Source organism: Somniosus microcephalus, chromosome 9 (genome assembly GCF_052327205.1).
Source record: "Somniosus microcephalus isolate GS21.2 chromosome 9, FLI_Smic_1.0, whole genome shotgun sequence".
NCBI lineage: Eukaryota > Metazoa > Chordata > Chondrichthyes > Squaliformes > Somniosidae > Somniosus > Somniosus microcephalus.
In genome coordinates, this window is record NC_140995.1 from 142,039,156 (window position 1) to 142,111,244 (window position 72,089).

At 44.4% G+C, this 72,089-nt stretch overlaps 1 protein-coding gene and 1 long non-coding RNA gene across 4 annotated transcripts; one reads left to right on the plus strand and one right to left on the minus strand.

The window, feature by feature from the left end:
- Positions 1 to 5,145: 5,145 nt before the first annotated feature.
- vgll2a (vestigial-like family member 2a) lies at positions 5,146 to 17,044 on the minus strand. Of its 3 annotated transcripts, XM_085997341.1 has the most exons (5): positions 16,741 to 17,044; positions 15,684 to 15,972; positions 12,579 to 13,052; positions 9,606 to 9,686; positions 5,146 to 6,487 (listed from the first exon to the last, which is right to left on the minus strand). In XM_085997341.1, the coding sequence occupies exons 1-4, from the start codon at positions 16,819 to 16,821 to the stop codon at positions 9,607 to 9,609; spliced, it is 924 nt and encodes a 307-aa protein (XP_085853467.1). In that variant the 5' UTR covers positions 16,822 to 17,044; the 3' UTR covers positions 5,146 to 6,487; position 9,606. The 3 variants fall into 3 exon arrangements, with proteins under 3 accessions (XP_085853467.1, XP_085853470.1, XP_085853469.1); XM_085997344.1 differs by lacking the exon at positions 9,606 to 9,686 and having other exon boundaries at positions 5,146 to 6,342; positions 16,741 to 17,043; XM_085997343.1 differs by lacking the exon at positions 9,606 to 9,686 and having other exon boundaries at positions 16,741 to 17,039.
- LOC147112739 (uncharacterized) lies at positions 15,969 to 53,224 on the plus strand. The gene is made up of 2 exons (XR_015079561.1): positions 15,969 to 16,064; positions 52,545 to 53,224. It is a non-coding gene; the product is annotated as an uncharacterized LOC147112739 (long non-coding RNA).
- Positions 53,225 to 72,089: the final 18,865 nt, after the last annotated feature.

Below are 72,089 nucleotides of genomic sequence, written 5' to 3' on the forward strand. Positions count from 1 at the left end.
GGGAGTGCAGCGAAGATTCACCAGGCTGATACCTGGGATGGCAGGAATGACGTATGAGGAGAGATTGTGTCGATTGGGCTTATACTCACTGGAGTTTAGAAGATTGAGAGGGGATCTCATCAAAACCTATAAAATTCTGTCAGGTCTGGACAGACTAGATGCAGGAAGGATGTTTCGGATGGCTGGGGAGTCCAGAACCAGGGGTCATCGTCTAAGGATAAGGGGTAAGCAATTTAGGACTGAAATGAGGAGGAACCTCTTCACCCAGAGAGTGGTGAACCTGTGGAATTCTCTGCCACAGAGGGCGGTGGAGGCCAGTTCATTAAATATATTCAAGAAAGAGTTGGATATATTTCTTGAGGCTAAAGGGATCAAGGGATATGGGGAGAAGGCAGGGACAGGGTACTGAATTTGGATGATCAGCCATGATCTCATTGAATGGCGGAGCAGGCTCAAAGGGCCGAATGGCCTACTCCTGCTCCTATCTTCTATGTTTCTATGTTTATCTACCATGTTAGTTACCTCTGCAAAAAATTCAACTAGATTCATTAGCCATGACTTACTCTTACTTGTCCAAGTGCTCAGTCACTCTGTCCCTAACAACAGATTCTAGTAACTTCCCCACAACTGACATTAGACTAATAGGCCAATAATTTCCTAGTTTATCTCTCTTACCCTTCTTATGTTGTGGAGTGATACTGGCACTTTTCCAATCCAAGGAGACACTCACCGTCTGTGTAGTGGAATTACAGTCCGAGCGTTGGGCTGAAAATAATTTCAAATAGGACCAGTTTAGTCAGCAGGTGGAGATGATGTCCATCCCATCAATCTCAGACAGTTTTGAACCTCTGTCACGGAGGTGAAATATGTGTGCTAACTTGTTGCATTATCCATGCCTGATTTTGAATACAATTACCTTTTAAATTGTCTGTATTTATCTATCAGGTGGTCCCACAATGCCACTAGTCAGTATAACATATTTCCTATAATAAATATTATTAATATATATTAATGGAATACTGAATTTACCCAAGATAATGGGTATTGATTTTTGTCTTTACCACGTGGGCATCACCCAGACAGGGCACAGAAAGGATAATCGGCGGGGAGGATTGCGTACTGGTAACAGGGCCTACCTGATTTTCCTTCCATTTAAATTACTGGAAGGTAAGTCCAGCGTGTTCAGTAACTGGCGTGTGATGTTTTCCAGTCAAAAATTTCTCTTTGCACTCTCTCCAGGTAATGCTTAATAATCAGCTGGTTAGATCACAATTTACCCAAAGATGGCAACAAATCCCATCATCTTGAAAATCTCCTTAAAAGGGATAAAGGATTAATATCTTGGCTGAAAATAGAAATATTCGAGTCTTGGGTCAAGGAACTAATATTAGGATTTAGTTGTGTGGCTGAATGGGAAAATAAACGATACAATATACTTTTCTAAATTCAGAATTCGCTATGGCACTGAATTAAAGCAAGCTTCAGCTCCATACAGCAGATGAATTAGATTTTTTAAAAATACTTAATTGAGCTCTGCATTTATAGAGTGGGGCCTAGAAATTAATCTCAGGCAGTGGTGCTAAACGGGTGGTCTCGGATCGGCCGCCTGTTATACACAGCGCCTGATATTCGCTTCCATTGACTGCACCTTTTGCGCCACCGCCCGAAATGAATTTCTGGGCTGTTCTCAGTTTGGTGGCAATTAGGAGCCAGCAGCATCTTGTTTATACTGCTTGCCTGTGAATCTCTGAGGTCCAGGACAGAGCCTCTGCAGGGTTGTCGGTCTCCACATAGAGAGCTCTGCTCTAGGCCAATGAATTTTAGAAGTGTTGAAAGTGCTGGCAGGAGTGTCCACACCACAAACATTTAAGTAAGCTCTCCTTCAGTTTACAAATAGCCCAGGTTAATGGATCTCTTGAACACTCTTTAAACTCGTCAAACCCAAGAGCTCTGAGACAGCATACAGAGGGTGTCACACCACTGCTCTCTGGAGTCAGCTTGGGACCGGATTCTAGAACTGTAGTCATTTTTTTAATGCTGTGAAATGGAAACTGTTTTGCAGCATTGCTAAAGTGACAGTATAACTTCACGCCTAGACTGTGTATCTGAGAGAAAGACTTGCATTTATACAGTGCCTTTCATGACTACCGGACGTCCCAACGCGCTTTACACCCAATGAAGTACTTGTTGAAGGGTAGTCACTGTTGTTATGTGGGAAACACGGCAAGCTCCCACACACAGCAATGTGATCATGTGTTTTAGTGATGTTGATTGAGGCACAAATACTGGCCAGGACAACCCTCCCCTGCTCTTCTTCAAAATAGTGCCATGGGATTTTTTATGTTCACCTGAGATCTCATCGGAAAGACTGCACCTCCAACAGTGCAGCACTCCCTCAGCACTGCACTGGAGTGTCAGCCCAGATTTTATCTGTATGATACAAACCGTGTGTTGAATTGACACAAAGTCTGCGGTATGGTTGATGTTTTAGTTTGGTGACTCGGTGCTCGAATGAATCAGATTATGAGTGCTGTGATTTCATTCATTTAAACCAAAAGGACTTTTAAAGATCTCATTCATTCGTTTCTGGGATGAGATGAGAGACAGTTCACACGACTGATTGAAGAGCAGTAAGGTGTGTTCCACGCTTACAACAGTCTTTGTATTAACTGGATACAAAATATTTTTGCGCCACTAATTAATTACGATCTGTGTGATCAGGTGGCGACCTGTGCGTTATAACCTCCTCGCCACCTTATTTCCCTTTCCGACAGTTTCCCCGCTACCTAGTCTGCAAATATATTTATATATATATCCACATTCGTGATTTAAGAAAAAAGCATAAACTCATGATAACAATTAAACTACTTCATTAACAGTAGCGAGATTTGATAACTAGCTCTCTTTCTGAGACTGACAACTGGTTTATATGAATAATATAAATAAACTTCATTGCAAACCAGACTAATTGCGCAATATTTTGCAGCATGTGGTTTCACCAGAGCTGATTTGTTCAGCTGACCTGTAATAGATCACAAACTATCAAAATATCCCATCTCTTAGTTCTCAGGGCTGCACGCGAGATATTTGAAACCACACTTTTATGTTAACAAGTAATCTCCTGCCATCGTCTCACAACCCCAGGCTGAACCGGAGAGACGTTATTGATCGGAGCTATTTTAACTGGAGACTACACAGTATGTTCTCGTGTCAACTAATCACGTAAGCCACCTCTATAATCGGGACCTCACAATGTTTATTTTGGCTTTACGGGAGCTCATCACGCGATCCGATCCACCCGACAAGGTTGCCTGCTCTGTTTGAGATGATCACATGCCGTTGAAAGCGGGATCTCACAGCCCCGTGGCTTTACAAGAGGTCATTTCTTGAGGCAACTGTGCTGTTTCGGGTCCCGCTCTCTTTCCTTTTTAGGTTATGAGGGCTGTGCGGTGGGACTGGCTCTGACTGACGGCCGCACTCCGGCCCCAATTAGCACCCAATAATTTATTAGCTTCCACTTTCAGATTATGCGTTAACTTTACAAATATTCCAACCATGGAAACATTAGCTAGCGAATGCTCCCTCTCAAATATCAGGCACCTTGGAACCGATTCATTTGACAGGCTATGCAATCAACCCTGAGAAGGAGAGGTATGTTGTCTCAACAGCGTCCAATCATATCCGGATAAATTCAAAAATACCGCACTTCACTTACACCGATTTGTCGGCATGTTCTCTGCAGTAGATACAGAATTACGATTTCCAGAACTAACCATTCCTAACTCCGCTGCGGCTCTTACTGTTGTCAAGTGAGCTACTACAAGACATACAGTACTTTTCATTCCATCTTTTCACACTTCTAAGTTGATACGTTCCCTCAGCAAATACCACCATTAGTTTCTTAGTATTGAAAGCACATGTAACTAGGTTAATGTAGCCTGTGTTAACAGCAATGTTGTCCCAAGTTGTTGGATCTACAAGACGTGAAATTGACATTTGATTATTGAAATTAACTGCTGGGGAATTGCAGATTTTTTCTGGTCCTGGCGCGGTTTATTTTTGACTTATGTCCCGTTCTTAAAAAAACAAAACCACAACGAGACACTTGGAAGGATGGGAGCGATGTTTTAACAAAATAAAAAGAGGGAATTTCCGATTCTGAGCTCGCCAGCATGAAAGTGCGGAAGGCGGAAAATCGCGGGTTGGCAGGTGCAGGGTCGGAATTTAAATATGAAATACCACATTGAACCAGTCCGTATTATTGATGTCTGCCAAGATTTATAGACACACTGGATGGCTCTCTGACAGATTTTCTCCGCAGCCTTTGCCTATTGTCGTTGTATTTCCCTGTTCACCAGATTAGAAAGTACTGAATATTACTTACTGGCATTCAGGTAACGTTCCGATGCGAGAGAAGGAAAGGAAAGCATTAAAGAATCCCTAGCTTTGCACTTTAACCGCCCCCCCCCCCCACCCCCTGCTTATTGCCCCCAGTTAAACAGGCGAAGCCTCGGCGCTGGGTTAACAGCTTTGATAAAGTGACTAGCGGTGTGGGACAGCGAGGGATTCTTTTACAAATGGCACCTGCGCAATTTTGTTTTTAATCGTCAGTTTTACATGACAGAGGGGTATTTACCTTTGTCGAGGGGGGGGGCGGGGGTGGGGGAGATTAATAACGGCGAGGTTGTGAAACGAAACTGTCAAATGAATTCTCAACGACAATTTAGACACACGCACGGTGCTCTGAGGGCTGGGGGAAAGCTATTCTAAATATCCCACCAAATGAAGCAAAGTTGGAGAGGAATAAAACCGCCATAAAATGTGGAGACTTGAAGAGAAAGTAAGAGAGTTATATTTTCACCACAATGAACGGGGGCGGGCGGGTTAAAGTGGTTGAACAAGTCCAGCTTTGACGCTCCGTGTGCGGGCGCTAGAAGCGCCCTCGGTCACTGCTCTGCAGTAATCCCAATATTTTGTTCTTATTCTCAACTTGTTGTCTTTTAAGAAGCCGCTGTTATTACAGTTGAAACAAAAGGTTCCTAAATAATGCAACTCTCCGGGTGTATACAAGCAGCGCTTATATTTTGTAATGCACGACATTGAGTTGTAAACTCCACCAATGCACAACCCGAGTGGCAGGAAAGGTCCAAAATACAGCTCCCGGCTTTAATTCACGTTCTCAAACGGCAAAGTTTAATGAATGAACAAACATAGAAATAAAATTAACAAATATTCACACTTAAAAACGAGCGTCGCCTTGTCAAAATAGTAAAAATTTATACAATCTATTTTTACAGAGGTTTTTTTAACTACTTTTATTTCGCGCGAATGACCAGACTGTTATTCATTGTACTTTGACAGTTACAAAGCAATCTGCATAACAGCTAAAATTGGCAACAACAACAACAACAAAAATACCAACACACAGAATAAAAAGTTTCAGCAACTGGAGTTCATCTGTCAAAACTATGCTGGTGTAACCTGAAATTGTTACCCCCCCCCCCCCCCCCGCCCCTCGTTGTTTCCTCCGCTCTTGTCGCCTGCTGTGAAGGCCATCTATTTCCATTGCTTCACTCTCCCACTTCGTGCACCGGCCAGCAGAAGCCTCCACTTGTCAGACTCTGGGTAGCGCGGCCCCCTCACTGGGAGCCCAGCAGGTTGCACAGTTGTTGCCAACAGCTGCTCCCCGCTCCAGCCGCGGCCGATCGTGTGGCCGCAGGAAAGGCGGTGCAAGGCTTGTCGTATCCGATCTCATTAAAACTCTCCGCTTTGATGGGCTTTTAATCGTCAAGCAGGTTTATGAGAGAGAGAGAGAGAAACAATTGCAGTGCCTCCCAGGACTAATCCGCCAGTCTGCGATGTGCTGCATTCTTATAATATTTTCGGATTTGTAATGAACTTAACATCGCTTTGCATTTTGTAGTCCAGTCATCATCAGCATTGAAACAAATACTCCAAGCACTTTAATAACGATGAGCCCATTGAGTCTGTTGGAAGGCTCCGTGCAGCTCGTTCTGTTATGAAATGCCCAGGTTGCGGATTTCTTGAACCCCCCGGGACGCCCATTCAACGTAGACTCGATCGAAGTAGAATTTGGTTCAGAGACTTGTTTTTTAAAGAATGATTACATTTCTGAAAATGTGTTAGAATTCAAGCACTTCAAACCCGCTTCTTCTCCTAATGTCTTTCAAAGGATAGTCACATTTTTAGCTTCTATAGTCTGTCGATCAACTGTTTGAGAAGTTTGAAGATTTTTTTAAAGTTTTTATTTTTGATTGAAGCGTTTTGTTGCGTAAAACACTCAGCTTAACAGGGGTCCACCACAAAGGGAGTAGCGGCGAGCTGAAACCGAGATCAAAATCTGTTACACACTGTACATAGAGGAAGAGAAATGTTTCAGGTAGAAAATACAGGGCAGCCAAACGAGGTAGCTGGTGAGTGCTCTAAAACCAGTAAAGATCCTTGTTTTTTTCCTGGTGCGCCAGACCTGAGAATGTAAAAAAAAAAGGCAAAAAAGAGGAGAGGATATGTAAGCAGAACAGGGACAGAGTATAGAACTAGAGCTACGCTCTGAAAGTTAGAACAAATAAGGCATTGAAATAGTAAGACAGAAAGAAATTCCACCCACAGCGGCCAAACGCACACAGACAAATAACAAAAATCAGACAAAGTACACACTGCCCAAGAGGAACAGAAACACTTGATCACAGATCATGGAAAGAACTCCTTTCTGAGTTCACTGCCGAACTAAGATTTCCTCGTCATATTTATGTTACAAGTCTTTTTTTTAGTACGGCAATATTAGCCAGTGGGGGAAATACACGAGTTGTTAATACCCATTTCGGACCCGATCTGTTGTAATTTAATCATTTCACATCGTTAAATTACCCACATTGTTTCGAATTTAGATTTACTGTAAAACACATACATGTCAAAAAGTTTCGCTGAAAAGGACAGACATAAATTGCAATGTTGTCAAAGCAGATTGCTAATGTAATTTACACAGACATTAAGATAGCTGAGATATCTAACTGTGAGCATTTCGTTCATCTCTTTCTCAGACAGCACACACGATGTGCTCTCTATATACTGTACTTATTTCTTTTTGTAAACTTTGTTGCTTTAATAAGTCTGCTGAATAAAATGATATTCTCCACAGAGTAACCTACATTCAGTAAATTACCTTAATCTGCCAATGAAAGGATAAACCATCGTCCCGTGACCGCCACCAACAACTGCTGAATACTCACAACATTGCTCCCTTTCTTTAATTTAGCAAATTTCAAAATGCAACATTTACTCAGCCATTGGTGGGATCTGATATTGATAGACCTGATGTGCATAAAACTGAAAATCAGTTACTGGCCATTTTCCCGAATAGAGAAATCGCCGCAGCCGGGAAATATCACCAAAGAAGCTCCGCAATTCGTTTTATTAAATAGTTACGATTGAAAATTTAGAATTCTTTGGGTGGCTTCAACAAATGTTTGGTTTCTGCGGCTCAAGCAATGTAATGTAGGTATGTGCAGCTCCATTCACCGAATCTGAACAGTTCAAGTTTCACCGCACACTGAAACGCCCGCCAACAGCGTACGCTTCACTTGTCCCCATTCATTTCGCCTTTACTTTCTTACTTCGGCATTTTCTAAACAACCTGCTCTTAAATGTGTCGATTGTTAGAAACACAAAGCATGATTTCAGCGGCGTCTATTTTTTATATTTATCGAAACATTTCCCCCAATAATTCACACATAACTCGCCTATCAATATTTATAGTCTGTCAATTACAGAATGCTGAGACAACCGTTAATTATACAGATAAATGTATCTGGATAGGTTCTGCATTTAACAAATCGTATTATTTATGGACATACAATTTATGCACAGACAATATCGTTTATTCCACAATAATAAACTATAAGTAGCTATACACCTGCACCTAGATACGTATATGCCTGTAACAGAATTATTTCACTGACTATAGATAAGGAGCAATATTGGGGCCTGTTATCAAATTGGAAGATTATATTTTATCAGACCCAGGTCACTTTGGGAACTTAATAGTGCAGTGGGTTAGTACACTGTGTTTTCACATCTGAGGCCTGGGTTTAAGTCCCGTCCAGAATAATGGGACAAACCTCTAATTTCTATGCCAGCTGTAAAGTCCTACATGAAATAATTTTAATAAGTGATCATGCCAAAATTCCTAAATAGCTTGGTGACACACAACTGTTCATCATTTGGCACAAAATAATCTCATACCAAGGGCCATTGTGCAGCAGGAGGCTCTCTTGCGAAATTGGGATTAAGAAAAAAGGCTGGAGCCAGATAAGATGGAGCATCTAACCTGTGCTCCAGCTGAGTTTTGGAGCACTCAAGACTGACACTGGTTGCTGGCAGTGACATCCCCCACATGCAGAAACAATACACATTTAAAATAATTGAACGTTGGTTTTGAAAATAATTCCATTTAAAATCATTTAATGCGCCCTTGAAATCTAGGCTTGAATTTAAATTGAGCGAAAAATGGTCAGGTGATATAAAACATCAGATGTAGAGTTATTGCTCAACATCTTCTTACGAAACCTCTCCTCCTTTAAGATGCTCCTTAAAACCTACCTCTTTGACCAAGCTTTTGGTTATCTGCCCTAATATCTCCTTATGTGGCTCGGTGCCAAATTTTGCTTTATAACGCTCCTGTGCAGCGCCTGGGGATGTTTTACTATGTTAAAGACGCTATATAAATACACGTTGTTGTTGTTGTTGTACTAACAATGCACTTCTATTGCCCAGATATGAAGCTGTTTTGCCTGTGCTTCATTCAGAAAGTTGCAGTATTAATTAGGAGTCAGCTTGCTCCTACAAGCGCACTAAAGTCACAGAGGTGAGTCTACCTTTAGTAACTGCTTGGTTGAATATGGATCTGGCCCTGTGGGAAGCCACATTAAAAGTGCCCCAGTGGTTCTCTTGGGACCTTTATAAACTCACTTTAAATGTTTTTAATGTTAGTAAAAAGTGGATATTCCTGACATTCCTTCTTAAAATTTAAAAATTAGCCACAGGTTGAGCAGAACTCCCTGTATGCTTCCAAGCACACATGCACAGAGCTCCTTGTCATTAGATTTAATGTGAGGTGCAGCTGGAAGTATAACTCACATCTGACAGATATACATTTTGCCCTACAGATGGCACCTAAGCCCAGTATTGGCAGTGTAACTGCAGATTTTTTTACAGAATTTACCAAAAGTGTGTTACAATATCTAAATCCATTAAAAGTTGTTTTCCACTTTAGGGCTGTAAATCTAGCAGTGGAAAATTTGAAAGAGCAAGGAGTTACTATCTTTCATATCAAACCGTAGGATACATGTTCATCTTTCATGCTCCCAGCACAGAGCTTTGAATGCTGGAACTGCATATAAGAAATTTGAGTGTGTGCCCAATTAATGGGCCCAAATTCCTGATATGCACTTCCAGCACACAAAGCTAAGGCTGGATTTACACTATGCATTGGTGCAGTTGTAACTGCAGCCTTAATGACTGCAGTACAAGGGTACAATAAAATACACAGCGATTGCAAATGCCTGGCAATAATGCAAAATATTTGCCTCAAAGTATCAATGATGGTCCATTGTACAAGATCAGGTTTTTCTTCAACCAAGCCAATCCAGTAAAATTCCACTTATGACCTGTCATTTAAGAAAGTAAGAATTTGGTCAGGACAAAGATTATCCAAGTATATTGGAAAGTCAGTGAAAGCACATCACTTTAATTACCTGAATCACTTTACACAGTACATGATTGCGTTACATCAAAGCTTCCATTGATTGATTATTTGGATTTCACACACAACCAGTTAACCTTTCCTTGCTCATGGCACATTGTATTGATATTTTTCAATCATTCTAAACAATATGACATTGATCAGCACAATTTTGAAGGCCTGACAACTCAGCTCTCAAGGTTTCATCACACTGTCATTTACTAATAAACATACTTCTACAAATCAACACTTTCATCAGCAAGATTTCAATAACCCACTTTTTTGCAACTAATACTAGCAAGGACAACACTCAGTTCTTTTCATTGCAACACATATTGCTGTTTGCAAAGAGGAACCATATAGCATAATCTAATATTAAATGTTATTGTTCCTGATACCATCCATGCTGATCTTCATTTGTAAATCTAATGGGAAAAGTAAAGGGTGCCTATATTTTCATAACATTTAGCTACTCATGTCTCCACTAGTATAAAATCTTGCAATGTTTTGTTACATTTATTTGCATGGAGACTAAGGGTTCAATTTCAGATTATTTCAGCTTCAGCTATAAAGGATGTCTCTATAATCATGGTTTTCAGCCACACTCAATTAGTTAGTACCACAGAGCTATACTTGAATAAAATTGTATGATTTATTTTCCTGCTTCAGGTTCCATTAATTTCTACAGAAGTCCATTTTAGTTACAGCATAATGGACATGCTTCTCTTAAATTTAGTTTTCCAATCTATATCCTATTCTTCCATTGCTTGAAATACAAATCTGACTAGTGTTTATTTATCTCCCCAGTCTAGACAAACACCATACTCTAAGGTAATTAAGCCACTTTTACTGTAGCAAGGTTTGTACTTGCATTTTCTCTTCCAAATACTGACAGATCTATTCTGTATTTCCAGCATTTTCAGCTTTTATTTCAGATTTCTAGTGGTCACAGTTATTTTTTTCCCCTTTTTAACATTACAGTTATAGTTATAGTGTAAACTCTATGTCAGTCAGTACTGGAGAATCTCAAACCATAATAAGGCTAAATCCTGATAGGAAGATCTATCATGAGTGTGAAATAACAGAGTTTGATTGTTTCTCCACTTACACTTTTAGAATATAATGCAGACTGTGAATGTTTCAGCAATTTGTTGTATCGCAAATTCTTAATACAACAATTCACATCAAGTGATTTAATATGCATCCAAGTACTATAGCATAAAATTGGTAATATCCAATAGCACATGGCATTATTGTCACCTTTAACTGACACCGGAAAGCATCCATGTCAGAGTAAACAATGAAAGCAGCATAAAAGAAAAATGATTTTAAACAAAAAGTCACTGCCTAGTTACATATGAAATGATAATACATGTCTGGTATGTGAATATAAAATAATAATTCTATCTTGGGGTCTAGATAATGAATAAACTATTAAATCAAACCATTTGATCATCTAAATGCTTTGATGGGGTTGTTACAATGTAACTCCCACACACATATTAACTGTCCTATATTGTAAAAGAATGCATTATTTCTCATTAAAATCCTTTCTTCCTGTCAACTGATCCCATAACTCAGTTTAGTGCTATGAAATGTGCCCTTCTTGTCGCATTACACAGAACTCCATGGCAAATGTTGGTGTCCCAGTAGGGGCTCAGAAAATTAATTGATAAAATAAGAAGTCAATGCTTTTGTTCCTCCTAAAGAGCAAATTAACTGTCCTACATGATTTTTCCCCTCAGTAAATCCTCATTAATTTATTCTTAACTTATTCTTTCCTAGGACCTCAAAATTGTAGAACTCCTTACCTTCTGCAATTTTCTCCTTATAAGTTTTGGGCTTTTAAAACCCAATCTTAGTGCCACCTAATTTCTATTTTCTGTTTTATCTCTCTTAATCTTTTCAGCCTTGGTGGTGCTCTAATTGATAGAGCTTACCTCTTCATCCTAGTTTCTTAGTAAAACTAAAACTGTATTTAGTAAGCTGTTTAGTGGTTATGGGCCTTCGCAAGGCTGTAGTAGACTTTCTGGGTTTGCAGCAATGTAAGCCCTTTTGAGTTTTGCACTTTATGAACACTGTGGCTGAGTAATATTTCTAAAATAAATTACATAACAATCTTCCTACATGTTTTATAGCCTGGGCTAAGGGGCTGGTCCATACTACTTGTAGCCTGCAGGAGGACATTGCCATCATAGAGGAGATATAAAAGCTTGTCACACAGTCCTCATAATTGTTTTATTCTTAGTTTTTCCTTTTCTCTCTTTAAAGGCGCTGACTCATGGTGGAGTAGTTTCATGGGTGTCAACCAACCTTTCACACCTTACCAAACATTTGCCATGTGTGAGCTTGGACAATTAATTTAAGTGGGCTACTTTATTGTGAGAGGCACCACATTTGAGTCTAATCCTAGCTTCACCTCACAAATACAGTTCTGTGATTTCCAACAGGGATCACTCAATAGCTCCCTACCCCAGGGCTCTGAGGCCAGTCTGAGCACCCCTACTGCCACCACAGCTGAGATCAACTAACATGTTGTACCAGCAATCAAACCTGAGACCCTCCTGGTCTGTGTGGCTCGGTTCGGCACTGGGGTAGTGCATCTACCAACAGAACCATTGCAAGAACTCTTTATTCTTTATTGAACTGACTATGCAGTATTCATTTTGCTTTGTCTCTTACAGACTACACTTCATATGTATTCCTCTCTCCTGATAATGTGAATTAGTTTTACAACTAACAGAAGACAAACACTTTCAGCTTTTGTAACCTTTTCTGTTTCTTGATCTCTGCATGCACTGACTTTGGAAGTATTTACCTGCATCCACATTAAGGTTGAGGGTTTGGCTCATGTCACTGGTGGGCCCTGTAAAGGCCCCTGTGGTCCATGCAGAGGCAGCATCACTCTTGGCCAGGTCGCACTGGGGTGTAGGGACAGCAGGAAGCCGGTGTGGCCTCACTGAAGGCACTAACAGTGAACTGTAGCGTGGGTCAAAAGGTGCACCCACCCCGTATACATCATGCATGCTAGGCCGTGTGTAGACAGAGCTCTGTGTACTGATGGCACTTCCCAATGAGTAGTGATGGTGGTGCCAGGGCTCAGGGGCTCCTTGGTGCAGATGAGTGTGCAAAGAGGCACTTGAATATGGGTCAGCTCCAAAGGGCAGCTCAGTGGGAGCTCCAGCCAGGGCATTGCCTAGACTGTTACTTAGGCTTGCTGACATGGAGGGTTGATAAGTGCTGTTCCAGAAAGAAGGAGGAAAGCCCCGTTGGTTCATTGGGAAGGCTCCCTCTGTAAAGAAAGAGATAATGGAATTATTAATAATTATCAATAACAGCGAATAAAATCAACTAGTATAGAAACTTCAATTAAAATCAATTACTTCTCATTAACAACCAAATTATGTACATTTCCACAATAAAACAACTGGAATAGGATATCCCACACCACTTTATGAAAGTGAATATTTTAGTTTCCATCTGGTTATTTTAACAATATTCATTGTTACACTCAAGAAACATAAATGTATGATCTAAGTGTGGATAATCTTAAAACAAGTATGATTGGCACCGTCCAGGGCCCCAGTCACTCCTTCCAGCTGAAACAGTGATTTACTTGTTCTTCTTTCAATTTAGTATACTATATTCACTGTTAACAATGTGGTCTCCTCTACATTGGGGAGACCGAACGCAGATTGGGTGAGCACTTTATGGAACACTTCCATTCAGTCCACAAGCTTGACCCCAAGCTTCCAGTCATCTGTCATTTTAGTTCTCCACCCTCCACCCCCCCCCCCACCCTCCACACCCACTCTGACCTCTCTGTCCTCGGCCTCTTGCAGTGTTCCAATGAAGCTTAACGTAAGTTTGAAGAACAGGACCTCATCTTTTGATTAGGCACTTTACAGCCTTCTGGGCTCAACACTGGGTTCAACAATTTCAGATCCTAACCACCGCTCCCATTTTTTTCGGACAGCAGCTGTTGATGATTCTGCTATTCCCATTTACGCCTCTTCTAGACCCATCTTTTATTTCTTTACTTGTCCCACTACCATCTCCTTTTCCCTTGCACGATCATTCCTTTTGTCATTTAATCACTCCTGCCTTCCAACCTATCTTTCCTCCCCCACTGCACCAACCCCCCCCCCCCCCAACTTTCCCTGCCTCTGTATTTGCTTAAAACCTGTTACAACTCTAACTTCTTCCACTTCGGACAAAAGGTCATGACCTGAAATGTTAACTCTGTTTCTCTCTCCACAGATACTGCCTGACCTGCTGAGTATGTCCAGCATTTTCTGTTTTTATTTCAGATTCCCAGCATCCACAGTATTTTACTTTTGTATTATTGGCAGCAATTTGGGGAAAAAAGAAATTGCCATAATATTGACAAATGAAGTGGTTGATGGAAAGCAGTGAGTATTTATAGCAAAATAGGGTATAACAACCAAAATTAAACAGGCTGGCTGCACACCGCAGTTCTTCAGAAGGTTTAGTTTAGACAAAGCAGTACAATGCAAAAAACGACGATTCTACCTAAAGAAGCAATTATTGGATTTATTCAAATGTTCATTTTTAAAACAGTCATTATTTATAGTAAAACAAAGGCAATCAAATATAATATTTTCACCACAAAACGTGGTTCAAAGGTTCTATTGGAAACACGGTTTATCTCTTAAATAGAAATACAAACTCTTTAGGCAACAAAATGCCAAATATATTCAAAGAATTGCACAATTTCACTTTCCAAAACCCGCTCCAAAATATCATAAGAAATGTTTTGAGTTTGAAGCGATGCTATGTTGTTTGAGGCAGTCACAGCAAACCACGTTACAAAGACGAGCTCCAGTGAGGTCGAAGTATCGTTTGATTTTTATAAAATGCGATCGGATTCATTTTAGAAATACTGTGTACTGAACAGTTACTTGGAAATGGAAGACATTTGGGAACAGGCAACTTCTTTTAAAAAACTGTCTTGTTACATTATTTTCGATTTGAAAATGATTTATGGTTATCTGAAAAAGTCACATTGAGAGTCACTTCTGGCCACTGCTATTTAGAACCCTTATTTCGATTGCAAACAATAATATTAACTTAGTATGAGAGGTAATATGAGCAAATTATAGATTTAAACTCGAAAAGCTAACGATAACTGTTGATTCGAATTTATTTTTAAATACATAATTTCACAGTCAATTCCGTGTGCCGAAATTCACTTAGTGCCAGTGAGGCTGTATTGCAAACTGCAAGACGTCGCTGAATTTACCAAGTATTTAGATAAACCGTAATTTAAGATGAGAGTGAAGCAAACAGACTACTGCTACATCATCCAGACAAGTTACATGACAGAAATGAACGAAAATTTGGATGGTGATAACTTGCAACAAACAGTACAATTTCCACCCAAGATTAACAATCTAATTCGGTGAAACTCCTGGAAGAAAATTAGTCACGGATTTGCTGCACGTGAAATACAACGAAGATAACCTACGGGCATCTTGAGAAGCGGCCGAGCCACTGTAACTCTGGTAGTGTTGTATAATAAAACCGCCACTAGGACACTAACCATTTGCGTCCAATATATAATCTGTAGGCATCGGGTCCAACGCACGGTGTTTCGGTTGCATGCTGTTAGCGTTTATAGCCAATCTAATATATAACTTATTAAAGTGCTTACTTCTATTGGTGCGAACATCAAAATTAAGTATAATTTCCAAATACAACGGGACATTATTTATGAAACGTCGCGCGAAAGTCCCTCAATTGGACGATAATAATGATTTCAGTAATTTTACGGAACACAGTAAGATCAGTAATCTAGTCAACCAAACTTACGCTTTCGACGTTTTTTTAATTCTTATATTGGTGCCTGTGTGTTCTAACAAGAAAATATTGGTAGTTAATTTGAGGCTTGCACCGAACCCACCTCTCCAAGAACTGGTGCTTCCTCTTGAAGATTTGGAGCCACTGCTGGCAGGAGTGTAACTGCTGGGCTGGCTGAGTGCCCTTGTAAAATGTTCATCAACAACACTGCTAATGTCACCCTGGAAGTAAGTGAAGAGCACGCATCGAGAGCTGAGGTATTCCGCTTCAGGTGGCCGCTCCTTTTCGCTGTTCGATTCTTCCTCTTTGATCGTAGAGCCGTGTACAGAAAATGATCCACTGATGTTTGTACTGTCCGCCGCCTCTTGCATTTTCGAGTAAAAAGCTAGTTTCTGCAAAAGAAGAGGGAAACCCGCAATCACAGCACCGGGTGGAGCAACCAATCCAGCGAATCAGCAGTGACTGACACTAGAGCTCGGGTCTGGTAAGCAGTTTCGATCCTATAGTTTGGAACTTATAATAAATGATAATGTATTTGCTCCTCGATGAATTGTGATTATCTACACCCTTGAGATTTCGTTCAATTCTATACACAAGATAACTAGATTTAAAACAAGCAACAATAAGTATCGGATTGGCTCACAGTAATTCTTGATGGCTACATTTTAGTTAGTAAAAGAAAACTTGCACGGGGCTGGACTTTTCCAATCTACAGAATTTCCGGGAGAGTTGGTTGTCTGTTAAAATGAGTCCCACGAGACTTCACCACTATTTCAAATATAGAATAACGGTAGCTAAACAAACAACTCCCAGAGTAGACATTGACTGTCAGAGGTGAAAGGAAAGTGGGAAAGTCTGTCTCGCTGGGGCGAAAATTCAGAGCAAACGCCGTTGACTGTATTGGTGCAGCTTCATTGGGAGCTGGCAAACGGGTCGACGAGAGGCATAACGGTTAGAACTCTATTATATTTTCCAGAAAAGGCACTGGACTGATTAGTGTACAGAGGAAGTGCTCTAAACAACACTTTAAGGATGCATTTTAGTGCTTCCTTATTCAGCTACTAATTTTAATGAAATGAATGAATTATTGGAATACGATGCTAATCATATCGGTATAGTACAAATGATTGATTAATGCACTGCCAACTTTTTAAACGTACCTGATGGTGGTAAGGACTGTAGGCTGCTGCAAAATAAGGCTGGGGACCATACACTTGGTACATAACATCCAGACAGCTCATGGCGAAGGCTGGATTTACCAACAGGGACAAGGCGAGGTATACTGCGGGCGGTGCTTCATGGGCAATCGTGTCCCATGTACGCCAACATCGCTGCTTAGGTTATACAGCTAAATTCCGCCCCGTTGCCCAGCGCGCTCCTGCCTCTCTCCCTTTCTCTGTTCGGACTCGATGCTAAAAGCAACACCAAACATTTTAAAGCGGACGCGTTGCGTCGCGACGTCACCAAACGTCTTCCCCGCGCGGTCCCGCTGGATTTACCAGGGCTCCAAACCGCCCCAAGGTTTCGCTGGTTAGGCAGCGCAGATATGAATAAGCAGCCAACTCGCAACATGTCCCCGTCACACCTCGTAGTAAATCGTTATTCTGATTAGTCTTGGTAAACAACCAGAGAGACAGGACAGATTATTTTTACATTTCCATTTGGTTGATCAATTTTAATGTAATTTATTCAAATTAAATGTTTGTAACGATAGTAATAAAATATCCTTTCTTAGGTATATGAAATTATTTAATTAGAAACTTTAGTTAAAATAACTCCATGCAATATCCCATTGCAACGCACCTGTCTGGTGCCTCCTATGGTTAATGTTGGGTCGTCCTATTTACTATTCCCTTCTGTTACCCACAGCCTTTCCAAAGAGGCGTAAGTGTATGGATAGAGAGCGCGGGAGAAGTTATAATGTGCCAACAAGTAGTACATTGTGTAATCATTCTTCAGCATAAGTACCGAGGCAGAATTTAAAGATCTTCTATATTTAAAATCGCGCTTGTCCCGTTGACTCGGATATTGCAATACCATTCATGACTGGACCGATGATCTGATCGATTCTAGGGAAATAGCATGAAGGGGTTAATTTCAGTGAAGGCCAGTTGAATTTTGCAAAACCTTAGTCCACAGGCGATATGTTCCTATAAAAAGTCGACCTCACCCTGTCAATCTCAACGCCACGAAGTGCCACTGGAGAATTTGGCAAGTGGAAATCCTCGCGCGTGATGGAGGAAGAGGTGCCTCTGAAGATTAGGTGAAATACACGGCCATGTCGATCTCAGTATTGTTACTATCCTCAGACATCTTGAAAATATTATTTGTGCTGCACCGCTTATTAATCAAAATAAGTATCTGCAGTACACATAGGAGCTTCCGGATAATGTCAGGACAGGGGGCGTGAAGGTAGCAAAAGAAAATGCTGCCCATGTATTATAACAGACCTATCACTTCTCGAAGGTAGAATCATAGAATAATACAGCACAGAAGGAGGCCATTTGGCCCATCGTGCCTGTGCCGGCTCTTTGAAAGAGCAATCAATTAGTTTCTTTCCCCATAGCTCTGCAATATTTTCCTTATCAAATATATATCCAATTCCTTTTTGAAAGTTGCCATTGAATTTATATTAACAATATTTGTCACAATCAATCAAAATAGGAGGAGCGATTTACTGGGGCAAAATGCCGACTGCCAAGTGTTACTCACTAAGAATGGTTATACTGCAGCTATCAGTTTGCGACTGGTAAGAGTTTAAGGTGATGCGCAGCCAGCAGGTCCAGCTCTTTGTTGCTCTCAGGCCAGCAGCTGAATGCAAATTCAATTTAATGTTAACAAAAAGCTTTTTGACTCTCTGGTAACATTAAAAATAGCCAAAATTAATTAAAAAGCTCCATGCGGTCCATCTGGGAACTTTCTAAAATTTTGCTTGGCACAGATTTCAGTTATACTGCGGCCAGCTTAAAACCAAAGTGGAGTGAGACAACATCCTTAAGATGATCTCCCACTGCTTGTCTAAATTCAATTTGCGTAACTGGATTTATATTACATATTTTGTATTAATCTGCTTGAGTTTAATATGCAGTAGCAGTATGTCTGACCTAAAAAAATGACAATCATTTAGTTTGTTTCAAAAAAGTAGCCTGTTTTTCTGCTATCTACAACCTCCCTTTCATCTCCATGTTCTTGAACATGTTGTCGTCTCACAAATCTGTGCCCATCTTTCCTGCAACTTCATGTTTGAACATCTCCAATCAGGTTTCCGCCCCTGCCACAGCCATGAAATGGCCCTAATCAAAGTCAAAAATGACATCCACTGTGACTGTGACCATGGTGCAATATCCTTCCTTATCTTTCTAAACCTGCCTGCAGCCTTTGCCATGGTCGACCATGCCATGCTCCTCCAATGCCTCTTCTGCATTGTCCAGTTGAGTGTGATTACCCTCACCTGGTCCCTTACCTGTTCAGCTGCAGCCAGAGAATCTCCTGCAATGGCTTCCCTTCCTGACCTCACACCATTAAGTTTGGAGTCCCCAAGGATATTTTGCTGGCCCCCTTCTGTTTCTCATCTACATACTGCTTCTTGGCGACATCATCCAAAGACATGACATCACATTCCATATGTGCGCTGATGACACCCAGCTCTACCTCTCCACCAACTCTTGCGAACCCTCCACTGCCTCTGTGCTGTCAGCTTGCTTGTCCTGGATGAGCTGCAATTTTCTCCAATTCAACACTGGGAAGACTGAAGCCATTGTCATTAGTGCCCACCACAAACTTCATGCCCTAGCCATCGATTCCATTCCCCTCTCTGGCTACTGTCTCAGGCTTAACCAGACTGGTTGCAACCTCAGCATTCTTTTTGACCCTGAGCTGAGCTTCTGACCTCATATCCTCTCCATCACAAAGACTGACAACTTCCACCAACGCAGCATCACCCCTCTCCACTGCTGCCTCAGCCCATCTATTATTGAAATCCTCATCCAAGCTTTTGTTACTTTCGGACTTGACTATTCCAATGTTCTCCTGGCCGGTCTCCCATCTTCCACCTTCTGTAAACTTGAGCTCGCCCAAAAAATCCCACTCTCTTATCACCCCTGTGCTTGCTGACCTACATTGACTCCCAGTCCAGCATTGCCTCAAATTTTAAATTCTTATCCTCATGTTCAAATCCCTCCATGGCCTCACCCCTCTTTATCTCTGTAACATCCTCCAGCCCTACAACCCTCTGAGAACTCTGTGTTCATCCAATTCTGGAATCCCCCACCCCCTTTGCTCCAACATTGGTGGCCAGCCTTTCAGGTGCCTAGGCCCCAAGCACTGGAATGCCCTCCCTAAACCTTTCCACCTTTCTATCCTCCTTTATGATGCTACTTAAAACCTACCTCTTTGACCAAGCTTTTGTTCACTTGTCCTAATATGGCCTTACATGGCTTGTGTCAAATTCTGTCTGATAATGCTCCTGTGAAGCACCTTGGGACATTTTACTATGTTATAGACACTATATAAATGCAAGTTGTTGTTGTTGTCTACACCCCTGGTATCTACCTGCCTTTTTCTTCCACCACATTCCTGGGCCACGGGAGCCTTCTCGGCTTGGCTAGATTTTCCATGCATAAGTCACCCTCTGCCATTCTGCAGTACCCATTCACACACCCTTTGAGCATAACTTTTGTTTCTCTAATTTCTCTCATTAACACATCCCATTTGCCTTGCACCATCATCTCCTCTGCCATTTATTCATCTCCTGCTCTCCACCTAATCACAGGCCTCTCCTTTTTCTTCTTTTCCTGTCCCCTTTTTTCTGGCACTGCTCTTATTTATAAGCTGTCCATCTCATAGAATCATAGAATAATACAGCACCAAAGGAAGCCATTTGGCCCTTCATACCTGTGGTAGAGTTATCTAATTAATCCCATCCCCCTGCTCTTTCCTCATAGCCCTGTAAAATGTTTTCCCCTTCAAGTATCTATTGTTCCTATACTCACTAGTGCAGGGCACTGGGAGTAATCCAGAGATTACAAATATGAGGTCCTGCTTTTTAAGTTTTTCCCTAGCTCCTGAAACTCTGACTGCAGGACCTCAACCCTTTTCCCTTTTCCTTCCTATGTCATTGGTTCCCACATGGACCATGACTTCTGGCTGCTCCCCCTTCACCCTCAAAATGTTCTGCACCGTCTCAGTGATAAGATCTTCCAGTTCTGACAAAAGATCATCGACCTGAAACATTTACCTTATGCTTCTCTCTCTACAGATGCTGCTCGACCTGCTGAGTGGTTCCAATGTTTTTTGTTTTTATTCAAGATTTCCAGAATCTGCAATATTTTGCTTTCCCCACTGCTGAGTGGCTGCACGCTCAGCAGGGGGTCCAAGTTCATGCGAGGCTAGCACCAATTAAAGCTAGCATGCACTTCTTAAAGCCAGCCTGCACTTCTTAAAGGGGAGGTGTATTTTGGCTGCAGCAGGTGATTTAACTGGCTGGGAAACAGATTGTGAGCAGGAAGAAGTACAATGGTGCAATAGGGGAGAGAGCATGCTTCAAGATTTTCGGATGCAGCACTGGAGGCCTTAGTGCAGGAGGTGGATAGGAGGAGTGAGGTTTTGTTTTGACAGGGGGCCTGGAGGCCCTCCAGGCAAATGTGGAAAAAGCAATGGGAGCAGATAGCCATCATGGTCAATACCAGCAGTCTAGTCCCGAAGTGCTGCAAGAAGTTCAATGCCCTCACATGAGTTGTCAAGCTCAGTGAATTAATTTTCAAATGCCAAATCCTTACAACTGAACCACTAGCCTCAGACACTTCTCAATTCACCAACCCCCCTTCATTCATCTACCAACAATCTCTATATCAATCATAACTCATACCTCACATTAATAGCTTCACCTCACCCTCACACAATTAGCACTGCTGCAAGCTTCCAACCCACATCTCACAGCTTGCACACACTACCAGCTATACAACCATGACAGGCACATCACCCAAACACCACATTGCACCACACTCACTGACACACTTCCCTCTTTCTTGCAGGACAAGGTGGCTCATAACCACAGGCAGCAGGGGCTACCCACAGGGAGACAGATGCGCCAGCATGACCTTACCTTAATGTAGGAGATAGTGCTGGAAATCATTGGAGCAGCCTGTGGTGAACGGCACGGCTGAAACACTGCAAGATGATGATATCCTCATACCTAATCCTCCTTCTCACATCCCACTTCCCCCTCATCCCACAATCTTTGCTGATTTATAATCTGCAGGTGGTGTAAGCATGCACCTCTTGCTTTCCTCCCACTCCCCTCACCACAACCCAACCCTTGTGCCTTTCTCCTTTCAGATAGTCAAGAACACCAACCTGGCCAGGCAGTCATGGAGGAGAAAGAACTGCAAGAGGAAGAAGACAATGATGCTGAAAACACAGCACCATCACGTGATTTCACACTCGTAGCAACCAGCTCAGATTTACACTGTGTGTACTTTAGAGGGTAGCATAGAGGCAGGATCTGGACATGGTGAGTCACCGGGCACGAGTGGGCTGGAACTAGGGTAGGGGAATAGGGTAGCACAGGTGCCAGCTCGCCGGAGGGTGAGGTCACGCACACGAGTTCTGCTGCAGAGGACTCAGATGAGGACTTCAATAAGGCAGCCTACAGAAGAATGCTGATGGGTATGCACAATGAAATGCTTGGTGCATTGACAGGCCTGACAGAAAGCCTGAATGCAATGTCAAGGAGCATGGAGGAGTCCAGCACCAACCTTGCACAGAGCTTTGCACAGAGCTTAGAGACCATCCTTTCCAGCATGGAAGTGGTGGGCAAATCCATTAACACACTTGTGGACTCAACCAAGATGCAGCATCTGATGACTGATGTCTCAGCTTCCATTGCAGCACAAGCAGAAGCCACCCAATATCTGTTTGCCAGGCAAGCACAGGCTGCCACGCAAGCACAGACTGCTGCTGTGCAAGCACAGACTGCTGCCGTCATTGCTGTGGTTACTAGCAATGAAAGGGGCTTGCAGGGTGTCACAGCAGTCCAGTAATCTGTCCTCCAACAGTTTACTAGGATTGCTGAGGCACCGCCCCGGGGAAGTGGCAATGGCTCCGTGGAGCACGAACCTGCTGTCATCTCTCAGGATGATGTAATTTGTCCTCCCACCCCTGCCACTCTGCCAGTGCCCTTGCTTTTGCCTGTCAGCCAGCCAGCCCAGACTGCTGCCACCTGTGCCAAGGGGTTGAGATCTAAAGTTGGGCCTTCTAGGCCCAGAGCTTCTTGAGGATGTCCTCCAAGGCCCAACTGCAGTCTACCCCACTGAAAGTCAGAAGCCTTCCACCAGACATGCTGCAGCCACTGGGATAGCAGTTTTTAGGAGTAGGACAGGAAAAGGCACATGAAAGGCAGGTACTAAGAGAATGCATGAGGGTGATTAGTTGACTTTGGAATGTAATATTGGATGGTTTGATAATACATTTGGTTTGGAATGCTTCTCTTGTGGTGGCTTTTATTGTTGCATTGTGGCCAAGAGGACACTATGATGGTCAGTCACAGAGGGAGGTAAGGTTGAGGACTGTTGATGAATGGTGAATTGGGTTTGTGTTCACTGGTAGTGTAGTCAAATGAGTCGATCATGGACATCCCGGCCAGAAAGGGGCTGTGCTGGTTGCCTCCTCCCTTCCTCCTCCTCCTCTTCCGCCTCCTCTTCCTTTTCCTCCTCCTCCTCGGCTCATCACCATATACATGGTGGCAAGGGCTGTGTTCTCATGATGGTGAGGTTGTGGAGCATGCAGCAGACCACGACGAATCCTGAGACTTGCTCTGGTGAGCACTGCAGGGCTCCTCCAGGGCAGTCCAGGCAGTTGAAGCATTGTTTAAGCACACCAATGGTCTGCTCTATCAGATTCCATGTGGCAGCATAGCTTTCATTATATGCATTCTGCCCATGTGAGCTTGGGTTGCGTACTGGAGTCATAAGCCAGGTGGTCAGTGGATAGCACTTGTCACCCAGTAGCCACCATCTGGTTTGTTGTGGTGGCTTAAATGTGGATGGTTCGACAGACTGCCGCAGAATGAAGGCATTGTGACTGCTGCCAGGATACCGAGTATTGACCTGCATGATGTGCTGAATATGGTCGAACACCATCTGGACATTGAGGGAGTGGAATCTTTTCCAGTTGTGGTATATCTCCGAATTCACAAATGCCGAGCCCGCAAAGTGATGTGTGTTCAGCCAATGACACCCTGCACCATGGAGAGGCCTGCTATCCTGGCGAAGCTGTGTGCTCACTCCACCTGCTTCTCTCTGGCAAGAGAGAATGAAATGTATTCACCTCTCTTTGCATACAGACCCTTAGTGACCTTCCTTATGCAACAGTGCATGGTGAACTGGGAGATGTTGGAAATGTTGCCTGCTCCAGCCTGGAAGGAGCTCGACACATAAAAGTTCATTGCCATGCTCACCTTCACAGCCATTGGCAATGCTGTCCTCACCTGGCTCTGAGGCCGCAGGTCTGCCTGCAACAGGTTGCAGATTTCAGTGAGCACCTCCTTAGTGAAGTGGAGGCATTGCATACACTGTTCCTCGCTGAGGTTGAGGTAGGCGATTTGCTCCCTGAAGACCCTGGGTGGATATGGCCTCCTGCTGAGAGCCCTTTCCCCCCCCTCCTCCTCCCTCTTTGAGCAGCTTGTCCTCCTTTGTGTTAACATAAGAACATAAGAAATAGGAGCAGGAGTAGGCCAATCGGCCCCTCGAGCCTGCTCCGCCATTCAATAAGATCATGGCTGATCTGATCCTAACCGCCAATCCACTATCACAGAACCATCTCCTGAATCTAACAGAATTAGACACACGAAATAGGAGCAGGATCAGGCTACATGGCCCCTGGGCCCTGGGCCCGCTCCGCTACCCACAGGGCCATGTTGTCTGTGCTCATTCTCCCTGTCATACTGCAGGCCAAGGGAGATACAAACTACTGCACCCATGTCTGGGAGCAACTGGTCTGAGCAGAAGCCTTGAAGTAATCTGCCACACCACTCCCTGGACACTTCAGCAACTTCAAATAAGATAATAGACCACCAAACACTTCTACAAACTCAACAAGAGCAAGTAGGAATCAAACAACAACTAACCTGAAAGCACTTGATCCTTTTAAGTAGCGCTGGTGGGGGTCCTTCCTGCTGCTGAATGCATGTTCAGCTTTGTGCGAAGTTAAGAGCGGGCGTTAGCTCCAGTGTTGAGGTCAAAAATGGCAGCGCTGGCATCAAATCAGCAATGCACGCTGATTGATGTCACAATCTGTGTACTGTGTATACTTCCGGTGCACGCTCCCACTGCCCACACTAATGACCTACCCAAATGGCACCTGGAGAGGCCCACACCAGATGTGTGTGCGTGCTCCCTGGACACCATTTTGGACCTAAATTGGCATCCTTAGTGCTGAAAAAACGGGTGCTACGGAGCCGAATTTAGCGGTGAGTGTTCATTAATTTCCAAAAGGCCTTTGACAAAGTTCCACACGGAAGTCTATTAATTAAACTGAAAACTGTGGGAATCGATAAGAGACTAATTGAAGGGTAGGAAGCATTTGTTAGAGGAGTGATGTCAGTGTGGGGAGAGGTATTGAACGTGTTACCTTACGGCTCAGTACTGGGACCACTTCTGTTTCTAATTTACATAAATGACCTGGATTCAGTAATTCAGTGCACAGTGATAAAATAATACTAAACTAGGTGGACAGTGGAACTGGAAGAGGCAGCTCAGAAACTACACAATGAGTTGTAGATATGTACATGTCCAAACAATGGCAGATTAAATGTAATGCAGATAAATGTAAAGTGCTACATATAGGAAGAAAAAAATATGACACACGTACTCCATGAATAGTGTTGAAATAATTAAGGAAAAAGTTAAAAGAGACTTTGTAGACTTAACACTAAACATGCCCAACAAATACAGAGCAGCACTCAACAAAACCAATTATCATGTTGAACTACACAGCCAAAGAATAGAATATAAGTCAGTGGAGGTAACGGTCAAACTTTATAGTGCTCTAGTCAGACCACACCTTGAATACTGTGCCCAGTTCTGATTGCCAAAAAACTAGACAGAAACGCAAATGTTCTAGATGTTGTGCAGAGAAGAGCCACTTGGCTGATCCCCCGTGTCAGGAATCTAATTTATGAGGAAAGATTAGAAACTCGGGCTTTTCATCCTGAGAAGGAGGTGACTGAGAAGTGATCTTATAGAGGTATAAAAGGCTGTTAAGAATATAGAAAAAGTTAATCCAGAATATGACTTCAAAATAGAGAAGGGGATTTTTAAGACTATTTTCAGGAAATGTTTCTTTTTAGAGAGTTAGCTACGTGTGAAATAAACTTTCAGATAGAGTGGTCCAGGCAGAAGTCCTGGAATCATTTAAGAAACAATTGGATGGTACAGTAGGTGGTGTTGGGATCTCTCTGAATGGGTGCAATAAGATGGACTGAATGGCTTCTCTCATTCATAAATAACATGTGATGGTATGGCCTTGTGAATGCCAGGGCAGCTTCGATTATGGGATAGAATGAAATAATATTAAGAGTAAAACACATACTCAATATTAGAAATATATTCACAAATATTGTTTTCTCGTATAAAACCATTGCTTTTGAGAAGATTAGAATCCATATTGAATACATTTTTAATAAGATAATTTTCATTCGTGAACACTCCACATAAAGGGGCTTCCGAAGGGGTGAAAAGGCAATACAGTGGCATAGGCCACCCTGCTTGTTGTGTTATGATGTCCCACTAAATTCTATTCGAAATATTCGCGTACTTTGTAGCATGACAGTGCCACCCAACATCTCTTTAATTCATTGGAACGAAAACGATAAATGTCTCAAAAGTGTCGCGAATCTGGTTGCAATTTTACCAATTATTTTGCCACACCCTCAAGCTCTCACCTCGCATTCTCACCCCGAGCCCAGACAGCGGCCAGGAGGATGGAATCCTCCGCTGTGCTTCCACACGCTACTCGCGCGATTCAATTTTTTAATTATTAGAAGAAATGGTTCTGCTGAGGATCCCGCTTGACTCGAACCAACAGATGCGTATTACACGATGAGCAGAAATCCACACTGGTCTTTACTCGAGATTCTTTACACGCCCAGTTCGTCCTGGGTGAAAGTACAGATCCAGGCTCCTTCACTGGACATACAGCGAGGAGCTCAGCCGGTCAGGGGGCAAAGTTAGGCAGCAGCTGGGCGGTTTTATAGGGCAGCCGCTTTGGAGGGCTGATGGGCGGTGGGTGGTAGAGGTAAATATGTCAGCAATAAACTCCTGAAATCAACCCTGCAGTATTATACTGCAGCTACTTCCAAATTCCCATTGAAACGAGTGAATAAAATATTTTTAGATAGAACGATGACTCTCACCCGCGCAAAATAGCATATCGGAAACACTTTATTATTCCAATATTTCTGTTGGATGCGATCTATATACTTACTAAGAGTAACTAATGAGGGGAATCATAACAAATCAGAAATGGAGGTTTTGTCCCTTAGCCGACAATTGAAGCTGGAGGATGGGAAAAGTCAAGCTCGAGTCAACAGAATGCCACTTAATGACCTCATGCCATTTCTTACCAATGACACTTACAAGACAGTAAGACCCAATAATGTACCTGCAATTGACCTTTAGGCTATTTTGTTAGGTGTTAAGAATTTGTTAAGAATACACTTGAAAATGATGAATTGCCGTGTAGGACATAAATACCAGCATATTTTTCAACGGGTTGTAACATGCAAAAATGAAGCTGCGAATTTCAGGTACAACCAGATGTGTGGATGAATGGAATCGGAATTATAGAACAAATGGGAAGCGATTGGAACAATGTGACTGTCGATAATAAATACCATATAAGTATAATTATGACATTGAAGACATTAAGCAGTGTTACTGGTAAATACGTGGACTTCCGTTTTCCAAAACATACAGATCTGTCGGTGCATTTTTCCCGTGACACACTTCACACCATTATGAAGACAGGGGGAGAGAGAGAGAGTCTGCTCGGTAGCGTCTTCTCTCATAACATTAAAGACTCAATACAGTTTCTAAAGTGGGAAGGAAGTTCTACATAGTGCCTGAGCACTTTTAATAACTTAGCTTCACATCTGACTGGAGTTATACCCGGCGGAGTGCAAAGCTCAAACCATGTGAGATGGCCTCCTGCAAATGGTCTCACGCTGCTTGGCTTTAGAATCATAGCACAGAAAAGTACCATTTGGTCCGTCGTGCCTGTGCGGCTCTTTGAAAGAGCTGTTTAATTTAATCCCGCCAACATTCTCCCCATAGCCCTGCAAATTAGTTATCTTCAAATACATGTTCAATTGCCTTTTGAAAGTTCATATGGAATCTGATTCCACCAGCCTTTCAGGCAGCGTGTTCTAGATTATAACAACCCTCTGTGTGAAACCATTTCTCCTCTTTCCCCCTCTAGATCTTTTGCCAATTATTCTAAATCTTTGACTTCTGATTATCGACCCACTTGCCAGAGGAAACTGCTTCTCCCTACTTGCTCTATCAAAACCAATGATTTTCATGATTTTGAATACATCTATTAGCTCTCCCCTTAACGTTCTCCACTTTACAGAGAACAATCCCAGCTTCTCCAATCTCTCCACATACCTGAAGTCCCTCATCCCTGGTATCATCCTGGTAAACCTCCTCTGTACCGTCTTCAAGGCCTTGACATCCTTCCTAAAGTGTGATGCCCAGAACTGTACACAATACTCCAGCTGAGGCCTAACCAGTGATTTGTAAAGTTTTAGCATTTCTCCTTTGTTTTTGTATTCAATGCCCCTATTTACAAAGCCAGGTATGCCATACGCTTTCTTAACCACCTTATCAACTTGCCCGGCCACTTTCAAGGATTTGTGAATATACATCCTCAGGTCCCCCTACTCTTGCACCCTGTCAAAATAGTACCATTTAGATTATACTGCCTTTTCATGTGGTTATACTGATCAGGGAAGGATGAACAGGCTGGGTCTCTTTTCTTTTGAAAAGAGAAGGTTGAGGGAGACCTAATAGATGTCTTTAAAATTATGAAAGGTTTTGATAGAAGAAGTGTTTCCACTTATGGGGAAGAGCAAAACTAAAGGCCATCAATATAAGATAGTTACTAATAAATCAAATAGGGAATTCAGAAGAAACTTCTTTACCCAGAAAGTGGTGAGAATGTGGAACTCACTACCACAGGGAATAGTTGAGGTGAATAGTATAAATGCATTTAAGGGGAAGATAAATAAGCATATGAGGGAGAAATAGAGGGTTCTGCTGATACAGTTAGATGAGGAAGGATGGGAGGAAGCTTGAGTGGAGCATAAACACCAGCATGGACTGGTGGGCTGAATGGCCTGTTTCTGTGCTGTATATTCTATGTAATTCTCCCAAAGTGCATCACTTCACACACTTATTCGCATTAAATTGCATCTTCTACATGTCTGCCCATTTCACCAGTCTGTCTATGCCCTCTAGAAGTCTGATACTATCCTGCTTACTATTTAATACATTGCTAAGTTTTGTATCATTCACAAACTTCAAAGTCGTTTTCCCTATACCCAAGTTCAAATCATTTAAATATAACAAGAAAAGCATTGGTCCTAATACAGTGGGGGATGCCACTGCATACTTCTCTCCAGTCAGAAAAACATCCATTCACCACTATTCTCTGCCTCTTATCTCTTAGTCAATTATGCACCCAAGTTACCACCATCCCCTTTATCCCATTATGCTTCTATTTTCCAAATAAGTCCGTTATGTGGTGCTTTATCAAATGCCTTTTGAAAGTCCATATATACAAAATCTACTGCACTACCTTCATCAAACCTCTTTGTTACTTCATCAAAGAACTCAATCAGGTTAGTCAGACACAATTTGCCTTTAATAAATCCACGCTGGCTGTCCCTTATGAACCCATGTTTCTCCAAGTGAGAATTAATTTTGTCATTGACAATGGTCTCTGGTAGTTTTCCCATTACTAACGTTAGACTAATTGGCCTGTAGTTTCTTGGTTTATCCCTATCCCCTTTTTTGAACAGGGGTGCAACATTTGCAATCCTCTAGTCCTCTGGCACCACTCGCATATCCAAGGAGGATTGAAAGATTGTGGTCAGAGCTTCTTCTATCTGTACCCTAGCTTCCCTCAGCAACCTAGGATGCATCCCATCTGGACTGGGTGACTTGTTAACTTTGAGTGATGCCAACCTAGTTAGGACCTCCTTTCTATCTACTTTTATTCTATCCAATATCACTACTCCCTCCTCCTCTACTATAACATTAACTTCATCCTCTTCTTTTGTGAAGACAGATGAAAAATACTCATTCAGTACCTCAGTCATGCCCTCTGCCTCCACAAGAAGATTTCCCTTTTTGTCTCTACTTGTTCCTACCATTCCTTTAATTAGCCTTTTATTTTTTATGGCCGGAACTTACAGTCAGCGGCGAAGCGAAGGCATTCGCTGCTGGTCCTGATGTACGCTTCACACAAGGATCTCACGATCCCTGTGTTGAGGTCTTCTGGTTTTCCAACATTCAATTCAAATCAATGGAGGTTAGTGGAGCTCCCCTTGTGCGACCTGCTGTGAGGTCAACAAGCTGCTGAAGCAGCCAATCTAAATGCAGAATTCTCACAGACAGCAAACAAGGAAGTGGGTAAGCTCTTAAAATTCTAACTTTTAAAAAATGTTAGAGAGAGCAAAAGAAAGATTGGTGCTCTCACATGGGGAAAAGGCAAACCTGAAATAAAGTTGTAATTTTTTATTATTAAATTGGACAAATTTCAAACTGCACAAAATTAAAATGAGTTTTTCAGGCCCTTACCTTTGTTTAGCAGTCAATACGCTGTTAAAACCCCAGTTATACCTAATCCCTTTGGGTCTAACTTTTAGTGGGGAATTTAACAGCGTACTTACTGCAGAAGAGCCGAAGTTTTCGTCAGTTTCCTTGATTTGTGTGATTTCACTGATTACCGGATCTCTGGGGGTTTGGGAGAGTGGGGGGTGGTGGAGGCAGTCACAGCGCAGCCTATATCGGAGCTGTGAATGACAGACTGTAACTTCAGGATTTCTGCATGCACCTGCACATGCGCCAAATCCCGAAGTTGCTGTTAGTTTCAAAGGCGGAATGAAGGCAAACGAGGCTAGTTTGCTGTAATCCTGACAGCAAATTCTAGGCCTATATATTTATAAAGGATTTTTGGGATCCCTTTTATGTTACCTACTAATCTTTAATATTCTCTCTTTTTGCCCTTATATCCTTTTTCAATTTCCCCTGCACTCTCTGTATTCTGCCTGGTTTTCTACTGTATTCTTTACCTGACATTTGTCATAAACCTTCTTTTTCTGTTTTATTTTAACCTCTATTTCATTTGTCTTCCAGGGAGCTCTAGCTTTGGATGCCCCATCTTTCCTTCTTATGGGAATATGCTTGGTTTGTGCCCAAAGTATCTCAGCCTTGAAGGTCTGCCATTGCTCATTTACTGTTTTCCTGGCCAATCTTTGTTTCCAGTCCACCTGTGCTAGATCCTTTCAGAAATCACTGAAATTGGCTCTCTTCCAGTTGGATATTTTCACCTTTGGTTTTTCTTTGTCCCTTTCCATAACTACTTTAAACCTAATTATATTATGATCACTATTACCCAGATGTTCTCTTACTGCAACACACTCCACTTGCCCTACTTCATTGCCCAAAACTAGTTCCACCACTGCTTCTTTCATTATTGGTCTAGAAATATACTTATTAAGGAAATTCTCCTGTACACATTTTAGGAATTCTTCACCCTCCTTACCCTTTATTCTGTTTTATCCCCAGTCTATATTAGGTTAATTGAAGTCCCCTACTAATATTGGTCTATTATTTTTACATTTCTCTAAAATTTGCCTACAGATTTGCTCTTCTATCTGCTTCTCACTACTTGGGGTCTATAGTAAACACCCAGCAATGTAACAGCTCCTTTTCTGTTCCTTAACTCTAACCAAATAGATCCAGTCTTTGAATCCTCTAGTATATTGTCCCTCTGTAGAACTGTAATAATATCCTTGATCAATACTGCCACCCCACCTCCTATCTTTTTTTCATTCCCTATATCTCCTGAATACATTGTATCCAGGAATGTTTAGTCCTGCCCATGTTTAAGCCAGGTCTCCGTTATAGCCACTATATCATAACCTCATGTGGCAACATGTGCCTGTAACTCATCAACCTTATTTGTAACACTACAAAGTGGGCTTGCGAATCAGATCAGGGCCTGACTCCCAAGTTATACTCTGACCTTTGCGGGATGCAGATCTGAAACTCAACTGCCTTTCTCCAAAGCTGTTGACTGACCTGCTGTGTGTTTTCAGCTTTTTCTATTTTTGTTTCAGATTTCCAGTATTTCCAGTATTTTGCTTTTTATTCACATCTGAAACTGCTTTTTGACAATGTAAAAGCGACACTTTAACTGCAGTCTAAAATGAAGTCAAATGCCCACATGACCATATTAGTTCCTGGCCATCAACTGTGGATGTTACTGAATAACTTCCAGGAGTTATATCACTATCGTTAATCATTCTGTTTATGTATCAACTACATAGATGGAATAGCCTCCAGGGTGGTGCCTATCCTTCAAAAACTCCACTGAATAAATTAATTACATGAACTCCACTAGTTAATGCACAGCAGGACACAACCTGTATTGACTTTTCATAGTGGGAGAACTTTCATACGTGGACTTCCGAGTAAGTCAGCGAAGACCTTCCTGGTCACATCCTTAACATACACACTGCATGACTGGAACACCTCAATGTGAGAGAGGAGATCTGAAGTAATGGATGACCCCAAGGGAAAGATGAATGATCAAATTGAAGTTATATGTGAATCTGGACAGATGGGATTAGTTGTGTTCTCTCCTGCTTCCCTCCTTTGCATAAACCAATTCGAATACATGGTTTGGCTCCTTGCAAATAAATTTCAGCTTCTCACCAATGTGCAGTATAACTCGGGTGAAGTTACCCAAACGCACTTATGCAAGGGTTTCTACTGCACACCCCTTTGAGTATAACTACAGCCCAATGCAGTGCCATGTTTAAAAAGTTTATGGCTTCCCTGGGAACATTTAAATGTTATTTTGAATCCTTTTACTGTTTACAACGAGCCACGGACATTTGAATGCTTGTCAGCAGAGCTTATCAGATGCTTCAAGAACATTTGGTTTCTCATCGGCAAACAGTGACGCGAGAGGCATCAGCCTAACTTGGATCTGCTGGTGTTGCCTCATGCTACTCGGGCATCATTCTGACGTCCATACCCACAGTATAACGACGCTGTTAAAATGTGAGAGTACACATGCGTGCGAGAAAATCCATGATTACTTGTAGGTGTTCCCATGAACTCTTTATGGATGCATTTGTAGATTGCACTTATCTAGATTTAATTAATACATATGTGTAACCTGTAGTGTGCGTTTTAGAGTAGGGCTCCGATAAAGAGTTCTCCTGGTTAATCTACACAGGCTGGTTCACGAAGAATGAACATTTTTAATTGCTTTCTCATAGATGTCTTGTCAGTCAGTACAGTCTCATATATTGCGAGCAACCTGCTAACTGTGGTAAATGCCACTTCCAAGAGCGAACGAGTCAGTTCCACTTCGGAAAGGCAGCAGAGTGCTTCCCCACAATGGCCGAGATTTTGAAACAGACTTTGGCTTATTTTTAAACTGCAATTTAAACCATTTAAACATCTGGCTGCAGGGTAGAAGTAAAATGTAGCGTGCATTTCAACTCCTCAGATCATCTCGAAGCAAGTCCACAAAGTGCAAATGAATGAATGACCTGTTCATTTGTTTTAGTTGAGAGAATGTTGGACAGGACACTAGAAGAACTCCCTGCCAGTCAACTAGCATTATGACATCTTTTACACCCATTGGAACAAGCAGACCATGCCTTGGTTTAACAGGGCACCTCCAACAATGCAGCACTCCCTCAGCACTGCACTGAAGTGTCAGCTCAGATTATGTGCCCAAACTGTGGACCTCAGTTTGAACTCCTAACCTTTTGACCCAGAGGCAGGAGTGCTCGGACTGAAGCAAACAACCACTTCAAGTAAGTTGATACGAATCAATAAACATGGTTATAGTTTAAACAATGTTTAACAATCATTAGACAGTAACTGTTGAAATGTGTGTTTTTCAGGTACAGTATTACTGTAAATTTGAAATAATGCCTCAGAAGATCAATAAACAAGATTACAGATGAGGGCGCCATTAGGCTCATTTTGCTCATTCTTACTATACAGTCCCAGGATCCCTCCATCACAGCATCCAACTGCTTCATCAATGCTTCTAGAATCCACTGTCCCACCTGGGAGATTATTGCAGGTGTTAATCATTCTTTACATGAAAAAAAATGCTTCCTGACTTTATCCAGTTGATCTTTTTAAGTAGGAATTGCACAAACAAATTTGTTATATTTAAAATTAAAGTGTAGGCATTGACTGCTGCAAAGGGCATATCTTCTAGTGAAGTGGCAAGAACATTAGTAAATCTTTAAAAACACATATCCTTGTATCAGATCTGGGTTTCATATTCTTCTTGTATACACAATTCCAGGAAGTATATCTTTTATGCTAATGCTCAATAAAAGAATGTTTCTTTTCCTTTCCACGCTTTCTGATGCAGCAGTGAACTTTTTATTTGCCACAGAAATACCATCAAGTGCCTTCATCCACCTAGTTACTATCACACCAACACTCTTCTCGATCTTCCTTGCTGCAATGCTCCATCTCACCCTCAGTAAGCTCCCCGCTGGAGTGGAGCTAATTTACAGAACATACGGGAAACTGTTCAACCTCCGTCGCCTCCAGTCCAGATCCAAGGTCGTCCCATCCTCTGTCGTTGAATTACAGTATGCAGATGACGCTTGCATCTGCACTCATTCGGAGGTCGAACTCCAAACCATCGTCAACACCTTCACCGAAGCGTACGAGAGCATGGGCCTTACACTAAACATATGTAAGACAAAGTCCTCTACCAACCTGCGCCCACCGCACAGTACTGCCCCCCGAGTATCAAAATCCACGACAAGGCCTTGGACAACGTGGACTACTTTCCATACCTTGGGAGCCTACTGTCAACAAGGGCAGACGTCGATGACGAAGTCCAACACCGCCTTCAGTGTGCCAGCGCAGCCTTCGGTCGCCTGAGGAAGAGAGTGTTTGAAGACCAGAACCTCAAACCCGGCACTAAGTTCATGGTTGACAGAGCAACAGTGATACCCGCCCTGCTGTATGCCTCAGAGACATGGACCATGTACAGCAGGCAGCTCAAAGCACTGGAGACATACCACCAATGCTGCCTCCGCAAGATCCTGCAAATTCATTGACAGGATAGGCGCACCAACATCAGTGTTCTCGCTCAGGCCAACATCCCCAGCATCGAAGCTTTGACCACGCTCAATCAGCTCCGATGGACGGGTCACATCGTCCGCATGCCCGATATGAGACTCCCAAAATAAGCGCTCTACTCAGAACTCTGGCACGGCAAGAGAGCCCCAGGTGGGCAGAGGAAACGCTTCAAGGACACCCTCAAAGCCTCCTTGAAAAAGTGCAACATCCCCACTGACACCTGGGAATCCCTGGCTCAAGACCGCACAAAGTGGAGGAGAAGCATCCGGGAAGGCGCCAAACACTCAAGTCTCTTCGCCGGGAGCAAGCGGAAGCCAAGCGCAAGCAGCGCAAGGAGTGCACATCAACCCAAGCACCCCACCCACCCACCCCTTCAACCACCGTCTGCCCCACCTGTGACAGAGACTGTAGGTCCCGCATTGGACTCATCAGTCACCTGAGAACTCATTTTTAATGTGGAAGTAAGTCATCCTCGGTTCCAAGGGACTGCCTAAGTAAGTAAATAAGTACCATCTTAACAATGTTTGCCACTTGTGAGGTTCAATGAAGCACTTTTCTCTGCATATGGTGCCATAACTGTGAAAGTGCACCATGACACTTTAGTTATGACCATACATACAGGAGTCATTCAACATCTGACTGCTGAACATGCCCCTTATTTTTGTTAGCTGCAGTGCTTTGAATGTGAGCATTGTACACTATTGTACACAAGTTGTGTGTAGAATGGACAGTGAGAGAGGAGCATGCACCTGGTTGGTGCAGTTTTAATTGCATACCTTCACTGTGTATATGTGTTCACTGTGTGTTTTAGTAGATGTACCACAATTGTGCCATATATAATCTTTGTATCACCAAACATGTTCCTCTTCTCCAGCTGGTACATAACCCATGGCTTTCTATTCCATGAATTCTGTTATTGCCTCCTTGCAGTGATTGAGTAGTTCCCTTGCTGCATCCTGCCACCCCATTTGGCCTTCTGTTATAAGCAGCCTTCTCCTGCAAGAAGAGCAATATGCGTTCAATGAGCTTCAAGAAAACACAGTGTAAAGTTATATTTTCCTTATAATGCAGAGAAAAAATTATTAGTGTACCACAAGAAATTTCACCTTTTGGAAAAGAATTCATGGCTATCCTTTTTCATACTACACTAACATATATGTACAATAAATAGAATAACTGCTCATGAGAGAGATTTTTTTTTCCAATTTGTGAAACCCATTTCTGAGTGTCTAGGTCCTAAGATCTGGAATTCTCTCCCTAAGCCTCTCCATCTCTCTTTCCTCCTTTAAGAAGTTTCTTTAAATCTACCTCTTTGACTAAGCTTTTAGTCACTTGTCCTAATGTCTCCATTTTTAGCTTGGTGTCAATTTTTCTCTGATAACGCACCTGATGCGCCATCAATTACTCAAAAGACTGAGGTTGAGCGAGTAACAATCAGGCTTTTATTAACTAAAGAATGAAGGTCTTGTCCCGAGTGGTCGACCCGTCCAGAATACTAAGGGACTGGGAGGTAGTCACTTATATACCTGGAATAGTGGGAGGAGTCAGCCGAGGCAAGTCCAGACCTGTACCTATTGGAATACACATACAGACACAGACAGGTAGAACAGTGGTTTACCACAGCACCTTTAAAGCACCTTGGACATTTTAATATGTTGAAGGCGCTATATAAATGCTAGTTCTTGTCGTTGTTGTCAAGAGGCTGTAGTAAGAACATAAGAACGTAAGAAATAGGAGCAGGAGTAGGCCATTTTGGCCCCTCGAGCCTGCTCCGCCATTCAATAAGATCATGACTGATCTTCTACCTCAACTCCACTTTCCTGCACTATTCCCATATCCCTTGATTCCCTTAATATCCAAAAATTTATCAATCTCTGTCTTGAATATACTCAATGACTGAGCCTCCACAGCCATCTGGCGTAGAGAATTCCAAAGATTCACCACCCTCTGAGTGAAGAAATTTCTCCTCATCTCAGTCCTAAATGGCCGACCCCTTATTCTGAGACTGTGACCTCTGGTTCTAGACTCCCCAGCCAAGGGAAACATTTTCCCTGCAACCACCCTGTCAAGCCCTGTAAGAATTTTGTATGTTTCAATGAGATCACCTCTCATTCTTCTCCAGAGAAAATAGGCCTAATCAACTCAATCTCTCCTTATAGGACAATCCTCCATCCCAGGAATCAGTCTGGTGAACCTTTGTTGCACTCCCTCTATGGCAAATATATCCTTCCTTAGGTAAGGAGACCAAAACTGTACACAATACTACAGTTGTGGTCTCGCCAGGGCCCCATATAATTGCAGTAAGACGTCTTTACTCTTATACTCAAATCCTCTTGCATAAAGGCCAACATAGCATTTGCTTTCTTAATTGCTTGCTGTACCTGCATGTTAACCTTCAGTGATTCATGTACAAGGACACCCAAGTCCCTCTGAACGATAACATTTTCCAGTCTCTCACCATTTAAAAAATACTCTGCTTTTCTATTTTTCCTACCAAAGTGGATAACTTCACATTTCTCCACATTATATTCCATTTGCCATCTTCTTGCCCACTCACTTAGCTTGTCTATATCCCCTTGAAGCCTCTTTGCATCCTCCTCACAACTTACATTCCCACGCAGCTTTGTATCATCAGAAAACTTGGATATATTACATTTGGTCCCCTCATCCAAATCATTGATATAGATTTTGAATAGCTGAGGCCCAAGCACTGATCCTTGCCTTACCCCACTAGTTACAGCCTGCCAACCCAAAAATGACCCGTTTATTCCTACTCATTGTTTTCTGTCCGTTAACTAATCCTCAGTCCATGTTAATATATTACCCCCAATCCCATGAGCCCTAATTTTGTTTAATAACTTCTTGTTTGGTACCTTATCGAATGCCTTCTGAAAATCCAAATACAACACATCCACTGGTTCCCCCTTATCTATTCTGCTAGTTACAACCTCAAAAAACTATAACAGATCTGTCAAACATGATTTTCCTTTCATAAATCCATTTTGATTCTGTCCAATACTATTATTATTTCCTAAGTTACCACACCCTTAATAATAGATTCTAGCATTTTCCCTACTACTGATATCAAACTAACTGGTCTGTAGTTCCCCATTTTCTCTCTCCCTCCTTTCTTGAATAGTGGGGTTACATTTGCTACCTTCCAATCCACGGGAACCGTTCTAGAATCTATGGAATTTTGGAAAATGTCAACCAATGCATCCACTATCTCTATAGTCACCTCTTTCAAAATCCTAGGATGTAGGCCATCAAGTCCAGGGGATTTATCGGCTTTAAGTCCCATGAATTTCTCCAGTACTATTTTTTTACTAATACTAATTTCTTTCAGTTCCTCATTCTCGCCAGACCCTTGGTTCTCCACTATTTCCGGGACTTTTTTTGTGTCTTCTTCCATGAAGACAGACACAAAGGCCGCAATGTTTATAGAGGAGGCGGGTTGAGGGTGGGCCCGCTGCTTGGCAGCTTTTGGACCCTCTCCCGGATGCCACCGGTCTGCTGTTCCGATTTTTGCTTGATTGGCCTCATTACGGTCGATATGCGGGTCCCTCAGGCAATTGCTTGGAGTATGTCAGTTTCTCGCGTCTGATGATACGTTGTTTGAGTAAAAATTTAAAGGGGCCATGTTCCCTTTGCAAAAAATGTACATGGGATGGCTTGGTGCTGTATTATCTAGAAAGAGGAGTTGACAGCGGCTGGTCTGAACACAATTTATTTAATGCAATTGCTGGTCATATTATTCCAGAAAGACATTTATGATTTTTTTATCTTTCAATTTAGTATGTGACTAAGAAATGAAAAATATGCCAGATGTATTCCAATCATTGGCTTAGTAAAATTAATGCATTTTTGGTCTTAAAGGTGCTGGCTGCTGCAGGAATGGCAGCCCCAAAAACTAAGGCTGCACCCAGGTTCAGTGAGGGCTCCCTCCATGCTCTTGGTAGTTAGAGGATGTTAGGAGGTCCTCTTCCATGGAAACGGAAGGAGGAGGCCTCCTCAGCAAACCAAGCCAGCTTGGCTGCAAATTGCTGAGGAGGTGAGTTTGAGGTCTGCGTGCAGATGCACATGGGTTCAATGTCGAAAAAGGTTTAATGATCTGCTGAGATCGCCTAAAGTGTGGCCTCTGTGTTCTGGGAAATGAAAGATCAAGAGTGAGGGCTCAGGCGAATGCCATGTAGAATGTTGGTGGTGACACTGAGAGCAAACCACCATTTATTAGACAGATGATGCCTGGGGTTTTGAGAATGTCGGACTTATATTCATCTCCATGTGCCAGCCACCTGTGGTTGAAACATAAGCTTATGCAAATCTGGCATGGATGAGTGCATCCCTTGCCTGAAGGCCAGCAATGTGGTTGCCTGCTGCTGCATTAGCCACATTCAATTCAATTCAATTCAATTTTATTTGTCATATATGCAGCAGACGTGTGTACTGCACAATGAAATGTTGATTTTTACGAGTCCTCCCAACATTGGAATAAATATGGCATAACAATGATAAAAATACTAATAGAAATACAGTAATAATAAATAAAACAACAGTAATAAATAATAATAAATTAAGCGTTCATGAGTCTTATGGCCTGGGGGTAGAAGCTGTTTCGAAACCTGTTGGTACATCCGGCCCCGCAAGGCGTCGCTCCCCATCCTCCTCCTCATTCTCCTCCTCATTCTCTTCCTCATTCTTCTCCTTGTTCTCCTCCTCATCCTCTTCCTCATCTTCTTCCTTGTCCACTTCCTCATTCTCTTCCTCTTCCTCCGAGGAGGCTGTGCGCTGAGACACTTGTTCATCCGGCAACACTAAGCCGCGCTGCTGTGCGATGTTGTGCAGGGCACAGCAGACCACAATGATTCTGGACACCCTGGCTGGTGCATACTGCAAGGCTCCACCAGATCCATCCAGGCATCGGAAGAGCATTTTGAGCAAGCCGATGGTTTGCTTGATGATGCTTCTGGTGGATATGTGACTCACATTGTACCACTCCTCAGCATCGTTTGATAGCCTCCTCATTGGTGTCATTAGCCATGTCTTCAAGGGATAGCCCTTGTCACCAAGAAGCCATCCGGAAAGTTGGTTTGGCGGATGGAAGAGCTGAGGCACAGTAGACTGGCGCAGGATAAAGGAGTCATGGCAACTGCCAGGGTACTTTGTGCAAACATGCATGATGATCATCCTGTGGTTACACCCCAGCTGGACGCTCAGGGAGTGGAATCCCTTGCGTTTGCCAAATACAGATAGGGGTCTCTAATGGCCACATGTGGGCAGTCCATGATACCCTGTACCATTGGCAAGTCTGCCATATTGGCAAAGCCAATCACATGCACCATCACACTTGGGCCATCTGTGAAGTGGATGTAATTGTGCGACTTTGCAAAGAGAGCATCGGTGACCTGCGTGATGCAGGTATGTGCAGCCAACTGGGAGATGCCGCTGATGTCTGCAGCTGATCCCTGGAAGGAGCCCGATGCAAAGAAGTTGAGTGCGGTGGTGACTTTGACAGCCACTGGTAAGGAGTGTCCACACACTCCTGTGGGCTGCAGGTGTTGGTGCAGCATTGAGCAGATGTCAGCGACTACATCTCTCGAAAGTCTCAGCCTCCTTTGGCACTGCTGTTCACTCATGCTGAGGAAGCAGATCCTTTGCCTGTAAACCCTGTGTTGGGAGTATCTCCTGCGGTGAGGTGCAGTCCTGCACTGAGGCCCTCTGCCCTGTGCATCATCAGGTGGGTGAGGAGGAGGTTGGCACTCCTGGTGCTGGTGCTGCTGTTGTAGCTGGTTGCGGTGCTGCTCTTCCTCCAAATCTGATGACCAGGATGAGAGGATATAAATGTTTCCCATACTGTTGTTATAGATTTCATTTGAGGCAAGCAGCTTGCAAGCACACAGTCAATGTGGCCTGAAATTATTGCAATCAGGTCACACTGCAGGTGGCTGTCAGCTTGAACAGTCAAGGTCAGTAGATTTGCAAAATCTTATCCCAAACCTCCAACAGCAAGGTTGTTGCATTTGAATGTCAGCCATGTTACAGGAGCGCTTTTAGAGTGCTGCATCAATGACGCCAAATCATCTCCTCCAGCAACTCGTCTCCTTGCAGCTGGCCTGTTTCTAACAAGACGGGAAATAGGAGCCAGAAGCACGAAAATGGGAAACCACTATCAAAATAGGATTAGCAAAGCAGTTAACAGGCTGTTAACTGCCTTAACTAGCTGTTCCATCAGTTCCAGTTGGGTCAGTTTGGGAGCAGCTGATCTGACACTCACAAAAATCGCGTGGGGTCGAAATGGAGGCGGATTGGGTGTCTGAAGCCATTTTTTCCGATTTTCGCTGCTGACCCGCCTCCAAACCCGCCTCCTCAGGGCTATTAAAATCGAGCCCAAAGTATTTGTTTAATTTCTCTGCCATTTCATTATTCCCCATAATTTCTCCTGTCTCAGCCTGTAAGGGACCGACATTTACTTTAGCTAATCTTTTCCTTTTTATATACCTATATAGAAGCTTTTAGAATCTTTTTTAATGTCTCTCACTAGTTTACTCTCATATTCTATTTTCCCTTTCTTTATCAATTTCTTACATAGAAACATAGAAACATAGAAGATAGGAGCAGGAGTAGGCCATTCGGCCCCTCGAGCCTGCTCCGCCATTCAATGCGATCATGGCTGATCATCCAAATTCAGTACCTTGTCCCTGCTATCTCCCCATATCCCTTGATCCCTTTAGCCTTAAGAAATATATCTAACTCCTTCTTGAATATATTTAATCAATTTGCCTCAACTGTCTTCTGTGGTAGAGAATTCCACAGGTTCACCACTCTCTGGGTGACGAAATTCCTCCTCATCTCAGTCCTAAATGGCTTACCCCTTATCCTTAGACTGTGACCCCTGGTTCTGGACTCCCCCGCCATCAGGAACAGCCTTCCTGCATCTAGTCTGTCTAGTCCTGTTAGAATGTTATAAGTTTCAATGAGATCCCCTCTCATTCTTCTAAACTCTAGCAAATATAAGCCTAATCGACCCAATCTCTCTTCATACGTCATTCCTGCCATCCCAGGTATCAGTCTGGTGAATCTTCGCTGCACTCCCTCCATGGCAAGAACATCCTTCCTCAGATAAGGTGACCAAAACTGCACACAATACTCAAGGTGTGGTCTCACCAAGGCCCTGTACAACTGCAGCAAGACATCTTTTCTCCTGTACTCGAATCCTCTCGCTATGAAGGCCAGCACACCATTTACCTTCTTAACCGCCTGCTGCACCTGCATGCTTACCTTCAGCAACTGGTGCACAAGGACACCCAGGTTTCGTTGCACTTCCCCTTTTCCCAATCTATTGCCGTTCAGATAATAATCTGCCTTCCTGTTTTTGCCACCAAAGTGGATAACCTTGCATTTATCCACATTATACTGCATCTGCCATGCATCTGCCCAATCGCCCAACCTGTCCAAATCATACTGGAGTTTCTCTGCATCCTCCTCACAGCACACACACCCACCCAGCTTTGTGTCATGTGCAAACTTGGAGATATTGGCCTAGAAATTCAGTCGCGTTTGCGCCCACTTATTGGCTAAAGAGTGGTTTGCGCCGGAAGTTTTTTAGCGCCCGAAATTCAGTTGGTCCCTAACATCGGCGTTAGCCGGTAGCGCTGCGCCGGCACCAATGACGTCATCGGTGTGCGCAGCGCCCCGGCTCCAATGTGATTCCGTGCCGACCGCCAAATTCAGTTGCGGCCGCCTCGCCTGTGGCGGCCGCAAACAGCGTTTGAAAAACGGTGCCTTGCAGCTCCGAGAGGCCGGCGCATAAAGGTGGACGGGCGGTCGGCCGCTTTCCCGGCGGCCGCCTGGCCGCACCTCCCTCCCCGGACTCCTGCACCACCCCCCCGCGGCATTGGTGTCTGACTCCCACGAGCCTGGCACTTCTCCGTGGTGCCGGGCTCATTTGCCGGGGGAATCCAGTGGCGATCTCACTGCTGCAGGCAGCTCCTCCTTAAGAGAAGGAGGAGGCCTGCAGTACCCCAGCCTGCTGCACCGCATCGGGTGCCGCAGCGGCAGCTGGACGCCTGCAATTGACTTTCATCGCCCCAAGCGAGGCGGCCAAACCCTGCAATAGCGCCCGCCTCTGTCTTGGGGCGCCGCAACTGAATTTCAGGCGGGCGCTACGGGAATCCGGGCGAGCGCTAAATTTCGGGCGCTAAAGACCTGGCGGGGCCTTACTGAATTTCTAGGCCATTATATCTAGTTCCTTCGTCTAGATCATTAATATATATTGTGAATAGCTGGGGTCCTAGCACCAATTCCTGCATTACCCCACTAGTCACTGCCTTCCACTCGGAAAAAGACCTGTTTATTTCAACTCTTTGCTTCCTGTCTGCCAACCAGTTTTCTATCCAAGTCAGTACCTTACCCCCAATCCCATGTGCTTTAACTTTGCACGCTAGTCTCTTTTGCGGGACTTTATCGAAAGCCTTCTGAAAGTCCAAATACACCACATCCACTGGTTCTCCCTTATCTATTCTACCAGTTACATCCTCAAAAAATTCCAGTAGATTAGTCAAGCATGAATTACCTTTTGTAAATTCATGTTGACTTTGTCCGATCCTGTCACTGTTTTCCAAGTGCTCTGCTATTACATCTTTTATAATGGACTCTAGCATTTTCCCCACTACCGATGTAAGGCTTACCAGTCTATAATTCCCCGTTTTTTCTCTACCACCTTTTTTAAATAGTGGGGTAACATTAGCTACCCTCCAATCCATGGGAACTGTTCCAGAGTCTATAGAATTTTGGAAGATGACCAGCAATGCATCTACTATTTCTAGGGCCACTTCCTTAAGTACCCTAGGAGGTAGATTATCAGGCCCTGGGGATTTATCGGTCTTCAATCCCGTCAATTTCCCTAACACCATTTCCCTACAAATACTGATTTCATTCAGTTCCTCCCTCTCATTAGACCCTATGTTCCCCGACATCTCTGGGAGGTTATTTGTGTCCTCCTTTGTGAAGACAGAACCAAAGTATGTATTTAATTGGTCTGCCATGTCTTTGTTCCCCATTATAAATTCCCCTCATTCTGACTGCAGGGACCTACACTTGATTTTTCCAATCTTTTTCTCTTCACATATCTATAGATTTCTTGGTCCTACTTTGCTGAATTCTAAAATCCACCCAATCCTCAGGCTTACTACTCTTTTTGCCAACTTTATAAGCCTCTTCCTTTGATCTGATACTATCTTTAACATCTCTTAGCCATGGTTGGACCATTTTTCCTGTGCGGTTTTTGTGTAGTGACACTACAGCTAAGGTATGATGAGTTCCACAAGAATGAAACGAGAATAAAACATGACAGAGAAATGTAAAGATCATAAGTAAACATTTCACAATAATTGCACAACACTATACATTCTTTAGTAATGCATTTAATTTTGGATTATAATAAAATATAAGCCCTGGTCTAAACATTTTTAAAGCTAAAAGGTTTTATTATACATTGAAGACAGCCTTTTGCAAAATTACCACAATCTACTTGATCTCCATAATTTGCCAACGGATTCACTGTTTCAATCAGAAACTTAGTAAAGACAAAAGGAACCATATTTTCAAGAGCCAATGATTCTGCCTGACTCAAATATCCAGCAAAGTATCCAATAAAAAGACAAATTGCACAATCAGGGAAATAAATAGATTCTACTGTACATTAATGGAACTAGATCATAAGAGCACAGAGCAGATACAAGAACAAGAGCAGTGTTTGTCTTTTCAACTGTATGCCCAAAATGCACTATGACCCCTACTACATAACTCAGGCTGAAATATGGTCAGACGGCGCAAACTGCAGGATTTGCCTTGCTGTTTTCCTTGCTAAATTTGAACAGGAGACCAATTTTGCCATTTCATGCTTTGAAGTAAGTTCCACTATTCCACTTAAGAAAACAATCAGCAACCTTTCTCTTCTCTATTCCTGATCCTTGCCAGCATGTTGCCTGCTTGGATGCCCAGAATTTTGAAAGGATTTTGTGGCATTTCAGTAGTTTGAGCCATATTCCCCCCATATAAATGGTGCTTCTTCTCACTCTTTGACCTTAGAATTCCAAGACTAAAGGTCAGATTGATTTACTTTTGGCAACCCTGGAGGGTCAAACTAATCATTTTATGTTTGTTCTTTTTTTTCTAAAGTGCTATCGATAAGGAACTACATTGTCACAAACCTCTGGAATTCTTTGGTCACTTCATTTGTATGGCCTTTCCTTTTGCTGATTGCAGCCTAACATGTTCTCAATAAGTAAGGTGCACTGCATTAAATCGCTCTCTATAAACACAAATTCACAATGGTTGTGCTGATTAATTGTGCTTTTAGGTTTAGCTGCATATGTATAGCTGCATAATCATTTTAGCTATTTTTTCTCATATGTTTAGAAATGAATATAAACAGCATAAATCCATTTATAACCTATTGCTCTATCAGATGGTTGGTTTGATAAGCTGTTGTAGTGACTTATAATAATGATACCCTTTAGGTCAACTGCATCTCGGGTTTTGCTTTAAAAGGATTTATCCCAAAAAAAGACAAAATATTTATTTGTAAAAGAAGCAAACATTAAAAGAGAAGAATGAGAAAATGTTATTCAGCCAACCTGGCATTTAGGTTTATGTCCAGGACTCAGTCAAATTATTTAATTTCCTATTTGCTGGCTATCTGGTTATCCCATGCATTTCTAAATGTTCACTAATTTGATCTTGAATTATGGCTTAATAGTTTTCTTCCAAATTACATAGACTAACTGGCGTATAGTTATTCAGTTTATCTTTCTTTCCATTTTTGAACAAGTTATAGATCTAAGAAAGATTGAAAAATTGTGATCAGAAATTCTGCTACCTCCTCTCTGGCTTCCTTCAACAGACAAGGGTGCATCTCATCAGGGTCTCATCATATGCATCTTATTCACCTAGATTTCTGCTCATTTTTTTCAGAACCAATTTCTTTTCTGCAGTTATTTTTAACAATTGTTATACATCTTCCCCTCCTGTCATTTATAAAAACTTGCTTGAAATATTTATGTAATATCTCTGCCATGCCTTTATCCTTCACAGCTTCATTCATTCCTTCATCCCTTTGCAATTCTACCCTCTCTTTACCTATTCATTTGCTTTTAATACACTTATAAAAGCATTTATTATTTCCTTATATATTGATCTAGAAATCCTTTCTCAGCATATCTTCACATTTTCAGTACTGTGAAGTGTTGGAAGGATTTGCAGGCTGATTAACAGTTTGACTGGCCACGCTATGAATACTCCTTTCATGGCCATAACCATTTTATACCATTATTCCTAAATGATGGGAGAGTTTTATGGGCTCTGACAACCCATACGATGAGCAGGGCGCCACCCACACCCATACCCAATGGACACGACTATCCCGCTGGATGTCAACCTAGAATTCAGAGCGAGAGCTCCGGTCTCTGCTCTCCACTCACTGGGAATATCTGAAACAGCATCTGAACCCTGCACCTTCTGACTCAGAGGTAGGAATGCTAACTATTAATCAAAAGGCAACAATTAACAAAGCAAAACAGAATCCTGAGCTATATTGCCAAATAATGCTGAGACCTGGGCCTGAATTTTCTTTACCTGGACAGGTCCAATGCAGGTGGCCACCATGGCAGGCCATGAGCCCATTACTGGTTCCATGCCGCTCCACAGAATGACTTTACGTTAAAGCCTGCCCTGCGCATTACCCGGCCCAATTAAAAGGTGCCTGCCTGGTGACATCATCAATGACGTGTTTTCAACCGGGATATTTAAGGGAGCCATGGCCACATTGCATTTGAAGGTTCATCTAGGAGTGTGCAGTAAGTGCATTTCACAATTCCACTGCTGCACACACCACCAGAGATGACTGCACAGGGGCAGAGGGCTGCACCCAAGTTCTCCGATGACTTCCTCCATATGCTTGGGGAGGGAGTCAGAGCACGCAGGGAGGTCCTCTTCTCTGCTGATGGGAGGAAGAGACCTCCCCAGCAGAACAAAGGAGCCTGGCTCCAATTGGCAGAGGAGATAAATAGCAGGGATGTCGTCAGGAGGACCTGGGTGCAGTGACGCAAACACTTCAACGATCTTGTTAGATCAAGACAGGTGCGTAAAAAGCCACACTCGCCTTCATCCTGCTGTGCCGCTCATCACATCCCCATTACTCTGCCTTTCCAACCCTTATCCTTCACATCCTTACTCACACCAACACAATTTGCACCTCCACCCATCCCTCTCACGCTATCTACATTATCACATCCGGAAATTACTAGTCACCTCTCACACTCACCCTTATCCTAGTGCAATCATACCAACTAACAACACACAAGGAGGCCACTTGGAATTGCCACCCCACTCAATCATAGTCACCCTCTACAGATGTAACCCATCCATTCCTTACACTCATTCCATCACGCTCACTCAACCTTCTCTTCTTTCCCTCCTTGCAGGAAAAGAGAGCCCAAAATAAGGAGAGGGAGAGAACTGATGGTGTAATGGAATCAATGGCTACCCTGACCACAGCAGAGGAGGCTGCCTTAGAGCTGCCGGGAGTTGCCGTGCACCTGGAGGTGGGAGACGGAGAGAGGGGGACATCTCAGCAACCTGGTGACAGAATTACATATCATACAGCTGCATGGCATTCATCAGTCACTCATATGGGGGTTGATGTCAGCAGCCATTGAATGGTCATTATGTGCATAATGTTATCTGTACCCATTCTACATATGACATATCTAACTCATCTCTTTACTCTCCCACAGATCTATCAAGATTCTCCACCACTGTCCAGGAGCAAGAGGAAGACGACTCCTCAGAGGAGCCTCCAGCCTCTGAGGGTGCACCATCACCAGACAGAAGCGTACCCAGCACCAGCGCAGAAATGAACATCTCAGTGGGTCCCTCGCGGGATGACTGCTAGTGTTCAAAGAATGGAGGAGTCCATCTCCAACATGAGCACCACCGTGTCGCAGGCGATGGTGACTGTAGGCTCTTCTATGGATAGGATGGCCACCTGCATGGAACAGTTAATGCACCACTCAGAGGAGCACATGGTCTCTATGCAGAATAGATGGCTATCTATGGAGGATAGATAGCTATCTATGGACAATAGATGGCAAAGGTTCATAGACCTCTTGTCTAGGAGGGATGTCAGTGTAGACATGGGTCCTCATGACCACACTGATGTACACTGATGTACAGCAAGGTGCTCTCCAGCTCCTTGCTAGCAGGGAAGTGTGGGTGGCCCATGAGCGGATGATGGTGAGAGGGGACATGAAATTGGGGGCTCCTCTCAAAATGCTCATACTTGTCCCCCATTGCCACCCCCTCAGTAAGAGCCCCAGATGCCTCCCCGGACATCGATGGCCGAGTCTGCCACTGCACAGATGCAGGAGGAGCAGACTTTGGCGGGCCCATCAGAGGCTCCAAAACCCAGAGGATGTCCGCCAAAATTGTCTGTGCAGTCGCAGCAGGGAAGTGAGGAGACTGCCTCTACCTCTGCTGAAGCCACAGGGGTAGCACCACATAGAAGCATGTGTAAGAAAGATGCCACACAATTAGATTCACAAGGGTAGCCACTTGGATATTTTATTCAACATTAATGTGAAGTTTCAGTTAATTTAATGTGAATACATTTATTTCTTTTCAAAACTTTCTGGTCTTGGACAAATTTGTGTGCACCATCGGAAGTGGCTTAGCTAGTTGGAGTGAAGGGTCAGACATTACTTTACCTCCAGCAATGGTGGTGACTGTGAAAGGAATGGATTGGTCATTGTGGGGATGCTTTATGGTGTGGCTGTGGGGTGATGCCCACCTGGCGAAGCTTGTGGCAGCTATATGGGTGTGCTGTGTAAAGTTAAATAAATCTGGCCATGATGAGGCCATCCAGCTCCTGCTCCTTCTCATCTTCCAGCTGATGCTCCTCCTCCTCCTCCTCTGAAGAGGCTGTGAGCTCAGAGTCTTGCTCCTCATGCAGCACTAATCCTCGCTGCTGCGCTATATTGTGTAGGGCACAGCAGACCACGACAATTCTGGAGACCCTGGCTGGTGCATACTGAAGGGCTCTTCCAGATCTGTCAAGGCATCTGAATCACATTTTGAGCATGCCTATTGTCTGCTCTATGACACATCTGGTGGAGATGTGGCTTTCATTATATCTCTCCTCAGCATCAGTACTTGGCCTCCTCAAGGGTGTCATGAGCCACATCTTCAGTGGATAGCCCTTGTCCCCAAACAGCCAGCCATAAAGTATGTTTGGAGGAGCGAAGAGCTAAGGGAGGGTGGACTTGCGCAGGACGAAAGAATCATGACAGCTACCAGTGAATTTGGCACACTCATGCATAATAATCTTCCTATGGTTGCAGACCAGCTGCACATTGAGGGAGTGGAAGCCCTTGCAATTGACAAAGGGTGATGATGGGGTGCCCTGATGGCCACATGTGTGCAGTTAATGAGGCCCTGCACCTGTGGGAAGCCAGCCCGAGTGACAAAGTCAAGCATCCGCTCAGTAACACTGGCTTCATCCATGGCAAAGTTGATATAAATTGGCTGACTTGTCAAAGAGGGCATCGGTGATTGTGTGATGCATCTGTGGGCAGCCGACTGCGAGATGCTGCAAATATCTGCTGCAGATCCCTGGAAGGAACCTGAGGTGAAGAAGTTGAGGGCACTGGTGACTTTGACAGTTATTGGTAAGGCGTGTCCACCCACTCCTCTGGGCTGCAGGTCTTCCTCCAGCGATGTGCAAAGTCTGCGATGACCTGGCGTGATAACCTGAGCCTCCTTTGGCACTGCTGCTCAGTCATGTTGAGGAAGCTCATCCTCTGCCTGTATACCCTGTATTGGGGGTATCGCCTCCGATGCGGTGCAGCCCTGCGCTGATGGCCTCTACCCTGTGGGGCATCAGGGCATTGAGGAGAAGGCTGTTGATGGTGTTGTTCGTGCTGCTGGTGTGCCTGATGCTGCTGGTGTTGGGGCTCATTGTGGTCAGATTCTGAGGACCAAGGTGAGACAGCATAAACTGCACCCATGCTGATGGAAGAGATGGCAGGTGAAGTAGAGTTGACAAAAGCAACCTGTCAATGGTGAGAGAGGTTCTTCCAATGAGGTGACAAAGGATGGAAACTTTGCTGGAAAAACTTACAGCCTGCAGAAAACTCATTCTGTGCTGGGAATGTAGTTAGCAACAGCTTCTGCCTGAGGAAAGTGACCAGCTGTCAGGTGGGAGCTTTTAAACTACATTTCATGCTGTCAATAATTAGCTGGAGCAATGGCCACTCAACTCCCACCTCAGGTTGACAGACATGGTTCCCGAGATGCGTGAATCCAGTGGCTATGCAGGGAACTTTAAAATGTAGGGGGAAAAAGGCTCTTAAGTGTCTATAAATAAGGTTATAATGATTTCAATTAGGTCGCCCGCCTCTGCCGGTCGGGTCGCTGCTGCACCGGCAAACGTGCTCGAGGGAAAGGTGCGTGGGGGCGGGATGACAGCGGGTTCCTGACCCGCTCCCACTTTTTTCAAATTTCCCACTCAACCCGCTTCCATTCCCGCCTGCACGGACCCCATAAAATTCTGGCCCATCATGCTGAAACTGTATAGTGATCTGATCAAGCTGCAACTTCAAGCTATACGTAGTTCTGATCATCGAGACACAAGAAAAGCATCAAAGTTAAGTTTCTAGTTAATCCATGTCTGGAGGACAAGAAGACATGGTACCACCTGGTAAAACTCTAGGTCAACACTGATGTCAGCAAGCACTTTTTTAAAGATAGAATGATTACTGCCTGCAATGATTTTCTGGGTCGGCTAGTGGAGTCATTCAAGGGACAATTAGACACTGAGAGGGAGGGAATTGTAGATTTCTCTGGAAAGGTGAGCTGGACTGGTTGAATGGTTGAATGGCCTGCTAGTGCACTGTTATATATTTACCATTGCATTTCAACTCTTGTGTGGCAAAATTCTCTCCACAAATCACTTCTCAGCTGAAAAAAATACTCACCTGTGTCAAGCATTCCAGCACCCTGAGTCTTCATTGGTCAGACCACAACCACCAGGGGTTGTGCTGCCCACCTAGCCAAGATCATAGCCTGGACCCTTGAAGATTTGCACTGGGGGCTTTCAGGTCATCTACAAGTTGTTTCTGTGGTGGGGTGAGGAGGGGTGGAGAAACTTAACACCCCAGTGCTGGCCAGGTAATCTTTGGCTAGCCATTTTGGGAAAGTCTGCTGGGGGCATCAGTAATGGTTTCTTGTGGTTGCGATCCCAGCATATATGTCGGGATCACAGGACCATGGATTTTCAGGGCCCATGAGTTCACCATTAATGACCTTTAGAAAGCCTTAGCAGGTAAAAAATCAGCTTTATTGCTTCTTTAACTCCTTTATTTTTTTTGGAGGGGTAGGAATCTCTGAATAGAATTAAACAAGGGCCAATAATTTGTTGAAGCTCTTTTTCAATATTCCACTGCTTTCTGTTTATCTACATTTTTGCTGAAAAGACTGGAGTGTCAGACTTAATATTACTCATCTGAATGCTTACCATTTCTATACTGTTATGAGATAAATAACAGATTTCATATGGCACCACCAATTCCACATAAACTGCACAAAAGCTTCAGACCCCAAAGCTCCCCTGACCAACATACGACAACCTACTGGAATGCAAGGACATTTAATCAGTTCGGTATGGTTGAAAACAAGTTGAAAGTGTGGGCTGATTCCTGTATAATTGTCAACACTATATTATTCTACAGACCCTGCAAGTCTATTCTTCTCTTCTGTAAAGAAGGCTCTTAGCATTCTTTGTACTGACAGCTTTGTGTCTGTAATTGACCAGAGACACCCTTGCCCTCAGCTTACTATTTACAGTTAATCTACCTCAGCCTTTCTAGGGCCTTCCGAAGAGCAACATTAGGAAGATGAAAGATGGGCAGGACAAAGACTGATATTTTGGTCAAGGATTCAGAACAGGGGTGATCCATTCAAAAATGCAAACATGTATTTTCTGTTTAAAAAAAAAATGAAAGGTAAGTGTCACATTTCCAGATCTTCCACAGAAAGGATTTGGAAAAAGAGTTGCTTTTAAGTGTTAGGGGGTTAAAGCAAAGTGTATTCACACAAATTTAAGAAATTGCAGTAAGATGATAGATGGTGAAAGTTTTCCCCCAAAGACTATAAGCAATAAGCAAATTGTTAGCTTCTTTCTGTAATCGATAAACACCTCACACCTGTTGGGGAGTCTCTGGGTCCCAGGCACTCAGCAAGAATTGTCTGGCAGGCCTTCCTGTCTAGCAGTGAACACAGGGATATTAAAATAGATACAATGAAACAGGCAATCAAGGGCATGGGAGGGAGCATTCCCACCTTGAAACCCCTCATCTCCTTCAAGGACAAGGCCATACAGTTCATGAGGAGTCCCTCGGCTCTTGCTGTGGAAGATGACGAGGTCGACAGCATTTTGCCAGTGCCAGGTTAGTGACTCACCCATTGTTTCCTTTTACTCTCCAATCCTACAGATCCAACACAGCAGCGGGCAGCAAAGGAGGAGGAAGATCATGGTGAAGGGTATGATGAGGACCAAGTCACCCTGAAACCACAACTGCATGATAGTGCCACTTCTCAGGACAGCAGCACATACCAGGACTGCAGTCACCCCCCCGACCCCGCCCCCCCACCTCGTCAGAGCACCATGCAAGTGGAACATGTGAGGTGAGACCAGGCTGTTCAGGAGCATAATCCAGAGATGCAGCCAGCAACAGTTCAAGATCTTCCACAGAAAGGATTTGGAAAAAGAGTTGCCATGGGACGAGGGTCAGATCAGTCTCACGGCCCTTCTGTGCTGCAGTAGGAGCAAGCCACTTCCCCCAATCCTGTACCTCAGGCAGCATTTAAGAAGATGTGTCCATAGGGCATACTATCTTTGTTTGACATTGGGTGGTGGGGGTGGGGGGAGCTTTGGGGTCTGAAAATCTTCCGATGGTCTGATGCTCTGTGAAGTGGTCAGAAGCACCTCCACACACTTCAGCAGTGGTAACAGAGGCACCATAGATGAACAGAAAGTACTGGAATGTTGAGAGAAAGTGCCAACAAACTAGTTATCCTCTAAGCATCTATGTGCAAGCAATAGATTCCCATGGAAGTTGTCACAGTAAAACTAATGTTTGGTGTTTGGTTGAAGATAAAAGAAGGTGTGTCAGGGAAATCTCCAGAATCATTGATGTGCCTCAATAATTCCGAGACTCGAAGGTAGCAGAACAAAACAAGGCTTTTATTAACTTAGAACGAAACACGTAAGCGAGAGAGATGTCGTCCTTCTGGAGATTGGGGCTAGACTGAAGCTAGCTTACAAACGGGGCCAGGTATGGGCGGAGCCCTACACACAGCACATTCCAGCACATTCCAGTATACAATACAGCACATTCCAGTACACAATACAATGAGGTCTGGGGGAAGGGAAATGACACTGAAACCGATCTCAGTCACAGGCAGTGATGAATGGAAATATTTCATCACATTCACCCCTTCTATAGATTTAGTCTGTTCGGGGGTTTGATAGTCCTCTGCGACCGACGTGGCTGTTGCGGTGCCGCGGGTGTCGGCTGGGTGTCCCCGGTAGCCTCCTGGGTCTCTGCCGGGGGTGCCGCCAGGGTTGTTGAAGGGGTAGTTGGTGGGGGTGCCGTTGGTCGGTGTTCTTCCGGGGGTGATGAAAGAGTAGTGGGTGGGTAAGAGTTGCTGTGATCGTCGTTGCCGCTATTGCCGTGGTTGTTGTCGATGCCGGCTGGGGCGACGTCTTTTATGGACACGGTGTCCTCCCTTCCGTCGGCGTGCCGGACATATGCGTATTGGGGGTTGGCGTGGAGTAGGTGTACTGGCTCCACGAGAGGGTCCGTCTTGTGGCCCCTCACATGCCTTCGCACGAGTACCGGACCTGGGGTGGAGAGCCATGACGGCATGGATACGCCTGAGGTGGATTTCCGGGGAAAGACAAACATTCGTTCATGAGGCGTGGTATTAGTGGCCGTACACAATAGCGACCGTATCGAATGGAGCACATCCGAGAGGACTTCCTGCCAGCAGGAGATAGGGAGGCCCTTGGTCCTTAGAGCTAGAGTGACTGCTTTCCATACTGTCCCGTTCTCTCGCTCCACTTGGCCGTTACCCCGGGGGTTGTAGCTGGTGGTACGGCTCGTGGCGATCCCCCTGGACAGCATGTACTGGCGTAGCTCTTCACTCATGAAGGACGCCCCCCTATCCGTATGGATGTAGCTCGGCATACCGAACAGGCAGAACAGGCTGTTGAGGCATTTAATGACCGTGGCGCTGGTCATGTCTGGGCAGGGGAAGGCGAATGGGAACCGGGAGTATTCGTCCACAATGTTCAGGAAGTAAACATTGCGGTCGACGGACGGGAGGGGGCCCTTGAAATCTAAGCTGAGCCGCTCAAAGGGCCGTGTAGCTTTGATTAAGTGGGCTCTATCTGGGCGGTAGAACCGAGGCTTGCACTCAGCGCAAGTGCGGCAGTTCCTGGTCAGGGACCGAACTTCCTCAATCGAGTAGGGTAAGTTACGGGACTTTATGAAGTGGAACAGCCGCGTGACCCCTGGGTGGCAGAGGTCGTTGTGGAGGGTCTGTAGCCGATCCCCGGTGGCGCTGGCACACATCCCTCGTGAGAGGGCATCAGGGGATTCGTTAAGGGCCCCTGGCCGGTAAATGATGTCGTACTCGAAGGTGGAGAGCTCGATCCGCCACCTAAGAATCTTATCATTTTTAATCTTCCCCCTCTGTTTATTATTGAACATAAACGCTACTGACCGCTGGTCGGTAAGTAGGGTGAAGCGTTTGCCGGCTAGGTAGTGGCGCCAGTGGTGCACTGCCTCCACGATGGCTTGGGCCTCCTTTTCCACGGAGGAGTGTCTGATCTCGGGCCCTTGGAGGGTCCTGGAGAAGAAAGCTACGGGCCGCCCCGCCTGGTTGAGGGTGGCCGCCAAGGCGAAGTCAGACGCATCACTTTCCACTTGAAATGGAGTGTTCTCGTCCACTGCCTGTAGCGTGGCCCGCTCAATATCCTGCTTAATGCTTTTGAAGGCGGCGTGGGCCTCAGCAGAGAGCGGGAAAGAGGATGCTTTCAAGAGGGGGCGGGCTTTGTCGGAGTAGTTGGGGACCCATTGGGAATAATAAGAAAATAACCCCAGGCATCTTTTCAGGGCTTTGGGAGTGTTGGGCAGGGGCAGCTCCTGTAGGGGGCGCAATCGGTCGGGGTCTGGTCCGATTTCCCCATTCTCCACCACGCTGCCTAGTATGCAGAGGCGCGTGGTGTTGTAAACGCACTTGTCCTCGTTGTAGGTGAGGTTGAGTTTTTGTGCGGTTTTCAGGAACCTCTCGAGGTTGGATCGTGATCCTGCTGGTTGTGACCGCAGATGGTGACGTTGTCGAGGTAGGGGAAGGTTGCCTGCAAGTGGTGGTCATCGACCATGCGGTCCATCTCCCTCTGGAAGACCGAGACCCCATTCGTCACCCCAAAGGGGACTCTGAGGAATTGGTAGAGGCGCCCGTTCGCCTCGAAGGCGGTGTACGGGCGGTCCTCTGGTCTGATAGGGAGCTGGTGGTACGCTGACTTGAGGTCGATGGTGGAGAACACCCGGTATTGGGCGATTTGGTTCACCATTTCTGATATGCGGGGTAGCGGGTAGGCGTCTAGTAGGGTGTACCTGTTGATCGTTTGACTATAGTCGATCACCATCCGTTTCTTCTCGCTACCCCTTACCACTACCACTTGGGCGCGCCACGGGCTGTTGCTGCGTTCAATAATGCGCTCTTTCAGGAGCCTGTCTACCTCGGTCGCGATAAACCGCCTGTCCTCCCAGCTGTACCTCCTGCTTTTGGTCGCTATTGGCCGGCAGTTAGGGGTAAGGTTCGCGAATAGCGAAGGCGGCTTTACCTTCAGGGTAGCCAGACCGCACACTGTGAGGGGCGGCTGGGACCCACCGTACTTAAGCGTGATGCTTTGGTGGTTGCACTGGAAATCCAGGCCCAAGATCACGCTCGCACATAGGTTCTTCATGATTAATACTTTAAAATTATCATATACAGTTCTGTTAACGCACAATTGTACCGTGCAGTAACCCAGAATGGTCGATGTCTGGGTTTTGTCAGCCATAGAGATGGTACCCTGAGTAGGGACCACCTTTAGGGAGAGTTGTTGTGCCAGTTCTGGGTGGATAAAGCTCTCCGTGCTTCCACTGTCAATTAAGCATTTAACCCGGCACCCGTTTACCTCGATGTCCACCATTGATCTGGATAGCGGGTGCGGCCTGGTCTGGTCCACTGTGACCGATGCCACTGTAGGGCCCTGATCGATACAAGATGGCGTCCACGCTGTCTGCTCACAAGATGGCGGACCCCACGAGGTCGGGCAAGATGGCGTCCAAGATGGCCGCTCCCACGGCGCACACGCGGAGGTGGCGGGTTTTCCGGCGGGGTTCCCTCTGCACACCTTCCCGAAGTGCCCCTTCTTACCGCACTTAAAGCAGGTGGTGCCTTTCGCCGGGCACAGGTTTCTGGTGTGCTTTGGCTGCCCGCAGAAGTAGCAGTTGGGTCCCTGACGCGTCGCGGCTGTCGTAGGGCTTCTGCGGGGAGAGCGGGGCCCAGCCGGTGTCGGGCTGTTGGGCGGGGAAGATGCCTTCCAAGATGGCGGCACCCTCGGTGCACACGTGGTGGCGTGGACGGCGCGGGCTGAAGAGTAGGCGTCCGAGTTTCTCTGGGCCACATCCAGGGATCGCGCGGTGTCCGCAGCCTGTTTCAGGTCCAACCCCGTTTTTTCCAGCAGTCTTTGCCGGATGTAAGTGGAGCTGAGGCCCGTGATGAAGGCATCGCGAACAAGCTCGTCAGTGTACACCGCGGCTTTTACATCTCGGCACTTGCAGTCTTTGCCAAGCATTTTCAGGGTGCTTAGGAACTCCTCCACCGATTCCCCAGGTCGCTGTGCGCGGGTGGCGAGCAGGTGCCTAGCATACACCTCATTCGTAGGCTGCTGGTAATGCGCCTTTAAGATGTCGCAGGCGGCCAGGTACGTCTCGGCGTCTTGGATGAGGGGGTAAACCCGGTGGCTTACCCAATTCCGCAGAATTCCGAGTCTCATCCTTGCAGCGTCCGTAGCGTCTTTGACGGCTGCGGAATTGTCCAGGAAGAATTCCATACACTCAAACCAGTGTCCGAAGCGTGCTGATGCGTCCGGAGCATGTTGATCCAAATCCAAACGTTCGGGTTTCAGGAGTTGATCCATAGTGTTGAAAAAATAAGTTAATAAAATTGATGTGCCTCAATAATTCCGAGACTCGAAGGTAGCAGAACAAAACAAGGCTTTTATTAACTTAGAACGAAACACGTAAGCGAGAGAGATGTCGCCCTTCTGGAGATTGGGGCTAGACTGAAGCTAGCTTACAAACGGGGCCAGGTATGGGCGGAGCCCTACACAGCACATTCCAGCACATTCCAGTATACAATACAGCACATTCCAGTACACAATACAATGAGGTCTGGGGGAAGGGAAATGACACTGAAACCGATCTCAGTCACAGGCAGTGATGAATGGAAATATTTCATCACAATCATAATGCCTGTACCTGCCATTATGCCAACTTCATACTACAAAACTGGCAATAACTTCAAAAAAGCTGACAAATAAACAAATAACACAACTAAACAACAGCTCAGAATTAAAGCCTTTGATCAAATCTGTTGCTGGAAGGCGACTGATTATCAACAACGTGCAATTATATATTGCCTTCAATGTCGAAAAATGCAATGAGGTGTTTCACAGAAGTGTGAGGAAAATGGACATTAAGCCAAAGAAAGAGAGATTAGGAGGGATCATCAAAAGGTAAAACAAAGAGGTGGGTTTTCTGGAGAATCTTTCTCTCAATCTCTGGGGTGAATTTTCATTTTTACTACCGGGCGTAAAAGCGGCAGTAGCCGATCGGATGAAGTCAGTGGAGCAAAAATTGGGTGAGGTGTAAACTGGCCAGCTGATCGGCTACCTCTCATTGCCCGGCCAGCAGTAAAAGTGACAAATCACCACTATATGTCTGTTTCTCTCTCCTGTCCCACTGGTATAAATAACTAGAAGACTGACTTTTTCTCAATGATGAGAAAACACAGGTGAGATAATTAGCTCGCTTCAAAATATTTATTAATGCACAGAAAGCTCTTTAGTTTAGTCACCAATAAAAACCGGTTTTAAAAAAACCTGAATTAAAATGCCGTTGTATAGTTTCCCATCCGTATTTTCACCAGCAATAACAGTGTTGTATTCTGATCAGTTGATAAAAGATAGATTACAACCTCTCAGAAGGAGTAAATGACTGCTGCCAGTAAGTGGAAAATATGCCTTCTTAAATTTATTATCATTAAGCAGAAGACATGATAAAAAATGAATTTGTTCTGAAAATGAGCTATTAAAAAGTATCATATGAATGACATAGAAATGATTTGGGGTCCATTTTCCTTTAAATATTAAAATGAGACATTGGTTGGGCTTAACGGCCTGTTTCTGTGTTGTAATTTCTATGTAATTAAACTGAGATTCCATCTGCCTGTTCTGTGTTCAAGCAGTTGTCAAGGTTTTTATGGCTCTATTTAAAAAAAAGCAGGACCCTGGCCAATGTTCTTCCCTCAACCAATAATGGGTTTTCGAAACTTGAATGCAGTCTAAGCACTGGCCACCACCGAAAAGGTAAGTAAAATTCGTTTCATTTAAATTCATGTATGAGCGCTCCTCTCAGCTTCACAGCACTCCTACCGGCCACTGTCGGCCTTGCTCGTCCCCCCATCCTCTGTTCTCCCTGACACCTAGCACTTATATTTTTCAGAGTTGGGCAAGCTACCTGTGCAGGAGCCGGCAGCTCACTCAAGTTATTGAAATGTGGCCCAAGGCCCAATTTTAAGCCTCCTGGTTGAGGTGTCAATTCTGGGATCCAACAAATCTTTACCCCAATTTGAACCTGTAAGCTGCCAGTGTTTGATTAAGTGTTCTTGAACTGGTAAAGGTCACTCCTGTTTAGCCTGTAGTGATTTAATGTTTTGTAAATAGTTAATAAGTTAAGCAATGTTTTTGCTTTCAAGCTACTAAATAGATGAGATATGTATTATGGTAAAGATCGTTTTAAAAACAAATTTGGTTTCGTTACAAACATAATTAGCAACACAAAGCTGTGTCTTGATGCATATTTTAACACCACTTAAATATGTTTGGTACTACTACTGTGCAGAGCAGCTCAAAAACTCAGTCTGTGGAGAGCGGATTCTCCAGGAGCAGCTGTTAGGATATATTCACTCAGACTTCAATGCAGCTACACGATTAGGGAAGGCATGATATGGTGTGGTATGATGTATTAGATCACAGTGGGGTAGAAAATCAACACTCCATTGAGAAAATGATGATTGGGTCTCAAGTAAAACCATAGGCTCCAATCAATTAAGCAGTATTAAGATTTTCTCCATCATAAATGCTTCATTCGGCCCTGTGAAATGTTTTCCTTATCATAGAAGTCATAGAAACTTACAGCACAGAAGGAGGCCATTTGGCCCGCCGTGTCTGTGCTGACTCTTTGAAAGAGCAATCGTGTTTAGTCCCATATTCCCACTTTTTGTCCATAACCCTGAAAGTTCCTCATCCTCAAGCACCTCTTCAACTCCCTTTTAAAATTATTTATGGAATCGGCTTCTATCACCTTTTCAGGCAGAGCGTTCCAGATCCTGACAACTCTCTGAGTGAGAAAAATTCTCCTCATCTCCCCTCTAGATCTTTTGCCAATGATTTTAAATCTATGATCTCTGGTTATTGACCCACTCACCAGAGGGAATGGTTTTTCTCCATCTACTCTATCAAAACCTCGCGCCATCTTGGCAACCTCTATTAGGTCACATTTTAACCTTCTCTGTTCCAAGGAGAACAGTTCTAACTTTTCCAACCTCTCATAACTGAGGCCCCTCATCCCTGGTAACATCTTGGTAAACCTCCTCTGTACTCTTTCTAAGGCCTTTACATCTTTCCTGAAGTGTGGTGCCCAGAATTGTCCACAATACCCCAGCTGAGGTCTAACCAATGATTTATAAAGGTCTAGCATGATCTCTATATATTCATCTGCTGTACTACCTTGATCAACCTTCTCTGTTACCTCATGAAAAAATTCAATCAAGTTAATCAGACATGATTTGCCTTTAACAAATCCATGCTGCCTCTTCTTGATTAACCCATGCTTTTTCAAATGAAATTTTATTTTGTCCCTGATAATGGTTTCCAATAACTTCCGCATCACCGATGTTAGGCTGACTGGCCTGTAGTTTCCTGGTTTATCCCTCTCCCCTTTCTTGGATAGTGGTGTAACATTAGCAACCCTCCAGTCCTCTGGTACTACTCCTGTATCCAGTGAGGATTGAAAGATTGTGACCAATGCCTCTGCTATTTCTACCTGTGCTTCTTTCAGCAACCTCGGATGAATTCCATCTGGAGTAGGTGACTTACCAACTTTCAGTAACGCTAATCTTTTTAGCACGTCTTCTCTATCTATTACTATCCTGTCCATAACTTCCTTCGCCTCTTTTAGTGTAACCTTCACATCATCTGCTTCCTTTGTGAAGACAGATGCAAAGTACTCATTTAATACTTTAGCCATGTCCTCTGCCTCTACGTGAAAATTCCCCTTTGGGTTCTTAATAGGCCCAACATTTTCCCTAGCTAACCTCTTACACCTTATATGTTAATAAAATGTTTTAGGGTTCAACTTAATGTTACCTGCTAATCTTTTCTTGTAGCCTCTCTTTACCTCCCGTATTAACGTTTTCAATTCCCTCCTGTACTTTCCTTAATCTTCCTGGTTCTGACATCTTGCTCCTGACATTTGTCATAAGCCTCCTTTTTTCTGTTTTATTTTAACTTTTATTTCCTTTGTCATCCAGGGCGCCTTAGCTTTGGATGCTCTACCTTTGCTCTTCGAAGGAATATGCGTAGTTTGTACCTGAACTCTCTCTTCCCTGAATGCCTTCCATTGCTCCGTTACTGCTTTACCCTGCAATTGCATTTTCCAATCTACCTGTGCTAGGTCCCTTCTTAAATCACTGAAGATTCTTCCCCAGTTGAGCATTTTTATCTTTGATAGTTTCTTGTCTCTTTCCGTAATTACTCTAAACTGAATGATGTTGAGGTCACTGTTAACTAGATGATTTTGTACTGTAACACACTCCACTTGCCCTACTTAATTTCCCAGAACCAGATCCAACACTGCTTCCTTCCTGGTTGGACTGGAGACATATTGATTGAGAAAGTTCTCCTGTACACATATCAGAAATTCCTCTCATTCTCTATGCTTAGCACTATGTTGTACTCAGTCTATATTAGGGCAATTAAAGTCTCATAATATTACTACTCTATTTTTGTCTCATGCTGTTGAAATTCGCCAACAAATTTCCTCATCTATCTCCTCACTAAAAAAAACCTCCCAGCAATGGAACAGCTCCCCCTCTGTTCCTTAACACAAGCCAAATAGATTCAGTCCTAGAACCATCTAGTATATCCTTTCTATTTAGAATTGTAACATCATACTGCCATGCCCCTTCCCCTTTTTCCTTCTCTATCATTCCTGAATACTTGGTAACCAGGAATATTAAGAACCCATTCCTGGCCTCGTGTGAGCCATGTCTGTTAATGCAACCACGTCATAATCCTATGTGGCAACTTGTGCCTGCAGCTCACCAACGTTATTAGTTACACTATGGACATTGACACACATACAATTTAATACTACCTTCATCACTTTTGCTATTTTCCTCAATATGGTCCCTGTAATTTTTGGGATATTTCTAATTTTGCTGCTGTTTATATCTCTCTGTCCTCTGATCTCATTGCTGCTCCTTTCTGCTATTTTCTGGTTCCTCTCCTCATGAGGCAAATAGTTACAAAAGTGATAGACTGATGAGAAAACTATTTTTTTTGTTAAAATGGTGCTATTATCACCTAAATGTGATTTCTTCTCATCCATAAAGTACTGATTTGAAAATAACAAAGGCAGGTAAAGAAAAAAGAAACTTGTTAAGGGCTTGCTAACCATTTATTAATATTGGGAATGTTCTTGTTGAATTATTTTATGCAAAAACTGTTTTCTGCCTCAACCCAAACGTAACTCCAGACTACAGATCTGACGACGCAGTCACACTTCACAAGTTTAGTGAAACCTCTTCTCTCCGATGCTAAATTTGGAGTGTAAATCGGGTGCAAAGATCAAAAGTGACTCCAAAGCAAGGTGGGGTGAGATTAGCTCTTCTGGAGAGTTTCACTTAACTTCTTTTCTGGTGTCGGTTTAGGCCCCGAAGCCAGATTCAGGCTATATTTACACAATTTGCACCAATGCTACAGTTGTATTGTGAATGCACTGTAAGTTGCAAGCTATCCAATTGTCTAATTTCCTCTGTGCTAAGCCATGCACATTGGTAATGCACTTCGACACTGTGGGCTCGATTTTGCCAGGCTCGAGGAGGCGGGATTGGAGGCGTGTGAGGTGGTAAAATCGGCAAAAATGGCGGGCGGGCCCGATCCCGCCTCCATCCCGCCTCCGAGCAATTTTCCCAAATGCGTGTTTTCTGACCCGCTTTCCATCCCGCCTCCAAGAGGCGGGATAGGCCCTTAAGGCCCTTAACAACCACTTAATTGCCTCTATAATCCCATTTTGAGAGGCCTTTCCGATTTTTACACATTTCCCCCATCCTACACGCCTCCTCTGGAACACGCCATGTAATGCTGGCGGCCTCACAAGTGGATTACTTACGAACAGTTGCAGCTCCACCATTACAAAGGAGTTTTCACCAATGATTATTTGCAGGTGGCAGATCTTTTTGTTTCAGGTCTGGGGGAACTTTTAGCAGGCATACTCATTGTTGTGGAAGTTTGGAGCCTGACACCCATCTCCAGTGTGATCTCCTGGGAAACCCCTCTCCCCACCATGACTAAGCGCTTCCTCAACTGGGGCATATACCAGAAGCACGACGACCATTTAATTCCTTTCCTCCTGGCATCAGATTTGGATGAAGACCAGCCGCGGCCGCAGCAGAACCATAAGCAACAACAGCACCAACAGCAGGAGCATCAACAGGAGCGCCAAGCTGCTAGTCACCCGCCTGAAGATGCACAGGCCAGAAGGCGCCAGAGCGCCACCATATTGCTGCCCGGGATGCAAAGGACGCACTCATGTTGGTCACATTTGCTTAGCCTGTACAACACTTTTGCCTCGCACCTTCTTATCAGACCATCAACAATGGACAAGAACCTGCGGATTCCTATCACTCTGACCATCATAATGACAATTGCAATTCGCCCTAAGCCCTCAATGTGGAAGTCCCATTTGAAAAATGACACAGGCCACAACTTCAACAGTTTAGCATCAGAATTTTTTTCACAACAAGCAACTGGTGGCATTTCAAAAATAAACACAACATAACACCCAAGTGATTACCCTAGAGACTACTTGTGCATTATCTTCCTCTTACGCGTGCTCCTATGTGGTGCTTCCCCTGTGGCTTCAGCAGATGTGGAGGCCCCTTGCTCACTTTCTTGCTGCTCCTGTCTCGACATCTTTGGCGGCTGTCCTCTGGGGTTGTGAACTGGTGAGGGCTCGGCAACAGTCTGCTGCTCCTGCAGCTGGGCAGAGGATGAGACGCCCATCTCAGTTGGGTATGGACTCTGGTGGGGCTCTGACCGAGGGCTTTGCAGTGGCATGGTTGTGTGAGTGCTTGGAGAGGAGCCCCCACTTCCTTGTTGTCTGCCACCAACATCCCTCTCATGGGTCAACCCCACTTCAGAGCTAGCAAGTGGCTTGACAGCACCTTGCTGCACTTCAGGGGGGCCATGAGGACCTGTTTCTACACTGGAAGTCCTACTCCAGAGGACTTCCATGAAGGTCTGGTTTCTCTGCTCAATAGCTGACCATCGCTCCTCAAGAGATGTCAGTCTATTCTGAACAATGACCATGTTTTCACGACCCTCCTCCTGTCCTCGCTCTTTTCCTCTTATTGTGGGCTCTCTTTTCCTGCAATGAGGGACACAAGTGGAGTTTGAGTGAGAATGAAGGAGTGAGTGTAGAGATTCCATAGCATAGATGCTTAGAAGGAGACAAAGGGCCCTCCCTGTGTGTTGTAAGTTGTCATTGCATCACAGTGATAGGGAGTGTGAGGGCTGCATGGTCGAATAGTTAAGTGAATGTGACCATAGAGAGAGAGGGAATGGGTAAGGGTGCAGGGATGTAAGTGTCAAGTGGGATGTGGAGGAAGAGGTTGGCAAAGCAGAGTGCTGGTGAGGAGAGGCAATGGGGATCAGATTGAGGGTGATGGGAAAGTCACACTCACTTTTCCTGTACGGAGAAGGTCATGAAACCTCTTCCTGCATTGTAGCCAGGTTCTGCGGCACATAGAGATGGAGTTGACCTCCTGGGCCACTTGCAGCCACACAGCTTTAGTCTGCTGGGGTGGCTTTTTTCCCCCTGAGGAAGGGAAGAGCACCTCCTTATTAGATCTTGCTCCCTGCACCAGAGCTTGGAGGGAGGGCTCATTAAAGCGAGGTGCACACTTTTGCTTGCTGGTTTTCATGATCGGTAAATGAAGACCTTCATACAATGTCCAAAGCATTTCCAGTCTCCAGAAGAAGCAAGGCTGTTTGCAGGCCTTAAATCCAGCAGCACTGATGACGTCATCGGAGGCGACTTTCAGGATGAAAAGACTAATTGGGCCAGGGGTTCCCACACACTGGAAATCAAGTGCCCAATTAGGGGAAATTCTCACTTTTTGAACACTTCACTTAGGAGTCGGGGTCCTGACACGATTTCCACCTGACACGCCCCAGCCCGCCCACACTGACAAAATCCAGCCCTGAGTCTCTTTGGCACACATTTAGGCAGTAAAGCCCCCTTACCAATTTCTCAAAGGTGCAGGCAATCATCAATTAGACACATGTGGGTTCCTTAGGCCACGTTGTACCCTACAGAAATAGAAAGATATATCACTCACTCAAAGTAATGTGTTATGCCAATTGGAACACCTTCCCTGTTAACACCAGGGAACAGCCATCCTGTGCCAGTCGAATGTTAAAAATCTGTTACATTGGTCCGGAATTTGCTGTAATGGCGCTATTGACGAGGAACGCCATAAAGTTAGACCGTTTTAGGCCCTGATGCTCCAGTGGCAAATTTACGCCACAAATTGCTGAAAAAAATAATTAAAATATGCCGCAGCGAGCATAGCGATGGATTAGGAATGGCCAAATTAAAAAACCATTGTGATGAGATCCTACTCTGGCTTGGAAGTGTTTTAAAATAGATATTTGAAGGTTGAACTGATAGGCAAAAACAAGCACAAATTCAAAAGAGATCTGATTCGCCTTAAGGACTGTTTTTATATCTGTCTGGTTAGTTCATTAGATGGAATTGTAACCTCCCCCATGCCCCCCCCACCCCCCACCCACCCTTCTCATCGAGGTTATACAAACAACATGGAAACCGGAGGCTTTTCATCTCCAATTGCTCAAGCAGTCGTTAATCACAGCGCTATTTCTGCTTTACTGCTTGGATTTTAATAAGGTATAAATGGGTACACTGCGATGACCAACAACCACATTCACAACGCATCGGACTAATTATCAAATTACAAAAAAGGGTCACATTTGCATGGTAGTTTAAGGCTAGAAACCCGGCAACCCGCTTGACCATATATATAATTTCTGTTACTTTGCACTTGCACCAGTGAACCCAGACACTGTCAGAACTGCACCACCGAATAATAAAAAAGTGTCTAATAAGGGCAACTCAATTATTTCTTAATTTAAACAGTAAACTACGATTTCTGTGAATGCACCAAACTGAGCCCACTAGTGCCATTCTCTAATGGTCTAAGCAGTTGTGACGATCACAGTGGCCTCATTTCAGCAAACTCGATCTCGCCATTGGTTTTATTGGTGAGCAGAGCTAAAATAATTTGTTGTTCAAATTTTTCAGTGAAGGTCTCTGTGAAGCAGCACAGAAGTCCCAGCAAATGATGGTGTGTTGTACATAATGGCATAACTCACTCACACCATAATTTCATGGAATTTCTGTGCCATAATAATAGTGCTTGCTGTAGATGTGCCATTACTATGGCATAGAAATTCCAGAAAATTATGGCTCAATATTGAGTTGGCCAGCTGAATGGAAGGCTAATAGGGAATTCCAGCTATCCTCTTCCACTTTGCCTGATGACACTGGTTGTTATGATAACCAACAGGACCAAAGGCAGGATGCTCACTGAGCAGTGTTACATAGAAATTACAACACGGAAACAGGACATTTGGCCCAATGACTCATTATTGGTGTTTATCCTCCACATGAAAGAAAGACTTGCATTTATATAGCACCTTTCATAACCTCAGGATGCCCCAATTCACTGTGCAACAAATGAAGTACTTTTGAAGTATATTCACTGTTGTAATGTAGGAAACACAGCAGCCAATTTGTGCACAGCAAGGTCCCACAAACAGCAATGTGATAATGACCAGATAATCTTATTTTTCAGTGGTGGTTGAGGGTTATTGGCCAGGACACTGGAGATAACTCCCCAGCTCTTCTTTGAAATAGTGCCATGGGATCTTTTATGTTCACCTGAGAGGGCAGACTGAGATGAAAGACATCTCCTCTGACAGTGCAACACTTCCTCAGTACCGCTTGTGAGCTGAACATCCCTGGAGCTGGATTTGAACCTGCAACCTGGGCACTTCTTTTTCTTCCTTGTCCACCCTGGGCACCAGCATACTGATGACTATGATGGTGAAATGGATGATGAGGACCAAGTCACCAAGAAGTTACAGCTGCATGATACTGTTGTCATCCAGGATGGCAGCATGTGCCAGGCCTCCAGCCATTCCCCTCGTAGCACTACACTACTGGACATGGGAGACAGAAAGCTGCCAAAGAGCAAGCTGAAATGAGACGAGAGCCACCTCAGTCCATGAGCCTGCTGTACAGCATGAGCTGACAACCACCTCTCACTATCCTGACCCCAGGTAGCACCCAGAAAATGAATGAAAATAGGTTCAAAAAAAGACAAGCAGGAGAAGCACGGTGTTAAGAAAGAGTAGGTTGATTGTGCGCAGTTAGGAATTCACTTTAATAAAATAAATTGTGCACTGGTTCTTTGTTATTGATGGACTTCAGTGGAAAGTAAAATCGGATGGGTGTAAAACGGGCAGCTGATCCAATTTGCATCAGTTTCCTGCCAGATGGGTAGGTTAAAGTTAAACCCCTCCCTTTATTTGAAAATGAGGGCTGTGGTGTCAAAGGTAGGCTTTATTGCACAGAAGAGAAGCCTTCAGCGATGACGTGCTGTTATCCCTCTTGCAGTAAATGCTGCTCGAGTCTCCTTTGCTCCATCCTGTGGTGCTGCCCCTCCATGAGAATGGCATGCAAGAGCATGCCGGTAGGGAATGCCATTCCTGCTCCTGAGAAGTCATGACTGTCTGTAGGAGATGGAGGGTCTTACAATCCGCCAGTGGTCTGACCCGTTGAGAAGAATTTTTTTTGATCATTCGCCTTCAGACACCACTTACTTTGAGATATGCAAATTAAGACAGTGACAACTCAGTAGGTAGGTTACGGGTGGGTTATAGAAGCATGAGGAAATTCAGAGGAAGCTGATTAAAGGGAGAAGCAACTTCCACCCGAATTTCCTCGCTGAAAAAAATCTTGCTCCTTTCCTGCATGATAATTATGCCAGAAAAAATGAAGAAATTCACCCCCATTAATATAAATTTGAATTGGGCATTGAGAAAACCTCTCTATTTCTGACTCATTCGATTGAGGATTGTAGAAGTTCTGTAGAAGGTCTGTACTTGGGTGCAAAAAGGTTGGCATGCTCAACATGTGCGCCTGATCATATGGACACAAGTAACGCCCCAAATTGATCCTTGTGCCTAATTTAAATGGAATTGGCAGGCTGCCAGCACTATTCGCGCCGTTGATTGGCAGCTTGCCTGATAGATTTGTGAATTCCGGGGCTCCCTGATGCCATTTAAAAGAAGCCTGCACCTCTTAAAGGAAAGGTTCACTTTGGCTGCAGGCAATTGGAAGAGAGAACTTCTGAACATGGCAGGCAAAGGAGAAGCTGCAAGAGCCCTCCAGTATTGGTGGAAGCAGGTTGGCAGGGGGAGGGACATCCTCTTTCCACCCAATGGGAGGAAGATCGCTAGGCAAGCTGCCCAGCACACGACCAGGCTGCAATGCAGAACAAAGTTCAATAATTGTAGTGTATGTACCTTTAAGGGGAGAACTACTTTTTACAGCTCCTGTATACTGTAGTAACGGCAGTGACCACACCTGTATATAAACCCTGAGTAGGGATCTGTACTATTAGTTTTAGAGTAACCCTCATCCAGTAAACACCTGTTGATTGTTCCTCTGCAGTCTCTGTCTATTTCTTGAAGGACACCATACATCAAGATTCACGGATTTAAAATTGGCGACGAGGCGATTCGAACCTACCTGCAACTCTGCAGAGGAAGGCCGATTCCAGAGACACGGGCGTCGACCATCTGGGGGAGACTCCAGCGAGGCGGGCTGGCAACAGGTACGGCGCAGACCCTTCCCGCACAGCGGCGGCTAGAGCCGACCGACGGCACAGGAAAAGGCCGAGCAGCGTCGACGGGAGCAGAGAGAGAGGGTAAAGCGCACAGGGTGCAGCCGGGGTTCAGGACCGAGCGGCGTCAACGAGAGAGGCGTGGAGAGGCGTGCAGGAAAACGCGCAGAGTGGGCCAGTGTTCAAGGGCTGAGCAGCGTCCACGGGGGAAGAAAGGAAAGCACGGGAGACGCCATTTGAGCCGCAGCGGAGAAGAAGGGAGAGCGCGGGAGACGCCATTTTTGAGCCGCAGCGGAGAAGAAGGGAGAGCGCGGGAGATGCCATTTTGAGCCACAGCGGAGAAGAAGGGAGAGCGCGGGAGACGCCATTTTTAGCCAGTCTAACCACACCCAGGGATGCCGAAGAGTGGCAGTGTCACAGCGTTCGACAATGAAGTCGAAGATTGGGCGACATATGTAGAACGCATAGAAGTGTACTGCAAGGCGAATGAAGTGCCAGATGCCAGGAAAGCACTGGTATTGTTGAATTCCATGGGTGCAAAAACGTATGGCTTACTGCGAAACCGAGTAACCCCAGAGAAGCCAGTGGAAAAGGATTTTGAAAGCATAGTGGCAATCCTACAGGACCACTTAAACCCCACACCGCTGCTGATAGCAGAAAGATTTAAGTTTCACAAAAGGAACCAGCATAAAGATGTAAGTAATGCTGAGTATTTAACGGAACTGCGCAAGCTATCGAAACACTGCCAGTTTGGAACGGGACTAGCGGATACTTTAAGGGACAAGTTTGTGTGTGGGCTTCAAAGTGAAGGAACCCAGAAACGGCTTCTATCAGAAAAGGATCTTTCAGCATGGCAGTATCACACGAAGCAACCGCACGGGGCGCTGCAGAGATACAACGGAGACCGCAAGAATATGACACAAATGAAATGTCATATGGAGCAGCGAAGTGTTATCGCTGCGGCAGAACAACACACGACCATAAGGATTGTTGGTTCAAGGACCAAGTGTGCAGACAGTGTGGAAAAGTAGGACACATAGCAAGAGTCTGCAGGTCGGGAAAGGAAACCAGCAGCAAGAAATCTCCACAGGAGAAGTACAAAAAGGTACATAAGGTGACGGAGAGTAGTTCAGACGAACAGAAAAGTGATACAGACTCCGGAAGCAAGGAGCTGGGTTGTCTGAAACTACATAATGTAATCAAAATGGAGGATCACCAAACTATCTGGGTCACGCTCAAGATAGACGGAGTCCAAATGAAAATGGAATTGGACACAGGATCAGCCCTAACAGCCATAAACCGAAGGGACTACAAGCGGCTATTCTCACATATACCCTTGAGAGATACAGAGATTGTCTTGAAGACGTACACGGGGCAAAAAGTCTACCCCAAAGGAAAAATAAGGGTGAACGTTATATATAACGGCAAGGAAACACCAAAAATGGACCTATATGTATTGCCAGATGGAGGACCACCACTACTAGGACGTGAATGGATCCGGAAGATACAGCTAGATTGGCATTCCATACAAGCACTGACTGTAGATGCCAAAAAGGATGACGATGTCAAACCTGGATGACTGTCAAAAATGCTAACTGATGCACAAGAAGTGTTCCAGGAGGGACTCGGAACACTAAAAGGCATAACAGCGACGATCAAAATAGAGGAAAATGCAATCCCAAAGTTTTTTCAGGCCAGACCGGTGCCTTATGTGATCCGCCCAGCCGTCGAAGCAGAGCTGGAAGGTTTGGAACGTTCTGGAGTACTGTCCAAATTGGACTGGAGCGAGTGGGCTACACTCATTGTTCCTGTAATGAAGAGATCGTTGAGTAAAATGCCTGGGGAACCAAAGAAGCTTCGCATCTGTGGGGACTTTAAGGTGACAGTGAACCCAGTCCTTCACACGGTACAATATCCGCTTCCGCGGATTGAAGATATTTTTGCCTCGCTATCTGGAGGAAAACGCTTCACTAAGATTGATCTGGCCCAGGCGTACCTGCAAATGGAGGTAGAAGAAGCCTCGAAACAGTACCTCACGATCAACACTCATAAAGGTCTCTACCAATACAACCGGCTGGTGTTCGGGGTAGCATCAGCTCTGGCTATTTGGCAAAGGGCAATGGATCAAGTCCTGCAAGGGATTCCAGGGACCCAGTGTTATTTGGACGACATCCTGGTCACGGGCGAAAATGACAGTGATCACCCTGCCAACCTGGAGCAGGTGCTCACTAGATTGAAGGAATATGGGCTCCGAGCTAATCGCCACAAATGCGAGTTTTTCCAGAAGCAGATCTCGTATTGTGGCCACGTTATTGATGAAGAGGGGTTACATAAGTCCCCTGAAAAGATTGAGGCAGTAGTCAAGGCTCCAGCACCGGAAAATGTGTCACAACTGAGGTCGTTCCTCGGGCTGGTGAACTACTACCATAAGTACTTGCCGAATTTGTCTACAGTACTACACCCACTGAACACCCTACTGCAAACGGGGGTACCATGGAAGTGGAATGACGAATGTAAACGAGCTTTCCAGAAGTGCAAAGAATTGATCACATCAAAAGAGGTATTGGCTCATTTCAACCCAGCACTACCAATTCGGTTGGCGTGTGATGCATCACCCTATGGTATTGGAGCGGTGCTGTCGCACAAATTCCCGGACGGTTCGGAGAGGCCAGTAGCCTTTGCGTCTCGGTCACTAACCTCAGCCGAGCATAACTACGCCCAGATTGACAGGGAGGCCCTCAGCCTAGTGCGGGGAGTGAAAAAGTTCAACCACTATCTGCACGGGCAGAAGTTCACCTTGCTGACTGACCACCAACCACTTGTCTCCATCTTTAATCCAAAGAAGGGCGTTCTGGTGATGACTGCGCAATGGCTACAAGGATGGTCCCTTTTTCTAGGGGCGAACCAATATGAAATAGAGTATAAGGGCACGAAACAGCATGGAAACGCTGATGGGCTATCACGCCTGCCACTATCTACGGCGGAGGAAGTAGCAGCAGTGGCCCCTGTCGAAATATTTTATTCGACTATAATTGAACGCTTGCCAGTAACTAACGCGGATATAGAGGTGACCCGAAATGACCCGACACTGTCTCGGGTATATGACTTGATGGTGAAGGGATGGCCAACACATGGCGACTCACTGTTGCCAGCATTCTCATCCAGAAGAGAACAGCTGTCAGTATGCCAGGGGACCTTGATGTGTGGATCCCGAGTGGTAATTCCACCCAAGTTAAGGGAGAGAGTGCTCAATGAGCTTCACGAAGGCCATCTGGGAGGGGTGAAAATGAAAAGCCTTGCTAGGGCTTATGGGTGGTGGCCGGGGATCGATCAGCAAATCGAGGACCTGACAAAGAGCTGCTCAGGATGCCAGAAGGTCCAAAGTGCACCACCACATGCCCCTCTACACCAATGGGAGTGGC

Bases quoted from the DNA above. Each gene is read 5' to 3' on its own strand.
- vgll2a (XM_085997341.1), bottom strand. From the start codon at position 16,821: ATGAGCTGTCTGGATGTTATGTACCAAGTGTATGGTCCCCAGCCTTAT. The intron at 13,053-15,683 runs GTGGGTTCGGTG...CTTTCTTTACAG, and splicing joins AAGCACCAGTTCTTGGAGAG to AGGGAGCCTTCCCAATGAAC. The intron at 9,687-12,578 runs GTAAATACTTCC...CTTAAATGACAG, and splicing joins CAACCTTAATGTGGATGCAG to GTCATAAGTGGAATTTTACT.